The 70,241-nt window shown below is 50.2% G+C and overlaps 1 protein-coding gene and 1 long non-coding RNA gene across 4 annotated transcripts in view; both read left to right on the top strand.

Moving 5' to 3' along the window:
- The first annotated feature begins 17,058 nt into the window (after positions 1–17,058).
- Jdp2 (Jun dimerization protein 2) lies at positions 17,059–60,690 on the top strand. 3 transcript variants are annotated; one of them, XM_085697374.2, is made up of 4 exons: positions 17,059–17,532; positions 26,815–27,038; positions 53,589–53,689; positions 59,607–59,772. In XM_085697374.2, exons 1-4 carry the CDS (start codon positions 17,106–17,108, stop codon positions 59,629–59,631), a joined length of 777 nt encoding a protein of 258 aa, XP_085553500.1. In that variant the 5' UTR covers positions 17,059–17,105; the 3' UTR covers positions 59,632–59,772. The 3 variants fall into 3 exon arrangements, with proteins under 3 accessions (XP_085553500.1, XP_085553498.1, XP_087767754.1); XM_085697372.2 differs by having other exon boundaries at positions 17,067–17,532; positions 53,585–53,689; positions 59,607–60,690; XM_087911628.1 differs by having other exon boundaries at positions 17,077–17,532; positions 53,525–53,689; positions 59,607–60,690.
- Positions 60,691–62,743: 2,053 nt separating this feature from the next.
- Positions 62,744–70,241, top strand: part of LOC148120477 (uncharacterized) — a 9,830-nt gene continuing 2,332 nt past the window's right edge. The window contains exon 1 of the long non-coding RNA XR_015739330.1: positions 62,744–63,104. This is a non-coding gene — a long non-coding RNA (uncharacterized LOC148120477). The remainder of the gene's footprint in view (positions 63,105–70,241) is intronic.

The following is a 70,241-nucleotide window of genomic DNA, read 5'->3' as shown; positions in this document are numbered from 1 at the left end:
TTGGTGATTGGCTAAGCTGGACCGTAAGCTGCTGGACCGTAAGCTGCAGGACCCCCTTCCTCAAAGCCTCCAGTGCTGGGGTTACAGGTGTAAACCAGTTTGCCTGGATTTTATGGGAGCTGGGAACCAGAACTCAGGAATTCTGAAGCAGCATCTTCCTAGATCCCTCAGATTGTTATGTCTGTATTAAACTCTTTTTTACATTAATGAAATGTGCTTTGCCTTGCCTTATTTCTGCCTAGTGGTGGACCTGCCAGAGGCACCGGTTAGGCACGAGAGCAAAGCTAACAGAACCAAACAGCCGCCTGCACAGTGCTGGAACCAGCAGTGTCTGTCCCTAGACTTGTCCTTATTTGACGAAAATGAACACCTATTTAGGCCACTGTTGGCTGGGTTCTCTGTTGTTTGCAGCTGACAGCTTGCCTGATAAAATCTCTCTCCAGATCGCCATTAGGGGTGTCGGGAGTGATAACAGGAAAGAACCTATTTTTTGACTTGCCAAAGAAGGAAAATATTTCTTGAGCGCCTGTGAGTCCCTGGTTACTTTATTAGCAGGACCCGTTTAACTTCCAGGTCTGCCCAAGTGGAATTAACACGTCACACGGACAGATGCTTGAGGCCTGACTGGGTGTCGGTAGTCACGCAGCTAATAAAGACAGGTTGGCCAAGCTGTGCTCTCTCTGAGATGGGCAGACTCATCTGGCTCAGCACCCTCTGTGACTGATCACTGCACTAGTGTTATGAGTTAGCTTTATTTATTTGGTAGACTGATTGACAGACTTGTTTCAGAAAAAAAAAAAAAGAATTTTACTCTATAGCCCAGGCTAGCCTAGAACTTGCCATATAGCTAGAGCTAGGCCAGGCTAGCCTTGAACTTGTGGTCATTCTCCTGTTTTAGCCTCTTTAGTGCTGGGGTTGCAAGCGTGAACCGCTATGCCAGGCTTGGTAGATGAGATCTTTGTGTAGTCTAGGGTGGCCTCAACTCTTGATCTTCCTGCCTCAGGCTTCTGAGTGCTGGGATTGCAGGCATGTTCCAAGGGGCCAGGCCTGTTTTGTGGAGCAGTAGAGGATAGCTTTGCATACTGAGGTTCACACCACATCAATATTAAAATACCCACTACTACCAAAGAGGCGCCCTGCTGGAAAAGCAAGTTCTCATCTGTCTTCCTCTGCAGGCTGTGTGATGGGAGTCTCCAGGCTAGGCAGTGACCCTGCAGAGGGTACTTACTGCATCTCTGTCCTCCTTATTCCGAATACCCAGTGTGCCTTCAACTTCTGTTTCCCCATCGGGAGAACTCTTCCACCTCTTACCTCCAACATGATTCTAAGCACAACCACACCCAAGTATTGGCTTTTTAATTTGGTCCTTCTCCCGAGCCTTTCTATGGTTGTCTAATGGCCATAGTCAGACATGGTTTGGCTGATAAATACCCTAGCCTCATCCAGATGGTCAGAACTAGCCCTGGCTCATGACTAGACTCAACTACAGTCCTCTCGACCAGTCCCACTGTGAGGCATTGCCCCAGACTTTGTGTCTACAGCCACGAGCACAGAGCATTAGAATTCTGTTTACAGACATGGAGACTGAGGCTCCCACCCAAGTGCACATAGGAGAAGCCAGGCCTTAGATCTGTTCAATTTCAAACCTAAATTATATACAGTCTATAGTATGAGGGCCGGCTTGTTGGGGTTTTCGTCTCGCCTGGTACCCCAACAGCCGGCAAATCCCCAAGAGAAATTACATATAGGACTCCATAAGGTTATAAACTGATTGGCTCATTAGGTCAGGCTATTTATTAGTTCTTATGACTTATCTTAACCCATTATTTTGAACTATGTGCAGGAGTGGCTGAGGGAGCTTTCTCCTCCCTAGCCTTATCCTATTTTCATTGCCCCGTCTCTACTTCCTGTCTGGTTGACCCGCCTATACTTCCTGCCTGGCCAATCAGCGTCTTATTAAAATATATGATTGACAGAATACAGATAATTCTCCCACACCAACAGTCTTCTTGGTAAAGAGTATTATCCATCTCATGCCCTAAAACCAGCTCCTTGTAGCTTCTGATCACATCCCTTCTCCCCAGGATCTCAGAAGTTCCTCTGTTAGGAGAATTATTCCTGACTGGGTGTAATGGCGCACGCCTTTAATCCCAGCACTTGGGAGGCAGAGGCAGGTGGATCTCTGAGTTTGTGTGGCCAGCCTGGTCTACAGAGGGAGCTCCAGAAAAGCCAAGGTTACACAGAAAACCCTTTCTCACCTTGTGGGAGATGGGGAGAAGTGAGGGAAGGAGGGAGAGAGGAGAGAGAGAGGAGGGCTGAAATAAATATATATATATATGTATTTCTTGCCCAGGACTTAGGTCTGTAACTTCAGCTCCCCTGTGAACCACCAACTCTAATTTTAGCTGGTTCACTTTAGGGAAAGGCTACACTAGGGTTCCAAATCTGGAAAATTAAACCCCATGCCTTTACCTGGAAACACCTAAGTGAAGTTTTAAATAGAGGAACCCTGAGAGAGGCCACTCCTAAGAGACAGCACAAAGGTTCTTCATTCTGAGGGTCTTTCCCCTGGTGATTCGGGGAACCCAGCCTTAGCTTCCTGCCTGGCTCCCAGAGGCCCTAAGGGGATCATTTCCAGCTGGCTATTTCGGGAGGGAGATTACCCTGAGTGCTTTCACCCCTTCGAGCACTGCACAGAAGGCTTCTGGGGAGCCATAAGAAGGAATGGGCGAGCCACGTGTTCCCTCTCCTACCCGGGGACCGCAACTGCTGCTTGCTGCCAAAGTAGGCTCTTTACCAGCTGAGTGTGTGGTGAGTGGGTGGGGGTTGAGGGGGCTTCAGATCCTCTCAGCCGCTGGCTCCTGGTTGTCATGGTGACCTCTCTGGAGTCACTCTCACATCGATTCGAGTATTTCCAAAGGCAAGTAAGTCACTTCCTGGCTGCCTGTTGATTTCAGCTGGGTGGAAAGAGCCCCACAAGAAGACGGTATTACCACTAGCATGGACGCTTCAGGCTTTGGGCTTCACTATCGTCATTCCCGGCATGGTGCAGAAGTCTCTGGGACCCACCGGACCCACCCGCCCCACCACATTCCGGAGCTCCTGTGCTCCAGAATTGCAGCCTATAGGAAAGTGATGATGGCTCCCTGACTGCAGGACCAGTCTGCCTCCCCTCCCTTCTCCCTGTCTTGACTGCTCTATCCTCCTGCCCACGTTCCAGGACAGAGCACAGCTCTGATGACCAAGGAGCAGTCCTTCAACACAGCAGGCATTGTGATAAGTGCTTGACACGCCCCATTTCCCTCTGATGTGATCAGATCCCATCCAGAGTGTGGCTCATTTTACACCTGAGGGCTCTGATGTTTAAGGAAATAAGTGGCTGGCCCAGGGTCACTGAGCGAGGCTCTGATGGAACTTGGAGTGGAGCCCAGGTTGTCTGAGGGTTGAGCCTGTGCTAGAATTAGACACCGTCTTTCCCGCTGCCCCCAAGGCGGAGCAGCCTAGATATCTAGAGGTTGAACCGTAGGGAGCTTAAAGGTGGCCAAGGACAGAGGGCCCGCCCCTTCACTGTCACTTTTGCACTAAATGCCCCAGGGAGAAAACCAGCCCGGCCAGATGTGAAGAGGAACCCCTTCCGGGGCTTAATGAACTGGAATAAATAGCAGCCTGCCTCCTAGAAGGTTTACATTGTATTTAAAATAGCAACGGGTGGTTTCCAGTATGTGATGTACTGTTGCTTTCTTGTTTGTTTTTGTCACATCTTTGTGAAAGGACATCTGTCTGGGATGTAAAATTCATTGTAAGAAATCTTAGCTCGGAAGCCTCCAGTGGAACTCTGGGGACACTTAAATCTGCCCCACAATCACTGTGATAACATTGGTACCCAGAAGAAATGGATCACGTCCCTAGAGGCTGTAGGTGATGCCTGTGCCCCTCTCCTCGCAGTCCACACATCCAAACACTAGGAGCTAGAAGCTGGAAGGAGGCTGGTGTTCTCGTGAAAGAGGCCATTCCTTTAGCAAATGACTTGAGAACAATTGGGCCCTCTGGTTTGGAGAAGGCAAGTGTGTGGATCATAGCTCCCTCACCAGGCACCTGATCTGCTGAACCCTTGACCATGGATTTCCCAGCCTCCAGCACTCCGTGAGAAATAACCCTATTGTTTATCAGCCTGCCATCTAGGACAATCCTTTATAACAGCCAGAAGGGACTGACACACCAGAGTGTTTGCTTTGTGAGACTCGAGTGAACAGCGCAATGAATACTTGTGCATGTTTTTTTTTTTGTTGTTGTTAGTATGTTATATCAATAAAAATTTCACTTAAAAGCCAGGCCAGTCAGGCCTGGTGGTGCACTCTTGTAATCCCAGCATTCGGGACGTTGAGGCAGAAAGATCAGCATATGTTCAAGACTAGCCTGGTCTATATACCAAGCCGGGAATCAATAGCAAAGTCTTGTTTCAGAAAGACAAAGGGAGAGGAAGAGAGAGAGAAAGAAAGAAAAAGAAAGGGAGAGAGGGGAAGAAAGGGAGAAGATGGAAGGGAGGGAGGGAGGAGAAAGAGAAATAGGACGAAACAAAAAAGAGATCAAAATCCATGACACATTTCCTGTAGTTCCCACAACTCGGAAGATGAGACTGGGGGATTGCTCAGGCCTGTGTTCTGGAGGTCAGCTGTGTTCTCTCCGCCTAAGGTTTACCTTAGAACAAGGTGCAAGGGACCCCAGTTGCTTCTGTCTACTTTTTGGTGGAGCCAAAGAGCCTTCCAGCTGAGCTCTCAGTGCTCCTCAGGGGCTGCCCCATGGGCCAACCTCTGTGGTGAGCATTGCTTTCTTTTGGTTGACTTCTGGCAATCTGGTGCTTTCCTGTCTTCAGCTTCCAGGGTCTTACCAAATATGGTTTGCATAGACTGGTGGAAAAACTTCCCTGCGGGGCTGGGTGTGTGCTTAGTGGTAGAAAGCTCACCTAGCACGCGTGAGGCCCTAGGTGCAGACTTTAACACTATGAAAAGCAAAGTAAAATCAAATAAATTGTGTGCCCAAATGAAGGAAAGGGAGCAAGATGCTTTTCATGTGTCAATGTGTGTGCTCACCTCTGTGCAGGGCTCAGGCCATCCGACAGATCAGAGAGCAACCAAAGTGTCTTAAATGACCTCTTGGCTCTAGCACACATCAGCTGTGTGATCCTGAGGGACTTCCTTAGCCTTTCTGAGTTCTACTTTCTCATTTGCAGAATGAGGGTGGTGTCAAGGTCCACATCACGGCATGCATAAGGAAAGGCTAAATATGATCGTGTGTGCAGAGGGCTTAGCCTAGGGTCACACAACAAACACAAACACAATCTGAAGGCCCAGGGATAGGCATTCGGTGGGTGACATCGTGTAGAGCCAAGGCTAAGACTTATGATCTGACTTGGCCTCTGCCCTGACCTTTGCACCATGGAGGATCTGAAATGTTAATTCCCTTCTTTTCCTCTGCTGCAGATGGGAGCAGAGAGAGGTCACAGGGCAGACAGCTCTCTGGAAAGGTGCACAAGTATCACAGGAAGGTCATTCCTTCTCCTCAGCACAGACATCCACGGGTCCCATGCTGAACACTGTGCGGTAGATGGCAGGTGGTCAGGTGTGGCTCTTGTCCACGGGAGCCAACTGCCTGCAAAGGAAATGGCCTAATGGGAATCACTCTGATGGAGGGCACAGGACTCTGTCCTGTTGCTTTCTCATAAAATGGGTAATTTGGAGCCTTCCCATCCCTGATGCTGTAAAGGCTCACGGTGTCTCTTCACAGCAATAGAAACCCTAATGAAGACAGATATTTACAGCTGTCACTCGTAATTGCTCAATCTCACAAGCAACACAGAGAGCGAAGACACAGAACGTTGTGTGCTCAGGCGATGGACTTGTATCCAGTGATGGAAAGGAACAAGCTACCCAGCCAAAGTACATGGGGAGTCTTGAAGTCATGGGTGAGTGTCCGAAGCCCTTCCGAATCATTCTAACTGCGATCTGGTGCCTCACAGCAGGCGAAAGTCTCAAGACAGTCAAAGGATCATGTTTGCCAGATGTTGGGTGGGGGGAGACACAGCTGGCATAGACCAGAGAGTATTCAGGGCAGACGACGATTTGCGAGGATGCTCGAATAGTGGCTATGTGCCATTATACACAGTTCAAAGCTTGGAACAACTTGGTGTGTCAGCATAGACTCCTCCGTCGCCATAATTTATACCATTGTGCTTAGAGGCGTTGATAGGAGTGGAGTTTCAGTAGATTCTCAATTCTGTTGAAAACAAAAGTAAATGAGAACAGCAACAAAACTCCTTGTGCCAAGCATGGTCAACAGGGTGGGTTTTGGCTGTAGACTCTGAGTTGGAATTGTGACTCTGTCCCCTTAGGCAGCTGTGACTGTCAGCAAGCTAGCTACTCGCTCTGCACCAAGTCCTTAGCTGTAAAATGGGCTTGGAAAGAGTGCCTGCTTTGTGGACTGGGAGAATCAGCAGCTCTAGAACGTCTGACCAAGTGCTTGACACCTGTAGCAGCGCAGTCAAACACCAGCTGCTATTTTAAAAAGCGAGCGTTTTAGGGAGCCGATTCCCATTGACGGACGGTGACTGCGTTTTATCACTGCAAGTCAGGATACACCGTAGCATGGATGAAAAGAGAGACTTCTCGCGACTGTGACCGAGTGGAAGATCGTTCTGGAAGCAGAGTCCTCAAGTCCATGCACGCTCAAAATGCTTTTGACAGGACCATTCCAACATCCCCAGCAGCAAAACCAGACACATTCTACACTTGAGTATCTTTTGCCTGAGTGACCTGGCAGATACCCAGTCTGCATCCTGCCTTTCATCAGCCAAGCATTGTTCTGCATCTCCTGTGGCTCTGGGGAGGAAGGTCGGGCACTGGATTGAGTTAGGTCATCTAGCCTTCTCCTGACCAGAACAGCCACCTCGGGTGCTGTAGTAGAAGATGCCCTCCAATGCAGGATGCTGAAATCTGCGGTTACACACACACACACCACACCATAAACACACACATACCACATTACAAACACACACATACGCACACCACACATACCACACCACACACACATACACACCACACATACTATACCACACACGCATACACACCACACACATATACACACCACACATACACACACATACACACACATACACAACACACACACACACACGAAACGACAATCCTGTAGTCAACCCTAAGCTCTGGGGCTATAGAGTCCTCAAGGATTTTTAGTCCTTATGAGGTGCAATTTGAACCCGGCTGGCAGACTTCAAAGCCATCTTCAATTTGTAAATTTGTAACCTCATTTTTTGTTGTGCTTTTGGCTTTTTTAAATTTTTTTTTGGACAGGGTTTCTCTGTGTACGCCTAGCTGCCCTGGAACTCACTCTGTAGATCAGGTTGGCTGTGAACTCAGACCCTGCTGCCTCCGCCTTCAGAGTACTGAGAGTGCACAGTCCCACCAAATGGCCTCAGTCTGTGACATCTTTTTGTTTTGTTTTGGCGGGGGTTTTTCTTGTTTTGTTTTGTTTTGTTTTGTTTTTGCTTTTCAAGACAGAGTTTTGCTGTGACTTTGGAGTCGGTCCTGGAACTAACTCTTGTAGACCAGGCTGGCCTCGAACTCAAACTCACAGAGATCTGCCTGCCTCTGCCTCTGCCTCCCGAGTGCTGGGATTAAAGGCGCGTACTGCCACTACCCACCTGTGATGTTTTAATGTTTTCCCATTGCAAACAAAAATGAGTCCCTGGGGTCAAGGTTAGCCTGTTGCATTGCTCAGAGTTTCCTTTCTCCTTCCCCACTGTGCAGTCCTCAAGTATCTGGAAGGTTCAGGGATCCAACCTCCCTGAAGTGAATGGAGGGTCTGAGCCCCTCAGGCTTAGTCCAGAAGTATGCATACAGCTCAGTGCTGGCCAATGAGAGGTGACGGCAGGTTCAAGGAAGATGAGTTTCCAAACCGCAAACACAGATAAAGAAGAACTGTCTCCTCTACTTGATACTCCAGTATCTCTTAAACATTGCCTGGCTCACTTCCTTGACTCTGGGTCTGACATCCCAGATGATGGCACAACTGAATCTTAGATGCCCTTGAATGCATTGCCACCCTGACTTGAGACAGGGAGAGGGGGCCACTGTCCCTGTTATATGGCCGGAGGTCCAGACCAGCAGTGACACGTGTGGACCCGGCCACATTTGTTCTCAGAGAGGACTGAGAGCCAAGCCGTAGGCCAAGACATGAGCTTTACTTTAATAATTCAACCTCACAGTAGAGGTATGTTGGCAGAGAGACTTCCCATGGGGAACTCTGCCCTGGAGACCAGGCTGCTAGGCCATGCTGCTAGGCAAGGGCTTGGTTTCTCTGAGAAGCCCTGTCCCAAGTGTCATCAAGAACCAGAGACTAAAAATTCATACATGGACATTAACCCTTTAGCTCCCTGTACTCTTACTGGCTTCCCAAATAGATTTAATGGATCTTAACTGGGCAATTAATATTCATGACACCAAAGGACCATCTAGTACTTCTATCTTAGAGCCCTATTGTTGCTTAAATTTATTTTATTTCATTTTTTTCATTTTATATGTATGGGTATTTTGCCTGCATGTGTATCTGTGCTCTATGTACGTGTTATGCCCACAGAATTCAAAAGAGGGTGTTATATCTCCTGGAACTGGAGCAACAGAGGCTTGTGAGCCACCAAGTGGGTGCTAGGACCCGAATCTTGGTCCTCTGAAGGGTAGCAATTGCTCTGAACTCTTGAGTCATCTTTCCAGCCCCTCCCCTGCTTTTTTCTCCTATTACCCAGAGAAGAAGAGCACCAGGAAATGTTCTCCTTGAGTCCTCATAAACTCCATGCAGGCCTTGGGTCAGGTGCATACACACATGGTCAGCCTGGTCCTCACGGTGACCCAGGGAGTATGGGTTACTCCTTATTTTCCCTGGAGATGTAACTGAATCTGGGAGCCAGGCTGGGTTGTGAGCCTAGGGTCTGACTCTGGCACGGTCTGGTCTTTCCACCACCCCATGCTGTCTGTGACACATGGCTTTCATGAGCCTTAGTTTCCTTAGAGGGAAAATTAGGAAGCGTATAATAAGGAATCCCTAAGGCTAAAATCAGTTCAACGCCACTATCCTAAGAATATTATCCTCCGTCATTAAAGAACGGAAGGAAGCATAGAAAATGGCCATCACTGAGAGCCACATGAGAAGTGATGGGTAGACGAACCCTGCTCACAAGCCTCTGGGCTTCTTTCTTACTGTCTGAGCAGTGAACAGTTGAGCTTGACCACTGGGTTTAGAGAACTGTCTTCTTTCGGTGTCTCTTTACCTCTGGAGTGTCCTTTATTGCTGTCAGTGGCTGGTCCCTTTGATAAAAGTTCCAGCCCCCCCCCCCCCATCATCCTGAGACATGACTGATTCTGAGTGGCTAGATATCACATTGCTGCGGAGGTCCACAAAACTCATACAACAGCTGCCTCCAGCCCTTACTACACAATGAGCATCGTTTCCGAATGGGTAGTAACTCCCCAAGGTTTATAATACAATATTGTGGGCATTATTGAATAAGCAGTATTAGTGGCGGGGAAGGAGGGAGTCGAATACAGGGTGCATATAACTTGCCAAAGGCCACACAACTTCTATGCTTCAGAGAGTCTTGCAAATGGGTAGTCTGGCTCCAGAATCCACCCTTTTTCTTGCCGGGTTCTCTGGCAGAAGGGGCGAGGGCAGAGCCAGACCTGCTGGACTTTTCCCTGGGGCTGAGTGGGATGGTGATCCAGACCTCCCCTCTGGCCACCAGGGAGAAACACACACACACACACACACACACACACACACACACACACACCCACCCCGAAATGGGAGTCTGTCGAAGCAGGATCTCATTTTATTGCGGCAGGCAGGAACTTATATAGGGTTGAGATAGGGGGTGGGAAGCTTGGGATGGGTTGAGGCGGAGTAAGGAATAAGGGCCAGTAATATTCTGCCACGCCTCTGGGCAGAGGCGGGTTTAAGTGGGGCTGTGCTGAGTCACTAATATGCAGAAGTCATGGCCAAAGACAGGTCTCCAGACTCAAGCTAGGCTCAGGAAATTACACTGGGCCTCACACTTGGGCCTTATGAGACCCAACATTTTCTTCCATGCCCGACTGTTTCGCATTATGCACTAATCTTAAAAGATGAGGGTATTAGTTAAAAAGTGCAAATATGGCTGAGACACTAAGGTGGCAGCAGATCTGGAAGAATGAGACTGGGCCATAAAGTCTGCAGAGATGTTCTGCAGCATGGAGACTTTGAACCGTGGGAGGAAGGAAAAGGACAGAGCTCCCAGGGAAGGTTTTGTTCAAAGGCTCCTAGCCATGCCCAGTGAGTGATGATAGCCTTGGGGCGCCATGCTGGTTTCAGTAAGAATTTCTGGTTTGGTTTTATATTTAGCTAAGATTCCTTTATGTAGCCCAGGGTATGGTGGAGCTTACTTTAGAGTCCAGGCTGGCTTCAAGTTCTTCATGGCCCTGTTGGGCTCCCTGAGTCCTAAGGTTTTAGGTGTGTGCTACCAAGCATGACTGGAGAACAATTTCTGACAATGGGAGAAGTTGGTCGCAGCAGCTTTTCTGTCTTGTGACACTTCTTAATTCTCCCATGCGCTCTTGCAATGATTTAGTTAATTGGATAATTATCTATTCACCTAACAATGAGGCTGGACTTGTTCATCGATTTCTGACAATAATGACCTTGCTTGTGCATCCAATCAAGCATTTGCAGAATGTACAGCCATGGGATGAAGGGATTAATAAAACCAGAGCCTGTGCTCTGAAATCCGCCTTCAGCCTGAGCTCTCTGGGGGATACCTTCAAGGGGTAAACGCAAAAATAACAAGCCCGCATTTGAGGAAGCATTTGTAAGGAAGGGCAGGCTTTTCAAAGGAGGAAGGGGAGGATTAGGAAGGTATGTGCAGGAGATAGAGGAAGGCTGGCCACAGGCCAGGTGGGAGGACACAGGAATTGTGGGCATGAAACCTGAAAAGGAGACTGTGAACCAGACTGGGTACCAAAGAGGACCTTGTCCCCAGACCTCCCTAAGTGAGGGAGGGAGGCTCTCTTTTGTGACATCCTTGAGGCCTGCCAGAGAGGTGGCCTCTTACAGTAGTGTGCTCAATCCTTTTCCACCCCTGGATGATGACAGCAGATACCCAGGTACCTCGTGCGAGAGGCTTCTGCTGTCTCGGAGGGCGCATTCTCATCTATGACCCTAAGGTAGGGGACTCGCTCATCTCAGCAGGAGGAGTGTTGTTCTGGAAAGCACACACGGGCTGACTTGGGGCAGAGCGCTTAGAAAACCCAGGCGTCAAACCTGGCTCCCTTGCCTGGGGCGGAAGAGCCTTCCTCGAAGTGGCAATCCCGCCCCTCCCCCACAGGAGGCCACACACACTAGCCCAGTCTCTGCCCCTGGAGTGCCTTCCCACACCTCTCTCTACCACACCAAGACTGTTGAGTGTCGGAGGAAACGTCACCTAGCTCAGAAAACCTGGGGGACGTCCCCCCCTTCCACAAACATTTACTGAAATAACTTTTTATCCATGGTTGTTTTAAGACATGCAGCAGCAGAAAAAGAAAAAAAGGTTACCCAGAATTATTCCCACCATAACTTTTGTTCAGCTAGATCTGTGTCATTGGTGTGGGTTTAATTTCCTCCTCAATGAAATACAGTACTTTCCTTACAGGCTAGGTGGTGTGCTCTGTATGACTGATAATTCCGTTTCTGTTCTGCACCTGCCCTGTGAAGGTTTTTTTTTTTTTTTTTTCAAGACAGGGTTTCTCTGTAACTTTGGAGCCTGTCTTGGCACTAGCTCTGTAGACCAGGCTGGCCTCGAACTCAAAGAGATCTGCCTACCTCTGCCTCCCGAGTGCTGGGATTAAAAGCTTGCACTACCACTGCCCAGCCTGTGAAGATTCTTGAAAGCCAGAACCCAGACTACCTTCTACCTCAGCAAGAATTCAAAATAAATTATCTTCTAGGCCCCGCCCATTTTTATTTAAATGTCTGTCAAGTGCTAGTCAGAAGTGCAGTCCACGGCTGGTGTTACAGGAGTTGAAAACCTTTAGCCTGGTGATGGTGCCGCACACCTTTAATCCCAGAACTCGGGAGGCAGAGGCAGGTGGATCTCTGAGTTCGAGGCTACTCTGATCTAAAGAGTGAGTTCCAGTTCCAGGATAGCCAGGGCTACAAAGAGGAACCCTGTCTCGAAAACAAAAATAAACAGAAAAAAAAAAAAAAAAGATGTCCTCACCTCCATGGCAGGTCTAAACAGTTGGAAGCAGTAGCATGTGTAGTTAGGTGTCAAACCCTGGACAAACACAGCATAGCTGAGGCACCTATTTAGCATATCAAAGTGGTCCCTGATGCCAGGTTTCCCCGGCATTCTTCAGTCCCTACTTATTAGAGGAACCTATTGGTTGGCATACCCCGCCCCCTACCCTGAACTCTCCAGCCCAGGGGGTTGGGCTGCTCTTCTTTACATAATCCAGCCATCTTGGTTACCCACTTTCTTTGTGCCTTTGTACCTCCTGGCTGCAGCACCCGGTTCTCGCCCTCTCCTTCCCCAGCCTGTCTCCCCACATGGCCTGGCTGAGGGTCATGCCCATGCTGAACTCTCCCAGGTGTCTCTCCTTTTGACTGTGCTCTTCCACATGTCTGCAATAAACCAGCTCCACCAAAGTCAGGAGCAGCCATGTTTTTTTTTTTCTTTTTATTTATGTATTTATCTATCTATTTTGTTCACACATGAAATAAGGAATAGAGTAAAAGTCGCAGATGATCAGATGTTGGAAGGGAAGAACTAGTCTGTGTAGGAGAGGGAGGAGCCACTGTGAGTCTGACCAATCTGAGAAGCCAACACAGCAACAGGGTCTGTGTTGGATGAAACATCACACGTTGATGCTTATAATCTGGATGACGATTGTGATGGCTCACCTCAGTTGTCAACATGATGAGATCTGGGCCTGCAGCCCAGTATCCGGTAGGTTGAATTTGGAAGCCTCACTCACAGTGGGTGGTACCCTTCCCCTGGCTGAGGCCCTGGGCTGTGTAAAAAAGAAACCGTGAGCTGAGAACCAGCGTTCTTTACTCTCTTCTTCTTGACAGTTGAGGTCATGTGATCAGATGGCTACATGTTCCCACTACCTTGACTTGCCCATCATGGTGGACTGTAGCCTTGACCTGTGAACCAATATAAACTTAAATATAAAATTCCAGAACCTGTTAATTCATTCACTTATTTAATCAGCACTTATTCATTAGTAACTCATGGTTTGAAATTTAATATGACTGATTTTTGATCTAACAGAGTTTGGAGAGTCGACATATAATTCCAGTATTGCCTTCAGGGACCACTTCCATTCTGGGAGCAGAATATATGAAGTTTTCCTTGGGTCACAATCATTCTTTGCTTTAATTCCATGAAAAGTATTCATCTTCTTGGACCTTGAGGCTGGTTTTTGTTTGCTTGTTTTGTGCCTGTGGTTAGTTTTGTTTTATTAATTAAATTAATTGATTATTATTTACTTAGTTTTGAGATAATGTCTCTTATAGGTCAAGCTGACCTCCGACTTGTTATGTGGCTGAGAATGACTTTGAATTCCTTATCCTCCTGTCTCGACCTCTGAGTGTGGGAATTACACATAGGCCGGCATATCTGGTTTCTGTGGTGCTGGGGATCGAGTCCAGGGCTTGGTGTGTGGTAGGCAACCACCCGACTCACACTCCCAGTCTACAGACTGTCATTCTTTGTGGGCAGGAAGTAATGATATTTCCTTTTTACTTCGCTTCCTTTATAAGGGTGGTGCCAGCGCCGAGCAGATATTCAAATGAGGTTGTCTGACTAAATTATTTAAATGACTAGCTCAACTGTGAACCATGAGAAAGCAGTTTCTACAGTTCTGTATTTAGTCTCTCGGAGGTTGAGTGGCATTTGATGGATGAGCAATAATAGAAACATAAAATTCCATGGAGCCAATTCAGCGTCCCTTAAAACTCTTCACTTTGGATAGCTTCTGCATGTATTCTTCAGCATTCTTTTAGTGACAAGTGTCAGAAAACCTGACTCAAGCCATCTCTTCAAGAAAGGAAGAGAAGGCCCGCTCCATTGCTACAGTGTCTCAAGACTTATCCAGCATGTTCATGTGACATGTTAGATTCAGTGATTTGAAGGCGAACTCATGGCTAGTTCTCTTTTTGTATGTCTGAACTTTCTTCTCCTCATTGGTTCCTTTCTAGGCCAGACTCCTGTCACATGATAGGAAAAGGACCACCAACAGCTTCACTCTATCTGCTGCCAATGATATTTTAATAGTTTATGAATTTTATGAGCATTGATGTTTTGCCTACATGTATGTCTGTGTGAGGGTGCCGGATCCCCTGGAACTGGAGTTACAGACAGTTGGGAGCCCCTATGAGTGATGGGAATTGAACCTGGGTCCTCTGGAAGAGCAGCTCCCAAATAACCAACTGGGAGACTTCCTATCAATTGTAAATGCTCTACAGAGAGAGCAGGCTTGTTTGCCACAGCATCAGCAGCTGGAATGGAGATGTGCATGCGAGAATCCTGCCTGGACTCCTGCAGTGCCTATGGCTCAGGTCACATAATGACCTCTCCGCTACACTTGACCTTGCGGCTCATTTTTTTGCTTTTAACTCGTTTTTCCTCGGGAGGTGGGGACAGGTGAGGAGCCGTGTCTTTGTGCACGTCACAGGTCTCAGGCATACAGCAGATTTTCAGTAAATACTGAGTGTGACTGTGAGCCGACAGATTGGTTAGTCAGAACTGTCGCTTCCTCTTTTAACGCTGAGGGACACTTCCGGGGAACTGGTTTACCTCATCAATTCACTTTTTCTTCGGCAAAGAGTCTGGGATTTATCAATGTCCATTAACCTTTAAAACAGGCTGGTCCAAATAAGAGATATGACAGCCAACGTGTATTTATTTATTTCTTTACCTAGGGTCCCACGGATACCAGGCTGACCTGAAGCTCACTATGTAGCTGAACTCCGGATCCTCCTGCCCTTACCAGCCAAGCTCTGAGTTTCTAGGTCTGCTTCACTAGCCGAGTGTGTGCTGGTGCTAGGGACCTGCTTGGAGAGCACTCTACTAACGGGGCCTTGTCCCCACTCCAACACGTGCTCCCTCGATGAGGACTTCGGTAGCAAATACCAGGAGATCTAAACCCAAGCTGCGTCAGACAAGCCACAGTTCACAGATCCCTAGATGAAATCTCCAGGGGTGGGGAGAAAAGCCCGCCTGGCTGGATGTAGGGACCCGGTGCCATGGGCATTTTATTGTAACTCCCTCCTTGGTGGCTTGACTTCCTTCTGCTGTTCTTGGCATTAATATCATTCCCCGTGAACTCCCTTGCTGAGGCGGCACCTATGAATTCCAGGTCAGCCAGCGTCTGGTAGTCTGTCTTCCCAGCCAACTGGGAAAACTCCTAGTCTCAGCCCTTTGGTCTGGGATACGCGATTGCCTTTGAATCAGCTCACCGGCCATGGCTGTGCATCTTCATCAGGACCCATTTTTAGTAGCAGGAGACACCTAAAGCAGGTTGCTTTAGGCTAGACCATTGTTTCCCTAAGAGCCCGAGGTAGATCAGTTCCATCAGGAGACTGCAAGTCTGCCCAGAGCAGCCAGCTGTGGCCTTTCCCTCTCGGCCTCTTCCCGAGGCAACGGCTGCGTCGAGGGGTCTGGTAGACAACAGTATGGCTGGAAGACAGGTCTCGAGCTGTATGTGTCTATAAAACTGGAGAACATCTGTATCAGAAAGGGGCAGCCTAAATGGATATTATGGGAGATGAGAGGGAATAGACTCCTTAGTGGCCTCCCTAGTGCCTTCCCTATAGCATACTTAATCTATGTAGGAAGTAAAGGCCCAGTAGTACTGCCAGTCACCCAGCCACGATCCAAAGTACGCCCTGGAGAGGACCAACTTTAACCACACGTGTTAATTATTAGTCCCCACACCGAGATCAGTTTAGCTTTTTCAGAGTCCCAACAGAGGATACATAAAGTAATGCTTCCCGTGTTCAATGTTTTCTTTCACATAAATGTCCAGACCCTCATCTTGGGGGAGAAACATCATGTAAGTCATTTCACAGTCTCCAGCTTTGATTTTTGGGCCCTGGTAAAGGTGTTTCTGGCTTTTCTGGGATGGAGAGTCAGGTTCTTCTACGAGACTATCCCATTACTACTGAGTTGGCAGCGTGTGTTCTTCTGGGGGTCCTACTTTCTTTTTTCTTGCATCAGTGTTTTGAGGGCGGTTGCTGATGGTGACTGTGAAGCTGGACAGGCAATGTCCTTGGACGGTCTCTTCCTATTCAACCTGTTTTTCCCTTGCGGGAAGATGTAAGGGAAGTGTGGAGAATGATGCCTCCCAGCAGGCAAGCACGTGGAGAAGTGCTTGTCCGGCTTGGCTCATTGGTGTTGAAGTCTTTCACTCTGAGCATCTGGACTCTCTGAGCTTTTTCTTTCACTTCCTTTCTTCTATGGGTGATGACCTGCCATCTCTCTGAAAAGGAGTCTGAAGGTCACTGAGTGTCAACATTGTCATCTCTCTCTGGCTTAAGCAGAAAGGATGTGTGTGTGGGGGGGGGGGGGAGAATTGACTGGTCATTCAAGGGTTTGAAGACCTGGGATGAAAGTAATAGCTCTCAGGTGCCACATGTGTTTTTGCCCAAAGGGCTCTGTGTACCAGCCTTTGAAGGACTGTCATGCTTTCTCTGGAGTGCCCTTTACCATCTACCTCCTTAGGAGGTTGGGAGGAGGGCGTGGAAGCCAGTCCTGAGAGTTCTTGAGAAAGAAGGCTGTTGGAGGTCTTGCAGAAGTCAGGTCTGCTCACTGCTGCGTCCTGTTAAAGGAAGGCAAAAGCCTGCGGGATTGGGCAAAGCGCCCTGGGTCAAACTGGACCAGTCACTGACATAACAGTGGACTCAAACTGCAGCTCCACTCTGGGTCTCTGTCCACTCACAGCATGGTTTCAGGACCTCAGGTTGTTTTGGTGGACAGTGGGTAGGGACAGAGGCTCCCAAACGCCTTAATTTCCCCGCCCATGCTCCTGCACGGAAAAACAAAACAGGCTTGCGAGATTCCGCAGCGTCCGAAGACATCACTGCGCGGAACGTCACCTCGCTCTGGGTTTGAGGCGGGGGAGGGAGGAGAGCGCACCGGACGGAGGACGATGGTTCAGCGAGGGCTGAGCTGGAAGGGGTTCTCCGCTCGTCCGGCCGCCGCCTTTGCGTGGCTGCCTCCCTGGCTGCTCAGCGCCTCGGGGGTGGCGGCCCCACGGCCGAGCAGGGGATGCGCTTACATAACCGCTCGCCGGGTCCTGCTGCCTCGCGCGCTCGGGAGCCGCGGTCGTGGCGCGCCGCGGGACCGTGATGCTGCCAGGACGAGCATGGCAGGGCCCCGGCCGGCCGGGCAGGCGGAGGAGTGCGAGCCGCGGCGGGAGGAGGGCGCCGGCGGCGGGGGAGGTGAAGGTCAGTGGGTGTGAAGCGCGCGATCCACACCCCCTCCTCCCCGTCCCCTCCTTCTCTTCCTCTCCGTCCCCCCTCTGACGTGTGGAGCTGGCAGCTCGGCCGGTTCCGCATTCCCGACCCCTCCCCGCCGCGACTCAGGGCCCGCTATATAGCCGGGGCTGATGCAACCCGTCCCGCCGCCCGCCACAGCCTGCGGGAGGGACGCTCGGCGACCGCGACGGGGGGCGCTGGCGGCGGCAGAGGCTGCAGCGGCGGCGGCGGCGGGGCTGGCGCCGCGGCGGCTCCCGGGCCGGGACGGGCCTGGGCAGCGGGCGGCAGCGGCGCGGAGTGGGCACGGCGCCTGCAGCCGGGTTCTGGGCCCGGGGGCGCCGCCTCCGCCAGCGGCTTCTGCACGGTGGGTGCCCGGGGGGGGGGCGGGGGGGTGTAGGCGGGGCGCGCCGCCGCGGGTCCACGGGGCGGCCACCGTCGTAGTAGCTACCGCCTGGGGCTCCCACCGACCCGGAGCCCTGAGCTCTCTACGGTAGAGCTGCAACCGCTGCCCACCCGTGGCTTCCCGGGCTGGGCCGGGCAGTCCTGTCCGCGGCCGAAACAGCGGGGCGCTCCCGCCCCGCTCTCCTCCCCTAGTGCGCGTGCAGGGAGGTGCTGTGCACGGACGGTGGAGAGGGCGGGGTGAGCGGGAGAAAACTGTTGTGGGGACTGCGGGGGAACTCGAGGGGGACATACACGCCCCAGACCAACTGACAGGTTGCACCCCAGTCTCTTCCAAAGCTCCGCAGGACTGGGAGGAGTGTATTGGGAAAGGTATCTAACCAACAGGGCTTCCTTTGCTCAGGACCATTGCCGCGGGCTCTGGCTGGATTAGGAGGGAACCACGGGGTAGTCCCGGATCCCCTTGGGATCCCGTTCTCGCACATCAGGTTACATAAGAAGGTAAGCAGGCTTCTTTAGGTAACCTGCCTAGTTCAGATGGCACTCTTCTGTCCCTCTTCTCCAAGAAGTCTAGGCCTTCCATCTGGACTCCTGGATCCTGGAGTGGCAGAGACAGGCTTTGCCTGGGTCCCTGGAGGAGCTGGCAAGCCTGGGAAGCCTTGGCTCATTTGCAGAAATGAATGGGCCGTTTGGGGATAGAGGTGGAGAAGCTGGTGCAAGGAGGGAATCAATCGCCTGTTTGAGACAGCTCCAGCTAGATTGCCCAGCCCTTGTGTGGTGGAGTGACACCTCCCCGGTGGGATCAGGATAGGGTGCTGTGGCATAGGTCCGTGTCTGAGAAGAGCTTGCTCTGTGTGGACTGTTAAAAATCTTAGTCCACTCTACCAGGACCTTAGTTCAGTGAACACAAGCAAACAGGATCTACACCACAGTAGGGTGGGTACCTGCTTGTCCAAAGGACGGTCAGCAACTGTCTCCCCCCATCCCCTAGTACCCCTTTAAAAAGGGCTAAAAAAATCCACCCCCCTCTCCGCTTGCTTTTACTGCTTTTCAATAAATCTGGCTGCAGCTTGGATGGCAGGTTTATCTTCCTGTGCAGGTTTCTAGGGGAGAGTTGAAGCAGGGCTCAGGTGTGAGCAGGACTCTTGGTTTTGCAGAAACCTGAGGTTCAGGGGAAATAGAAACATGAACTATTCTTCTGCCTCTGGGTGCTCAAGATTTTGCTGTGCTTAAAGTAGGGAGGATAGATTTCTCAAAGAATCTTCTGTTTCCCCTCCATGCTGGCTTCAGTTCAGAGGAGCAGGCGGCTCCAGCATCTCTCTGAAGAGCTGGGTGCTGTGTGGTTTGATGGGCTGCAGGAAGGACAGGGGGAGAAGGCCTCTGAAGTTTCTGTCAATACATTGGTTGCAGTCATTGCTCAGGAGGTTTGTCTGTCCTGGGGACTGTGTCACTTAGGAAAAACTCCCTCACTGATTCACTGCCTACTTTAGCAGCCAGCAGGGAACTCCCCCGCCCCCTGGATCTGTGGTCTCTTCCACCTCTTTGCAGGGTATCCCCTCTCCCTCCTTTCTCAACCTGCAGAGCCAGGAGCTGTGGGCCCTGTCTGTTAAGGAGTAACTACTGGTGTGGCAGTCCATATACCGGCTCCCTCTCCTCATTTCCCTCCTTTCCTCTCTCCCTCCCTCCCTCTCTCTCCCCTCTGGAAAGAAACGAATCAGCACAGACTCTAGGCTGGCCTGCTCTGTAGCCATTCAGCACTAACTCTCCTCAGCCCCTCCAACCTTATCCAGGGCCGAGGACAACTTACATTCTTTTCTGCGGCAGAATGCAGCGGACTTTTCTTTCCACGGGAATGAATTATGTTTGAAGCTCAAAACTGGAAGAAGAGAAACAGTGTGCAGGGCTGCGTATGCGGATCCCTCTGTAGGCAGGTGGAGAGTAACAGGCACACTCTTTTTCCATTTTCCTTTAATTAAGGCTCTGTGGAGGTGTGTTTGAAAACAGAGGGTCTCCTATGCCTTTGAGGGGGGTGAGAACACTGTTTTGGCTTCGTCCCGGGCCATATGCAACGTATGGTGGCCAATGAAACTTGGTCTGGCTCATTCTATTGCTTGTCTTGGCAGTCAGTTCCATGGTTTGTGTTACCCGGCTCAGAGCTCCGGGGCTGCCAAGCTCAATGTGCCTGCGTGTGTGTGTTCGTGTGTGTGTGTGTGTGTGTGTGTGTGTGTGTGTGTGTGGTTTGTTGAGACTCAGCAGAAACAAATGCTTTAGTGACCTAGGCTTGGAATTTCCAGTCTTTCTTTGCACACACTGGAGGTGGGAGGGCTGGCCAGAGCCCACCGTTAAGTATGATTTCTGGATGCAGCTAAAGCCCGAAACTTTAGCTGGCCAATGTCTTTTCTTTCTTTCTTTTTTTTTATTTTTATTTTTAGGACCAAGCCATCACACACCATGGTCTGTCCCCTGCATTGTGCTATTTAGCCTTGCCACTGAGAAACAGAGCTGAGGGAAGGCGGAGAAGTGGTAGGACCTTCTCGGTTCCCTATAGCCTTCCTCAGTATGGGTCTTGACAGACCATTTGGTGCCATTTATTGATCCTCTACATTGGGCGGAGGGCAGAGCTGTGTTTGCAGGCAGGGCTTTGTGAAATACTCTTTTTTTCCTGGTCTCCAGAGAAGAGCAGGAGTCTGCTGGGTTGGGGGGACAGTTCCTCCTTCTTCCATGCCTGGGATGGCTCTGCAGAAGTTATTCCTGCCAGTACACTGTGCCTTCTTCTGACCCTGGCTGTTCCTCTTCATCTTCCCATGGCAGGCCATAAGTAATCCCTAATGGCCAACCAAAGAGGTAAAAGATGCTGGCACTCTGCTTCCTGAGTAGGACCACAGCCCTAGTCCATCAGTAACACCTGCGGCCAAGAACGCATGCCGCTGCACGTCGACCTGCAAGTTTTAGGACACTTTAGGAGAAACCGAGGCAGGTTGAAGGTGCCAGGCCTCATTTCTGTTCTTTTGTACCCAGCCCTGGCTCGGCACCTTTCCTTTCCATGCTGTAGTTTACTGTCAGGGCGCAATATGGTCCTGCCTTCTTGGGGCTTGGTAGCACAGGGAATCCTGCGGGGAGAATCCTCTTCATGTTTATGGGAAGAGAGACCGTTGCTAGAGAGGGACGATCTAGAGGTTGTCTTGAGGGGTAGTCTGGCGCTGGTGCCTCCGCAGAAAGGATTGCTGTGCCACGCTGACCCCTTACTCATCAAGCGAAGGGCTGTTCCAGGTGCTTCACAAATGACAAGTAATCTAATTTTCTATACTGCCTTACAAGGCAGACAATGTCATTCCTGCTTTCTAGCGTGGAAATGGATGCACAGAGCGATCGTAGGCTTGTCCGAGGTCCCAAAGATAGCAAGATTTCACACTGAACCATCCGGCCTCGTGGCTCCCCTCTCATTGGCCTGTAGACTTCAGAGCAACCATTGCCATCATCCAGGTGCTTTCCCCGCCCCTTAGCTCCCTGCCCTAGGTCTCTAGATTTTGAAGGCTGCTTGACAGAACCATTCAGATTACTGAACACAAATCATCTCCTGGCCTTGGCCTTGCTTCCTTGCTTTGAGACTTTGGCCAGATTTCCTATTTGACCCGGGATTCCTAACCATCGGTCCTGCACGCTGGTCACTGCCTGCCACCTCTGTCCCCTTCTGTGGACATTCTACCGTCCTGGGAACCTTCCAGAGCCCAGCTCCCAAGTCGTCCTGATTTTTGATCACTGCTGCCTGCCTGTGACTTTGGCTCCAGTCCTGCTCGTGGGGCTGCACTGGCAACCTTTCTCAGCCCCTGCTCTGTTCTTCCTTCCTGTTCTACTTTCTCTCAGTCTGGAGCCTCAAACCTGAGGCCATCTTGGGTCCGTTTACCCAGTATTCCCTATGTCGGCCCAGGCTGGCTGCTGTGGAGAGCAGCTCTCTTTCTAGGGGCCCAGGGAGTTCACACTTTTTCTGATGTTCTAGAAGTTAGGTTTCATGTTCCTTTCCAGTAGTCTTTTTTTTTTTTAATTTCACAAACTTATTTTTGGCATTCTAGAGGAAGATGCTGATTATTTAAGGAGAGCCCTTTACGTGTGTAGCTTGCCAAGGTAAGATCATGACTTACAGGCATACAAAAGAGACGTGAGGTATTTATTGTGTTGGTTTCCGTACGGTAAACAAGAAAGGCAGGTAGGAAGCTGAATAAATTACGGCCCTTTGCTCAGAGTGGAAGGACTTCGCATTAATATCTGCCACTGGCTATTTTGGGCCTGGAAAAGCTTTTGGGTTTTTTTATTCTGCGCATCCAACGCAGCGCCCTACTGCGTGCTTCCAAGTCCCCGAGGAAGTCAGCACAGACTTATAAATACTAATGTTTCCTCCAGTTCTTACCCGTTGAGCCCATCTGGTCCGTTCTCTCCAAGCTGGCTTTCAGGTGGCTGTGTCAGTTCTCCCATTGTCTTAGCTCCACAGCAGCTTAGGGGCCCTGGGACCTTCTGAGCCTTTTCCAAAAGGCCTGTTTGTACAGAGCTTGTCATCTTGGCTTTAGGCATTTTCCAGAGTTTTTGTTTGTTTGTTTGCCTTTTTAAAAGTATTATTATTATTATTATTATTATTTGCATACAAAGTAGCAGGTGATACTTTAGTACATACTTAGCTTGGATTCCCTTCTTTGGCGAGTTTCCAACTTATCCCTGGTCAGTGCCCCAACTCGCCATAGTCCCGTTGAATTCTTTCCTGTAGTTTTAGGCAAAGCACCCAAACGGGGAGAATTGGGAACTTGACCTGAACTCATGATCCTAGTTCCTCATGGAGCCATGGACCTATCTCTCGTCACTGCAGACCTCCTAGGCCCCGAAGGGAAGAAAAATCCAGGTCTTTCTTCTAGCGCATCCAGTGTGTACTTCTCCTTTCCCTCCAAGTTGTTTCTGTCAGGAACAAGTGCTGAGGGGAGTGACTTATCTCTTGTCGTCTTTCCTGTGTCCTGCTTGAAGTAATAGACTCCTCTTAGCGCCAACCCTTTGGCTTTTACAGATTCCCTAAATCACATGGAATTGTTTTTGTTGTCCAAAACACCAAAAGCTGCCCTTTGGTCTTGTATAGCCAACTGGTGGCTTTGCAATGAATGGGTTTCCATTTTGCTGCCGCTCCTCTGCCCTCCCCCTCCCCCGGAGGCAGCCCGGATGACTCCTCCCTGGTGAATGTCAGTGCTGTGGCTGCCTCCTAGGAATGGCATGTGTTAAGGACTTTGTGGTTTGCCTGAGCAGTCAGGGTTCCCAAGCAGGGGAAGGAGAGGGTGATTTTTGCTTCTTCAAAGGAAAACCTGGTATCTGGTTCCCTGACCAAGATTTGTCTTTGGGGTAGACTTATAGGGGAGCAGAAATGGGCAAGAATTTGGGGGGCAACTATTCCCAGAAAGGGTTTTTCGGTAGCAGAAAATTCATTATCGTCAGGAGCGTTTGTTAGTGTCTCGTGTATACCATCTGCATGAACATAAACAGAAGCTGCAAACAGAGCCTGCCGTTCCGGGAACAGAATGAGGTCTGGCTTCCATCTCCTAGGGGTGTCTGAGAGGAGAACCGGGCCAAAACCCTTAGGGCTTTCTCTTGGGCTCTTCCATGGGAACGAATGGCCTGGAGGTAAAAGTGTGGCTTAGCAGAGAGCCGCTGAGATCCCAGAGAGAGCTGTACCCTACATACTCAAGTCTTCTGCCATGAATTTGCTACTGTTCACTTCTTCCGGCACGTACTCATTCACCAAGTCTTTCTTCACCGGGCTTTGTGTGTGCCAGAGGTGACAGTAGGCAATGGGGTCACCAGAATAACAGCCGGCGTGACCTGTTCTGGGGAGGGGGGGAGTAGACTAGTTGGGCCCTGGCAAAGCTCTGTCACAGATGAGGAAGAATTGGCAGCTGCCCTTCCCTGTTCTCCTTGGGGGGGGTGGCTGTTTGCCTGGGGGTGCTCTGGGGAGGCTTCTTCCTGTGCCAGCTTCAGACCCTCTGCACCACAGATCCCACTCTGTCCCTGACTCTGGATACCATCTTGGTGCTAAGGTGTGTCCATGTGGGAGGGGCCTCAGGGCTGTCCCTCCTATTCAAGCTGCTTTGGAGTCATTAGGCAGAACTTCCTATAACTGGGTCTCCTGGGAAACAGAGGGTTCTGTACTGTGACTCTTAGGTGAAAGTTTATCAGGAGGGGACACTGCCTTCTGCTGAAGGCATCAACACCTCTTGAACCTCCCCAGAGGGAAATGGGGAAAAGGCAGAGTTCTAAAGCGACAGACCAGAGTCTAGTCTTGGTTTTGTCCTTATCTAGTTGTGTGACCCTGGGCAAGTCATTTTACTTCTCTAAGATTCAGGCTCCTCTCTTTGTGCTTTAAAATGAGGATGTGGTTCAGATGAGTTCAGGGCCTTCCCTAGCTGTGAGCCTGTCACTCAAAGTGAATGAATCTCAGGTCCTTTTCTGAGGTGGCCCAGGGCACACTGGGTGCTCAGGAGGTGGGGAGAGGGTGTTAATATCAGGGAGAACCAGATACTGAGGGTATAATAGGCAGAACAAGATGAAGGATCGGTTCAAAACAGGGACTCTGTGTCAGCAACGTGATGGACAAAGGCCCTGCGGTACTGTGGGAATGGCCAACTCACCAATCAAGGTCTGCCTTTCTTTAGACAAATAACATCCAATGAAATCTGTCGTTCGAGGGTGCAAATGCTTTTATATTTTTAAGAGACCAGCCCAGGGGGGCTTGAGAAATGGCTCGGCAGGAAAGAGCACTATCTTCTCTTTCAAAGGCCCTGGGTTTCAATCCCAGCCTTCACGTGGTAGCTCGCAAATGCAGTAGGATATTATTTTAAGATGTACCACATTTGTTTCTGCTGTGGAATATTTGTCTAATGATGCAAAAATGTGTTGCATTCTTTTATGTTGCATTTGTTTAACTCTGTAAGGCTGTGTTACTTTGCCTGTATAAAACACCTGATTGGTTTAATAAAGAGCTGAATGGCCAATAGCTAGGCATGAGAAAGGATAGGCAGGGCTGGCAGGCTTAGAGAATAAATATCAGGAGAGAAAAGAAGAGGGAAGAACGAGAAAAGGAGGAGAGGAGGGAGCCAGGGGTCAGCCATTCAGCTGTGGAGTAAGAAGGAAAGAAAGGTGTATAGAATAGAGGCAAAAGGTAGAGAGGGTAATTTAAGTTAAGGAAAGTGGCTAGAAACAAGCCAGGCTAAGGCCGGGCATTCATAAGTAAGAATAAGTCTCTGTGTATTTATTTGGGAGTTGGGTGGTGGGGCCCCTAAAGAGTTAAAGCAGCAACAATAACAAGTAGACACAACTGTCTGTAACTCCAGTTCAGGGGATCTGGCACTTTGCTCCGGCCTTCAGGGCACTGCGCCCACACCGTGCATGGCCATACATGCAGACGAAACACCTTTACCCACCAAATAAAGTGAAAATTAAGAATCAATAGGGCCAAGACCCTGGTAGGGAAGCAGATGTTACCCTCCGAGGTGAAATAGAGAGTGTGTCTCGTATTCATGGATAAAATTAACTCCAGGTCTACCCTTCTCTTGGGTCTGGACCGAAGAAACTGTATGAGGAGGACAGGTAGCCCCAAACATGGCCTGTGAGTAGTTGAACTCTGACAGCAGAGAACCCTGGTCCAGTAGCTGTCCATCTCCCCTTCCTGGCCTATTTGACCTCCACAGAGAGACAGGAGAAGTTGGGAGGATTGAAACACATGTTCATTGCCTGCCCACTACCCTTGATTTCTAAGACTGTAAAGATTGGTTTTTATGGACCTGGGACAGAGAGGTGGGAAAAGTAAGAACTTACTTCCCTTCCCACGCTGGGATGTGTGAATGGCTTTATTTAGAATGCCCTATACAAGGCTGTTTTAAGGCTATGAAACGCTGACCTCCATGTTGCAGTGCCTGCTGACTCCTAATAGCTGGTCAGTAATTGGATGGATGGAAGGATAAAGAGTGAATAGTTAGATGGACGGGTGGGCTGGAGGACTAGATGTTTAGATGTTCTTGGCAGACAGACTTTCTTCCCTTGTATCTGCTTGGAAATGACTATGTCTTACCCATAAGATTTCCTCAGCAAAGGGAAGGAAGAAATAAGAATTCCCTGGGCGCTGATCCCCCTTTATGCCCTTTCAAGTTTGCGTCTGTCTTTCCTTGTATGGGGCTCTGAGAGTAGAGAGATCTTTAAGGACTTTCCTGGTGGTGCGTGGAGCGAGTGCATGCAAGTTCACTCCCTCTTCTTTAGCCCAGTCTGTTCCTTGGGCATCGGACACGTACACAGTCACTTTTCACTCTGCTTAGGTTCATCTTGTATTCATGGCGTCTTCGCAAGTGTGCAGAGTAGGATGTGTGATTTGAGGGGAGGCACCACGCCAGACCAAAAATAGCTGCCTCTTGAACAGGTGCGAAGGTGCTTGAGATTCCTCTGTTGTCTGTGCGCATGCGGTGTCTCCAGAGGCCGCCGCTGCTGCTGAGGCCTCGTCCGCCAGCTTTAGCGCAGAGCCCCCAGGAGTTATCTTTCTGCCTCTGCAAGGGATTCTGGTCAGGTCTGGTGTGGTGGGTGGGGCGACTACGGGCAAGCTGGAGCCGAGCCAGTGCCAGATAAACGTTGCCTACAGTTGGATGGATGGCCTTCGTGTGAGTCAATTGGCTGAGTGTCCCTGTATCGCCAGGACTTGGGACTTGCAGGCAGGAAGAACAGCCGGGAGGAGAAAGGATTCAGGGCAACCCTGGTGAGGAAAGGATGGGCCCTGGCCGTTCACAGAGCCTAGTCTTTTCATGCTAACCTGCTCCTCCTGCCTTTCTCTAACCCCTCCAGGCCGGCCTGCCACTTCTCCTGCTATGATGCCTGGGCAGATCCCAGACCCTTCAGTGACCGCAGGTTCTCTACCAGGGCTCGGCCCCCTCACCGGACTTCCCAGCTCTGCTCTGACCACAGAGGAGCTGAAATACGCTGACATCCGCAACATTGGGGCCATGATTGCGCCCTTGCACTTCCTGGAGGTGAAACTGGGCAAGAGGCCCCAACCCGTGAAGAGTGAGGTGAGATCCTTGTTCCGCAAAGCCCGGGTTTCCAGGTTTGGTTCTAAACACGCCTTGGAACCTTAGCTGTGTTCTTCAGTGCGTGGTCTGAGAACCGGAAGGAGGGACGGGGACTTCACCCCAGCCCTGCTGGGTCAGAACCTGTATTTTTACCTAGCTCTGTGGGTATTCATGCATGTGTTCAAGTATGAGCCGCACTGGGCTAGGGCAGGAGGCTCCCCCTGCCTGTGGGTCTAGGAGGTGAAAGGAGTATGATGCTAATCCTACTTAGTGGTCTCTCCAGGGTACTGGGAGGATCAACAGAAGTCATGGAGATGTGCACAGGTTTTGAAAAGCATAGAGGGCATCGCGTTCTTTTTCAAAGTCAGCGTCCATAGTCATATCACCGCTTCTACCCCTTTTGGCTCCCATCTGGAGCTGAACAAGGGAAGTTAGGGGGAAAAAGAGTGGAGCCTTCCTCTTTACGCTGCTGCAGAGATAGGCATGTCTTCAGTCCCCAGCACCATCTGCCTGAGATGAGGTTTGCAGAGGACTGACTCATGGAAGCACCCCCTTCTGAGGTCTCCTGCACCTGCTGCCTGCTCTCAGGACCCGCTTGTGTCAGGACAGCTGTTCCCCAGTGACTGGTGAGAGGCAACAGTCCCCAGCATGGTTACCAGCGGTTACCAGTGTGTACCAGGGTGGTGCATGCCTCACCCAGAGCGGGTGATTTGGTTTGTCCGAAGGCTTATCTGGTGAGGGTTCCTGCCGAGCTGTGCCTTCCAAAAATCCACCACCTGGAAGGAGCCAGGGGTAGGATGTAGAGGTAGCTGGAGTGGGCCGGGAACAGGCAGTCACCAGGCATCATGCGTGTGTGGTCCTGCCTGGAGGAAGCGTTCATACGCTAAGGTGAGCCTCAGTGGAGACTCAGAGCTTGGAAGCTGGAAACTGTGGAGACGGGGATTTGGGATGGAGGAAGGTGTCAGGCTGCGCATGATGTGCGTTGACTGGGTTTTTGTTCTCCGCGTCCGCTCTCTCCACATGAGTACCCAAGAGCTGCAGAGAAGGGTTTCTGGGGGCTTGCCCTGGGTAGCAAGCTCGCTCTTTGCAGGCTGGCGTTGGCTTTCAGAGGTGTTTGCTTTGGCCTGCTCAGTGTTTTCAGAGCAACCCAACCCGATATTTCACTTAAAATTTTCAGCAAAAAATTTGGAAAATCTGGTTGCACGCTGCTCCAGTCCCAAAGGCTAAATGGGTGGAGAGAGCTGTCTCACTCTTGATTACCGTAGACCCTGCTGCCTCCTTAGGACCTTGGCTCTGCTTTTTCTGCTGGTTTTACCATCTTACTGCCAGTTGTTTTTCCCCACCATTACATGGTCCCTCCTGGAGTCTCTGGGCTTGAGACAGCGACCTGGATTAAGGACATCACCATTGTCTACTTTAGTGTCTACCAAAGACTACTGATTCCAGCATGGGAACTGACTGACTACATTCTTCTGCCACAGAAGACCCTTGTCTTTGGCCCTCTGCTTCTCTCCTTCCGAGGCCCATTACCTGAAAGTGGTTCTTTCTGGGTTTTTCTGTTAAGAGAGTTGCTAACTGAACAGTGTCATTGAACTTAGAGGCCGTGAGTAGCTGTGACCTGCCTGGGGTGCAGCATTTTCCACTTCTCACCTCCCCCAAAGACCTTGGAGGAGCTTCCCTTTTTTGGAGGAGAAAAAGACCCATTTTGGGGTTGGGTATTTTTGCATTTCACAGCCACCCCCAGACGGGTGGCATATGCCCTGTACTTGATAGTGACGCTCTGTCCTCACAGGCACCCACAGACATGTACCATCCAGGCCGTGAAGATGACAGGCTGTTTTTAGGGTGTATTTGCATGTCCTCCAGCTCACCGGCAGGCTCAGCACGGGGGGGGGCCGAGGCAGCTGAATTACTCCTCACCAGGGAAGGCCAGCCGTGCCCCTAGAACTGACTTCCAGATGTTGCCTAGGTCAGACAGCGAGGTCAGAAGCTCTTTCTTGGAGGACCAAGGACCTTGCAGCTGATGGAGCTGTGCGGAAGACCTATCTGTGTATGGCAAACGGCCTCTGTGCATTTTCCCAAGGGCATTTTAGACTCACACAACTACCTGCAATGATGCTAAGGTGCCAGTTCACACTGATGAACTGCGCCCGGCTCTGTGCGGGGTTCTTAACACGCTTGATCTTTCTCTCCTTACCTCATCCTGGTGACCCATGTCCTCCCTGTGGCAGAGAGCAGGGATTTGAGATTGAGCAGGCAGGTGAAGTGACTGGAGAGCATGCTGCTGAACGGTGGCGAGCCAGGTCCTAGATGTGGTGACTTGTGGCTGTTCTCACAGCTCTCTCTCCCTCGCCCCAGGTCAGTCAGCAGGTGTAGTACCAGTCATTCTGTGAGGTTTCTGGTTTGTCTCGCAGGCCCCTGTGAGGTCATTCTCTATCTCCTTCTCCCTCTTCCCCTCTCTGTGAAGTCCTGGGTGTGGATATGGGTGCTTTCCTGTCATGGCTGGCATGCAGAGATTAGAGGACAACCCAGTATCCATCTCTCACCTTCCATCTTGAAACAGAGTGGTTGTTGGTTTTTCTGCTGCATATGTCAGGCTAACTAGCTCCACAGCTTTGGAATATTCTCTGGTCTCCATTTCTCATCTCCCCACAGGACAGACACTCAGGCTACGTGCACATATTCTCCGAGAGTTCAGGGGATTCCGTCTCAGGTCCTTACACTTGTACGAGGTGCTTTTACCTACTGAGCCTTCTTGTCATCCCTGAAGTCATGGCTGCTATTATGTAATGGTTACAGGAGAGGTCTACAAGGCTCAGTGAGGTCCAAGGTCACCCGCTAGGAGAAGAGCAAACCAGTGTGACTTTGGGGACAACAGATCTAACCTTAGCCAGTGCTGTTCCCATGCCCCATGTTTCTGCGAGGACTTTGAACTCTCTCGGCCCAAGGATGCCGGATACACCGAGCCCTAATGCACTCATCCATCCAATGGCAGTTCAGCAGTGACAATGTCTCAGGGTCCCAAGGGAACAAGGGTCAAGCCACAAAAAAGAAGGCAATTCACTGTGCAGGCAGCTCTGTCAGAGTTGGCTCTGGGGCCATCTGTCTTGTAAAGACCAATGGTCTCCTGGGCCGCATCCAAACACACACAGCAGTTCAGTTAGAGAAAGCAGTTCAGTTAGGAATTAAGCAACAGATTATGAATTACAAAGTGCTTTGTGCTGATGCTGCTGTTAATGGCTGACATGATATTAAAATGCTTTGGGGCCAATTCCTTGCCTGTGGTCCATCCACTGAGTATCTACTACATTGCCAAACAATGTGCTGTGCCCCGAGGCCAGAACTATCAATAAAGGAGATAGACTCCTCCTCTCATTCGGAGCTATCATCGTGAGCTCAGCCAAAAAAGAAGGCAATTCATTTGTAGTTTTAAAGATCAGGTAGCGATCAAGTCAGTCCCATCTGTTGAGATAGCATGGTGCTCATTCTGGTGACAGGCCAGGGCCTCTAGGGACATTCTGTCCTGTTGAAGATTTCGGTGTGTGTGTGTGTGTGTGTGTGTGTGTGTGTGTGTGTGTGTGGTGTTTTAACAGCCGATGTTTCTTTCTTGACTCTACCTTCTTTTCAAGGCAACAATGCTTTCTAGAAGACACTGGCCTTTTCCTCCTGTTATTTCAGGATCTCCTGATGGCCAGCTAGCCCTTTCTGACCTGGAGACCTCGACTCTGCTACGGTGGGCAGCTGGGACCTGGTGGCCTCACCCTCGCACACTCAGCCACACACCAGGCATGCACTCACACTCGTGGACAGGACTGCCACACCCCGCTACTGCACTGCAATGGGAGCTTAAGGGATCAAAATGAGACCCTCCAGGATAGAGGCTGGAAACCATTTGGCTGGGCTGGGTATCTACCTGCAGACTGAGTCTTATTGGTGCTGTTAAATATCTAAGCAGTTAGTGATCTCCTTCCCTCCTCTGCCCTTCCCTTCCCTCCTCCTCCTCCTCCTCCTCTTCCTCCTCCGTCTCCTCCTTTTATTTTGTTATTTTTTTTAAAACTGGGGTCTCCCTAAGTAGCCCAGGCTTGAACTTATGAACCTCCTGTCTCAGCTTGCTAAGAGGCTCCCTGCTCAGCTGTGTGTGTGTGTGTGTGTGTGTGTGTGTGTGTGTGCGCACGCGTGTGTGGTTTCTCCCTAGCCCCTGCAGGCCTGCCCCCTTCTATGTACAAGGACTTTCCATGTCGCTTTGTCTCGCTCTGCACTTTGTCGTCTTGCTCTGGTCCCCTTCTCACGCTGCTCACGGGCAGACTTTCCAGTCTGTGCTCTGGGTTCAGGTGCAGGGGTGGTGGGTCCCACCCCTGTTTATTGGGCTGGTTGCTATTAACTGGCAGCTTGGCAAGGTACTGGGATCTCTTCTCACTCATTTGCTCCTATCTTCCAAGTCTTACCTTCCCTAGTTTGGCAATTTCTCAATTTAAATGAGGGTGAGGGAGGGAGGAAGGGGGAGAGAAAAGAAGGAGGAGAGGGAGGAAGGTGAAGAGGGAGGGGAAAGGAGAGAAAGAATGAAGGAGAGAGAGAGAGAGAGAGAGAGAGAGAGAGAGAGAGAGAGAGAGAATAGGAATCAAAGTACCATTCTTAAACTTGGTGGATCATCCACATAGCTTGGGAAGCTTTTTCAAGATCCCCCCTTTTCATTCCCTGCCCAGCCCCCTGGGATGCCCTGGGTGTAGAATTTAGGGCCTCTGCACACTTAGCAGACTCTGTGCACACTCACATCTCTTGGTGACTCTCAGGCATCCACACCTCCGACATTCATATGTACTTCCCAAATTCAGGGCAGGGTCCCCTTGTCAGTTTCCAAGCAAGACAGGAAATCTGCTGCTGGCAGATCTCACACTGGTAGCTTCCCACCGTCTCCAGGGCCCTATGGGGGCATTTTGAAGCTTTCCCCACTGGGTGAAGGTGAATTGGAATCTTCTGGGCCCAGGGTGACTTCAGAAGACAGTTTGCTCCCCAGCACAAGTGGTGTGTCCAGGGTGTGCTCACAAAAGGGACCGAGACATACATCCTTGTTTTAGCCTGAGCATACGAAGTTGCGTCAAGTCAGCGCTGTGCTGGGTAAACATTGGCCCAGGCTTACTTGTGTTTTCAGAGACTTGAAACATAAAGGCAGTCTGCTGACATTTTTAGCAAGGCTTGCATAATTGGTTTTTAATTTGTGGCTCTTTGGAATAGGCTTGGCCTTCTTCCCCCTGGCTCAGATCCTTTTTTTCTTTTTTTCTTTTTTTTCTTTTTCCTGGTCTATACTTGGTTGGCAAAGAAATCCAGTTTGCCCTCTCTGGGAAGAGACTTTTCCAACTCATCTCTGAAATCTTGAATTTTGCTCAGGCCCCGTTGCATCCCTTGTGAGCAAGGATTGGAAAGTGGCTGACTATCTGAAATGTGAGTAGAGAATGCTCATGTGTGTGCAGGATCATGTGTGTGCAGGTGCACATGTTCACGTGTGAGTGTCTGTGGAAGCCAGAGATGACCTCAGATGTCATACTTCCTCAGTCAAGACTCACTTTGATTTCTTTTTTAATTTTAGATTTTCTGTGTGTGTGTGTGTGTGTGTGTGTGTGTGTGTTGTGTGTATTGGGTGTTTTGCCTGCATGTGAGATGTCAGATCCCCTGAAACTAGAGTTATAGACAATTGTAAACTGCCGTGTGGGTGCTGGTAATTGAACCCAGGTCCTCTGGAAGAGCAGTCAGTGCTCTTAACCACTTAGCCATCTCTCTAGCGATTTTTTTAACAAGGCATTTTCTTTAAATTGTTTTAATTGAGCTCTATATTTTTTTTCTCATTTCGCTCTCATTCTCTCCCCTCCCCTTCTGCCCTCTCCCATGGTCCCCATGATCCCAGTTTACTTAGGAGAGTCTGTCTTTTTCTGCTTTCCATGTAGATTGAATCCATGTATGTCTCTTAGGGTCCTCTTTGTTATCTAGGCTCTCTGGTATTGTGAATTATAGGCTATTTTTCTTTGCTTTCTGTCTAAAAGTCAGTTATTGGTGAGTACATATGATAATTATCTTTCTGGGTTTGGATTACCTCACTCAATATGATGTTTTCTAGCTCCATTCATTGCCTGCAAATTTCAAGATGTCATTTTTTTCTGCTGTGTAGTACTCCATTGTGTAAATGTATCACATTTTTTCTTATCCATTCTTTGATCAAGGGGCATTTAGGTTGTTTCCAGTTTCTGGCTATGACAAACAATGCTACTATGAACATAGTTGAGCACATGTCCTTGTGGCACGATTGAGCATCCTTTGGATATATACCCAAAAGTGGTATTGCTGGGTCTTGAGGTAGGTTGTTCCCTTATTTTCTGAGAAATCACCATACTGATATCCCAGGGGGTTGTACCAGTTTGCCCTCCCACCGGCAATGCAGGAGTGTTTCCTTTACCCCCCAACCTCTCCAGCATAAGTTGTCATCAATGTTTTTGATCTTGACCATTCTTACAGGTGTAAGATGGAATCTCAGAGTTGTTTTGATTTGCATTTCTCTGATGGTTAAGGATGTTGAGCATTTCCTTAAATATCTTTCAGCTATTCTAGATTCCTCTGTTGAGAGTTCTCGGTTTAGGTCTGTACCCCATTTTTATTTGGATTATTTGTTCCTTTGATGACCAGTTTCTTGAATTCTTTTTATATTTTGGAGATCAGCCCTCTCTCTAATGTGGAGTTGGTGAAAATCTTTTCCCATTCTGTAGGCTTCCGTTTTGTCTTGTTGATCGTATCTTTTGCTTTATAGAAGCTTCGCAGTTTCAGGAGGTCCCATTTATTAATTATTTCTCTCAGTGTCTGTGCTACTGGGGTTATATTTAGGAAGTGGTCTCCTGTACCAATGCATTCAAGTGTACTTCCCACTTTCTCTTCTGTGAGGTTTAGTGTGGTTGGTTTTATGTTGAGGTCTTTGATCCATTTGGACTTGAGTTTTGTTCATGGAGATAGATATGGGTCTATTTTCATTTTTCTACATATTGATATCCAGTTATGCCAGCCCCATTTTGAATATGCTTTCTTTTTTCCATTTTATATTTTTTTGCTTCTTTGTCAAAAGTCAGGTGTTTGTAGGTGTGTGGATTGATATCCGAGTCTTCTATTCAGTTCCATTGATCCTCCTGTCTGTTCTTATGCAAATACCAGGCTGTTTTCAGTACTGTAGCTCTGTAGTAGAGTTTGAAGTCAGGGATTGTGATGCCTCCAGAAGTTCCTTTATTGTATAGGATTGTTTTGTCTATTCTGGGGTTTTTGCTTTTCCATATGAAGTTGAGTATTGTTCTTTCGAGGTCTGTGAAGAATTTTGCTGGGATTTTGATGGGCATGGCACTGAATCTGTAGATTGCTTTTGGTAAGATTGCCATTTCTACTATGTTAATTTTACCTACCCAAGAGCACGGGAGATATTTCCATTTTCTGGTGTTTTCTTCAATTTCTTCAAAGATTTAAAGTTCTTGTCATACAGGTCTTCCACTTGTTTGGTTAGAGATACTCCAAGATAGTTTGTGCTGTTTGTGTCTATTGTGAAGGGTGTTGATTCTTTGATTTCTTTTTCAGCCCATTTATCATCTCTGTACAGGAGGGCTACTGATTTTTTTTTATTCTTGTATTCTGCCACATTACTGAAGATATTTATAAGTTGTAGAAGTTTCTTGTTAGAATTTTTGGGGTCGCTTGTGTAAACTATCATATCATCAGCAAATAGTGAGAGTTTGACTTCTTCTTTCCCAATTTGTATCTCCATTGATTTCCTTTTGTTGTCTTATTGCTCTAGCTAGAATCTCAAGAACTATACTGAATAGATATGGAGAGATTGGACAGGCTTGTCTTGTTCCTGATTTCAGTGGGATCGCTTTGAGTTTGTCTCCATTTAGTTTGATGTTGGCTGTTGGCTTGCTGTATGTTGCCTTGATTATGTTTGAGTATGTTCCTTGTATCCCTGCTCCCTCCAAGACCTTTATCATGAAAGAATGTTGTATTTTGCTGAAGGCTTTTCCAGCATCTAATGAGATGATCATTCCACCTTGATTTTCTAGACAATGTCTCTTATTGGGCCGTAGCTCCTTAGCTGTGGGTAGGCTGGCTGGCCAGTGAGCTCCACTGATCCTCCTTTGCCCTCCTGACACCGCATTTATAAGCATGTGCCACTATGCCCAAATTTTTAGGTAGGCTCTGGGGGTCGAACTCGGGTCCTCGTATCTACATAGCAAACACTTTACTGACAGAGCCATGGGGTTTTGTCTGTCTGTCTGTTTGTTGTTTTGTTTTCAACCATTGAATTGAAGAAGGAGTGACAGTGACTGATGGTGATGAGATTGTTTGATGTTGGCCCCTGTGGTCCTGAGTGTAAGTTGATACTGAACCCTGAGCATGTACAGGGCTTCAGGAATTTTTACTATAAATAATATTGGGGGGATCAAGATGTAGCCCAATGGTAGGTAGAGTCCTTGCCTAGTTGCTTAGGATCCTAGGTTCGATCTCAAACACATGGGTCATATCTGTTGTCCTGACATGGGGTCCTTTGCAGAGATGATGGAAGACATCTGTGTCTTCATGGGAACATCTATATCTTCTTGGTGGAAACCGAACACTTGAAAATTTTTGGGAGTCTTGTGGCTTCTTCATGATCCCACCAAAAGAAGGGTGTGGTACCAGTACCTCCTTCTCAGAGCTGATAGAATACAGTGCGTTAATGTGAGTGACCGTGACCCAGGATGCCTGTCCTATAATAGAGCACACACATCCAGAGGGTTGATTGTGCAAGTTCATTTTTTTTGTGTGTGTGTGATTGATTAAGAAGCTGGTTCTACGAACTCTTATTTTCTAGAAAGTCCTTTGTCCCTGAAAATGCTGGACAGCCTGAGTGTTTGGAGATGTCCAGGAGCAGGACGTCGCCCTGGTGTCCTAACCGTGGGAGCCACTTCTGGGATCTGGGACGAGCACTGGGCTTGAGTGTATGCTTCCAGGTTTAAAACGGAAGGCTACTCACACCCAGTGTGACTTTGGGAGAGTTATTGGCCAGGCTGATCCGTAGAACAAGGAAACTCTGACTCCGAAATTTTAATGCGAAGGTTAAGGGAGACACAATGTACAAAGACGACCTTGATCAAACAGAGCACTCCATGCTGGGGAATCACCTCTCCTGGGAATGAGTGCATTTGCTCCGATTCCACTGTCCCGAGGGTGTTGGTCTCATGATGTGTGGAGCTTGTGACTTGGGCTGCAGGGAAGTGGTGGACCTTCCCGTTTCTGAGCGTTCCTGCAGTGGAGAAGCAGCTGGAGTCTGCTATCTTCAGACGCTGTGGGCAGGGAGCTGCTCTAGCCCTTGCTGGTCTCCTGTGGTGTTTAGGTAACGCTGAATGCCTATTGGCTGCTGTTTTTTGTTTGTTTGTTTGTTTGTTTGTTTTAGCAGCCTTGTAAAGTGGCCTCTTCAGGTATTTCTGTCCATCTCTGTTGCTGTTGCCAGATCCCTGACAACAAGAATGGTAGTTGGGAAATTGATGTGTTCCCCAGGTGAACACTCTCACCTCTACTGTTCCAAAATGCATGGAACAACCTGGCTTGATGCTGAGCAGAGCGCTCCGGAAGGATGTGTAGATGGGTCGAGTCAGGCTGTGTGAGCGCTGGGGATGAGACTGCGAGTCTTCTCTGAGGTTAGCTACCCTGGATGGCCGTGCTCTGCAGCATCAGTGTCCCAAGTGTGTGTGTGTGTGTGTGTGTGTGTGTGTGTGTGTGTGTGTGGCAGGGCCTCTCCAGCCTTCTATGCTTGCCACCACCCAACCTCAGTGACTACCCCTGTACTGTGGCAATGGTCCGGAGGCCCATGCCGCTGCTGCTCAAGGGGCTGGGCTCTAGCGAAGTTGTGATACACCCTTGTACAAGTGGGGGTGAAATGGGGTAATGAGGGGGGGTGACACATACAGCACGGTGAGAAGCCAAGAGTCAGTAAAGGTGGAAAAAGCAACTCTTCTAGTTGGTGCCATCTGGGGCCTGTGGAGGTGATGGCAATTGAGTGCAGATTTGTCACGGGGACTGGGGTCTGCATTTGTAAATTTGTAAATTTGAGGTCTCATTCATTAACCCAGAATCGTTTTCTGCTTCAGTACCAACAAGATTTCTTTTTTTCAAAAATAAAATAAAATAATTATATTGTTAGAAGAAACAAGGTAAAATTTTGGTGTCCTTGGTCTAGGCACTGGTTACCCAGATGCGCGCGCACGCACACTCACACACACACACACACACACACACACACACACACCACAAACAGTGAAATAAGAGAAAAATTAGACGTCTCATCCACAGATGAGAGCTTTTGCAAATTATGGCTCTGACAATGCACGAGTGAACAATCAATGAAGAATGATCGTGGGGCTGGGAAGACGGCTCAGCTAGTTAAGGACTTGCTGTGTAAGCCTGGGCCCTGAGCTGGGTCCTGGTGCCCGGGCACATGACATGTATCTGTAGTCCCAATACTGGGGCCTGAAAGAGCCTCTGTCCTCTGCATGCGCATACACACACACACACACACATGTGCATCCCTACACACAGGTGCCTGCACACGGGAACATGTGTGCATACACAAAAGAATGATTAAACCTAAATATTAAAAAGATGAAAAACCCAGTTTAAAAAATAGACAAGGATTTCTTCCAAGAAAATTTTTACTCTTAACTTTTAAGATCTTTTTAATTGAAATATAGGAACAATCAGTTTCATTGTGACATTTCCCCACATTTGTATAATTTTTTTCATTCACACTCACTCCCCCTATTACCCTGTGCAGTTCCCTCCCTTCCCTCTCTGTCCCCCTTTTACCTTTATATCATCTGTTGCATGCGGAAGGGTCCCTTTGTTTGCCCCAGCTGCCCGACTAGCTTACACCCAAAATAATCACACAGAAACTGTATTCATTTAAACACTGCCTGGTCCATTAGCTCTACCTTCTTCTTCTTCTTCTTCTTCTTCTTCTTTTTAAGATTTATTTATTAAGCATACAATGTACTGCTGGCAAGGAGGGCACCAGGTCTCATTACATCACAGATGGTTGTGAGCCACCATATGGTTGCTGGGAATTGAACTTGGGACCTCTGGAAGAGCATCCAGTGCTCTTACCCTCTAGGCCATCTCTCCAGCCCCCTAGCTCTAACTTCTTATTGACTAACTCTTACATATTAGTTTAACCCATCTCCACTAATGTGTATTGCCATGTGACTATGGCTTACTGGCAAGATTCTAACCAGCGTCCCTCTCAGGCAGGAGAACCATGGCATCTGACCTTCTCTCCAGCATTCAGTTCTGTCTACTCTGCCTGCCTAAATTCTGCCCTATCAAAAGGCCAAGGCAGTTTCTTTATTTAACCAATGAAAGCAACACATAAACAGAAGGACCTCCTACACCAATCATCCTTATATATAAATCTAGATTTTACACATGAAAGAAAATATGGAATATTTGTCAGAGAAAAAATAAATGGCTAATAATGAAGGTTAACAATCAAAACTACATATATGATCTGCCACATCACAGTCATTCATCATGGAATGTCTGTAATTAAAAAAATAATAATACAAAGCCTAGGAGGGTGCAGAGCTATGGCGGTCGAAGCTTCTAGTGGGAGTGTAAGTGGTACAGCCTCTTTGGAGAACAGCCTGACACTTTCTAACAGACAAAACAGTTACCATAAACCCCAGAGATTCCACTCCTGTATCCAATAGAAAGGAAGCCATGTGGGGCTGGGGAGACCCCTGGGTGGATAAGGTGGAACTCCCAGGCTGAGTGGAAGCTGCCTGTAATCCCAGCACTCAGGAGACAGAGACTGGGGATCTCCAGGGCCAAGGGGCTTGCTAGATCACCAGAATTGGTGAGCAGTGGGTTCAGCGAGAGCCTCTGCCTCATCAGAAATGGGGAGACCCATCAAGAAGACCTCTGACATCACCTCTGTGCCTCCTCACAGACATGCGCACACTTGAGCAGGCACACCCAAAAGGGTGAAGGACAGATGCATGCTACAACAGAGATGACCCTGAAATCAGTGTCCTCAGAGAAGCAGCCAGTCATATAGGATCAAACATTCTGTAACTCCATATACATGAGATGCCCAGAATAGGCAATAGACATAGAACTCTTCCCCGGTTGCCTTAGGGAGACAGGAGGACAGAGAGTCTGGCAGGGCTGGGAGGGGGTCATAGAAAGGAAGTATAAACATTTTAAATTTGGCTATGGTTATGCAAGTCACCCAGCTCAATATACTAAGAGCTGTTGAATCACATAGTTCAGTGGGTGAGTTGTCTATGTGAATTTTATCTCAATAATACTTATAAATAGGAGAGCATGGTATCTGTCTCACAGGGGTCTGAGGAGGTTCAATATAACAGTTCTCCCAGCATGCAGCAGTGTTCCAGAATTTGCATCTGTGGATATTAAATCCCTCTTTGGTGCTGGGGAGAGCTAAACGGTTAAGAGCACTTGCTGCCCTGTAGAGGGCCCAAGTTTGGTTCCCAGCATCCACATGGTGGCTCATGGCCTCCCATATCCCTGGGAGATCCGATAAGCGTCCACATGGTGCATATGTTGGCATGTAGGCACCACATTCATACACATAAAAGTAGGATAAATAAATCTAAAAGACAATCAAATGAATCCCCCTTTGGTACCAACAACTGTGCAAAATCCCGGAGCTAGTGAGGGTCAACTTTCTCTACTTATTTTCTGTCACTAGGGCCCATCTGAGATCAAACAGCACGGGCAGAAGCTCACACAGAACTCTAGGAAACAGGGTATACCAGAGCGACACTAACTCTGGCTACACGTCGGGGTCCCCAGCTCTGATTCATTCAGTCTGCGTGTGGCTGGTAGGCGGCAATATCCTGTGTCTAGTGGATGAAACCTTCAGCACAGTAGAAAGCAGCCACTGCTGTGTTTAGGGCAGGAGGCCTATCTGAATACTGCCCTTGATGGTCAGTAAGCTGCTTTTGCAGAGGTCAGCTCTCGCCTGCTCCAGCCTCCTCGTGGGAGGACCGTTAGTTGTTAGGGAATGGAGACTCAGTAAGACCAGGCCGTCAGCAAACGTGTTAACATGACTTTCTTCCGTTTAGAAGAAAGTTGTCTTTTGGTGTGAGATCTGCCTACAGATCTCATATCTCTTCGTTACCTGCTATAATAGCTCCTGGTGCCGAGATGATCTGTTTTGCATAGATTTCAGATTAGGAGCCTTCCTGTGACTTGACTTTAACTGAGGACAGTCAGGGCATCATTTTTTCTGTCTGTTCATCTACTTAGCTGCCTAGCTGCCAGTTGCCTGACCTACGGTTGTAAGTGAATTTGGATACTGAAACTCTCTGAACCAGGCAACCGTCCCAGCTAATTCTGAGTTTAATTTTTCAACAATCAAAGTACACCCGGTCATTCCAATTAAATGGCTCTAAGTATTGATGCAGTTGTAGGTCTCTGAATGAAATTCTGTCATTTTCTAGATTTAACTTTTGTGGTATCAAATGGACAAAAGGCTTTCGATGCTAAAACCAGCCTGGGACCCACCAGTGTGTATTGATGTTCTTCATTGTGGGTCCCCTATGCCGATGGTGTTGGCAGCCAGGAGTATGCCAGGAGTGCCGCCATCTTGGGTTTTGCCCAAGCTGACTCTGGGGAGGGTGGGGTCTAGGACTCCTTTATGCATGAAGCCCTCTGGAAATTTGGAGGCTGTGAGGTCATTGGGCTTTCCAGCCCTGCCTGGCAAGCTCCTGCCTAAGAATGACTGACAAGGATCTAAACCCCATTTTCCTTCAAACTTTTCTCCAGCTTCTTGCATGGATCTGCCTGCCTTTGGCTGTTTATTAAAGTGCATGGAACCTGGATCTGTTCAACCAGCGCTTGGTCTGAGTCAGCATCCAAACCCCTTATTTCCATGTCTTGAGATCTCTGGCCTGACATCAGCAGTGCCCATGCCCTGAGGCACTTCACCCAACTCATTAAGCTGGTTCCTTTGTTGTTATAGGAAGGGACAATCAGATAAGCTGTTCCCATGCCCGGGGAGCCTGCATTTGGTGTGACTGCCCTTGAGTTCTTAACCGGTCTGGCTTAAGGGTTAGTTAGGGTGTCACTCCATCATCCCCCTGGCCAGTGACAGCTGTCTGCCTTACTCCACCTGCCTTCACAGGGCCAAGTTCTTCCCCACCCATCTGAGCCTTCATCTTCATGGTGAAACCCTCCTTCCATCCTCTAAGCCAGGCATCCCCGGCTGTGACCTTACTTGACCTTGTCCCGAGTGCAGGGTTTTTATTGGACAGCATTCCGTTCCCTCGACAGAGAGGTGGCCGTTCTGCTGAGTGATGTTGTCAGTTATCTGTTACTCGCGCCCGAGAGAAATTGGCTGAAGCCAGTGGTTTGGCTGCATGGCCGGCATACAGATGAAATGGAACTGCCTTGGTGGAGAATAATTAAGCTCAGGACCTTGTTTTTCACCTTCACAGTGAAAGACAAATGACTTCCAAAGGCTTTAACGGCTTGGCACTTGAAAAGGGTGACTTGGGCCAACGGGAGCTTCCAGAGCAGCCCTGTTCATAAATATGCTGTGCAGCAGCCGAACCTCTCTCTAACTGTTGTTGGAGTCCATGTGCAGGAGCAGGTCTCTTGTTCATTGACCAATGTCTTCCAGGCATTTCCCACCACACAGCGCTGTTGGAGAAGCCATTTCGGAACTGGGGAGATAGTTCAGTCAATAAAATGCTTGCTGCATAAGCGTGAGGACCTGAGTTCGATCCCTGGCACCGACGTAAAAGCCAGACGTGGTGATACGTACTTGCAGTCCTGCTGCTGAGGAGCCAGAGACCAGAAGAACCTCAGCGGTCAGTCAGTCTAGTAAATCGGCAAGTTTCAGGTTTGGTGAGAGGCTCTGTCTCAAAACTAAAATAAAATAGCATAACTAAGGTGGGGAGCTATTGAGGAAGATGGCCAGTGTCAGCCTCTGCCCTGTGCGTGGACACACGCCGAAAAATCACTTTCAACGGGTTATTAGCTTTTTGAGGAGAAAATGGGTTTTCCCTGCCATTTGTTTTCTGCTTTGTGCCTGCCTTTTGGGGATATTGACGGTCCTTTATCGTCTTTTGACAAGACAGCTGGACAAGAAAAAAGATTGAGGGCATAGCGTTGGGAAACCAGAGCCCACTAAACCGTAGGTGTGGACCAAGCCTCCGTAGATGTGAACCAAGCCTGAAACAGACACGTTTCAATAAAAGTCTTCACTCTCGGAACAGCTCCTTCTTGGCTGCTGTTGTCTCTCTTCCTCTTGGTTAGAACTGATCCCTGCCTGGGCCAGGGCGGTTGTTCCGGTGTCTCCTCCGTTCTTATTTGTAGTAGCTCTGTTTGCTCTTTCTCTAGCCCAGTTGTCAGCGAATGGGTGTCACCCTGCTCAGCCTGGTTTTGGAGGCTTTGTTCCAAACACAATGCTGTCTTTTCTTAGCCTCGGAAACAGGCTGTTCTGCATGGCTTTCTGCGAAAATGGCCCTTTCCCGACATGTGCTGTAAAGCAGCCCACGCCTAGCAGCCTTTTGTTTTATAGGTTCTCTTGACCCAGAAGATTTTTTTTTCTCCTATGGACTCGGTAGGTGGAAGGCCAAAGTCAGAGATAAGCATCATTCTTGGTGAGGGGTGATGGGGACAGGAGACAGAAGTTGGTTTAACGGGTGAGCCTGAGGCACTAGTGTAGCAATTCATAAAAGACTACCAGTTTGTAAAAATGGTATCCGTGCCTCATCCTGGAAGGCAGTGGCTTTCTGCCAGGCCTGCCAGTATCTGATCCAGGGACCTGGGCATGCTCACTCCCCTCTGTGAGCTTTTGGTCTCACAGATGCACAGGACTATAGCATCTTAGGGTCTTGTCTATTCCGGAGCCTCAGGCTAGGGTTCAGTTTCCAGCCCCATTTCTCCCTACCATTGCCAGAAGGTACGGGGAGCGCTCATCCACCTGCTGAGCTAGGAGCTGAGGAATCACTGTGGCGGGGGAGCTGGTGCGTCCATCAGTGTTCTCAAGAAGCCTTCTTCCTGGTTTTACCAAGTGGCCTCCAGGGAGCAGGGCCTGGTGCTTGCAGTTGCCATGGTTACATGCTGGCCCTGCAGGCAGCAGAGTGCAGCAGCAAAACACTGGACCAGGATCTGAAATCTTGGATTCTTACACTGGAGCCATAGGTCTGGTCCCCAGCACCATAAAGGGAAATAATGTCCCAGGTTCTTGTCTAGATGAAGCCTCTTCTCCTCTTAGCAAATGGTTAGCCGTTTTCTGGGCACACAAAAGGCCAACATGACACAGGCTTTCTTTTCATGGGACTCCCACCGTGATGGGGACAGCAGCAGAGGGTACCAAACAAGGATAAGCTCAGAGTTGAATGGGAGCTCAGAGGGATGATTCTTGGCTTGAGGGCTTGCAGTCAAGGAGGACTTCCTGATGGAAGTGGTATTCCCACTAAGTATGCAGGAGACCTGAAAAGTGAGCTGAGAGCAGAATGGGGCAGAGATACCAGGCCAGGGAAGTCTGAGGCTGGTTAGCACTGAGTGCTTCAGAGTGGTAGAGTTGGCACAGGCATCAGGGGAAATCACAGGCAGGTGTGGCTAGGGCACAGGAACCTTGTGTGATTTAGTAAGCAGCTTGGCATTTAGAGCAAGGAAAGCCACTACCGCCATCAAAGGGCCGCCACTGGGTATGCTTGCATTTCAGAAGGAGTTGGTGGCTGGGAGGATGAAAGATAGTTACAGCAGGACCAGGAGCCCTTTGGGAGGCTGTTGTGGTATTCCAGCTGTGAAGCAGGGTTCAGGAAAACGGCGGTAGAGATGGAAGACGGAGACCAAATCTGAAAGCCGTGCAGGGTAGGCATGTCCAATCTATGTTGCACAGGCCACGTGCGTCTCAGGTTAGCTCTGAATGCTGCACAATCCATTTGGAGATGACGGTGCCATGTCACAACTGTAGAGGCTTGGACATTCCTGGTGTAGGGCATGGAAATGGGTGTCTAGTTCGGTCAAAATTGAAGATAACGAGGAAGATGGGGCAGAGTAGGCCAGCGCTTGTAGCTCCGGGGAACGGGTGTGTGGTGATGCCAGCCAGGGTGGAGAACAGAGCGAAAGGAGACAGTAGGGGATATCATCTCTGGGGGCCGAAGTGCGCCGCAGTGAGTGTCCAGACATCAGTTGGGTATGTGGGTGTGGACATAAAGATCTGGTCAGTAGTTGTGTCCAGGAGGCTGTGGAACCATGGGAGTGGATGCCATGGTACCTGCGGTGGTGCCAGTGAAGTGACAAGGGTGGGCTAGGGCATGGCACGGAAAGGCTCCCAGATGTGGGGACAGGGGCAGGGGCTAGGCTGGTAATAAAGTGACTTGGACCAAGGTGGAGAGAATTCAAGAACAGAGGTGACACAGACAGTTAGTGACCTAAGAGGGTGAACCCAAGTATCCTTTGAGAGCTTGTTTGGAGATTCTAGTGGGGGAGCACAGCTACTCTTGGTGGAAGATGGGACCTTCTGTATTCGAGGAAGGTCGACCTCTTTGACTGAGCGCAGCTTCGGGAGGGATGCACATGGACCAGTGAGGGAGGAAGAAGACACCCGCCTAACCAGCCGGATCAGCCAAATCAACCCTGGAGATCAATGGGGTGACAGATGTCGCCGTCAGATCACCCTCACATCTCCAGTGTCCTTTGAACTTGTCCTCTGGGACCCAGTCCCTGCCCTCAAGTGTAAACCTGGAGCCAACCTCAGTTTCCCATCTGTAGAATCTAGGGATGGGGTCTGGTGTTTGCCATTTAGTCTGTGAATACAAAAACTTCTTCAAAGGGGTCTGGAGAATATTATTGTCCTTCCTGTACTTCATTCTTCCTCCCTGCTCTGTAACCACTCCTGCCAGGAGGACAGAAGCCAGGGAAGTCAGTGGAGAGGAAGGTCTAGAGCAGTCAGCTGCAGAAGGCAGCCTGCCATCACAGAATCCAGTAGTTCCCCTGCCTGTGGAGCTATGGGCTGATCTTTACCTTCCCAAACTGCAGTTCGTTCACTGGTAGAACAAGAAAACGAGGCCCCTCAGTTTCCCTTGCAGATGTACCTACAGGTCAGAGAGAAGTGGGAACTATTGTTTCTGTAAAGTGTTGAGATGGTCCAGAGAGTGGTTGGCTCAGGGTCTCAGTAGGACATTGATAGTGATGATGAGACCCCAGACTTCTGATAACAGACTCCACGGGAATCAGATGCGAGCCAGGAGGCCGTACAACCTGAAGATGTGGGGCTTTTTTTTTTATTTTGTTTTGTTTTTTTAAGCTCAAGTGGTGTTCGCTTCAAAATGAAATTAGTTGGCAATGTTAAGAATTGAGAGGTCTTACTTTTAAAAATTTATATTTTCAGCTAGTCCTGAAAACTTGGAAGACTGGGCACTATTGAGACTGCTTTGCTGGTGTTAACCTGGGTGCCTCCTCTGCAGACACAGCCCTATTCAGATAGCCCTCCTTCTTTGTTATCCATTCATTAACTGACCTCGCTCTGGACCGTGGCTTGGGGTTGCCGCCCTGGCCTTTGAGTGCCATTTGTGTGAATTTGCTCGCGAAGCTGTGCCCAGAAGGAGCAGACCTTCAGCCCTTGGCCGCTGGAATCAGAAGGCTTGGCTGGGGAAGAAGAGAGGCCAAGGGCAGATGGTTTGGAGCAGCTCTGCCTTGGGAGAGCAGGCCAGAGGCGTGGCCCCTGAAGGCTGCAGGAGGACAGATCCTGGGGTTTCCTCATCCCTGCAGGAGTGGCGGTGGCCAAGATTTCACCTCTGCACTGTCCTACTTTGTTGATGGAGGGGTGGGGGGACGACGACAAGGGAACCCCTGGCTCATCACAGCCTGTTTATGTGGGGGAATGTCTGGTATGTTTGGCATTTGGGTGTTTACTTCCCAGGGTGCTCATGGGTCCCTGGTGTTGAACCGTGGCTTCTTCATATCATTGTGGGGACTCTTGTGGGCCTGGATAGTGGCTTTTACGCCCAGAGCTGCGGCTGGATGCTGTAAGGCTGTTTCACCTTTTCTGGCTCTCTCCCCTCTCCACGCCAAGCAGGGAGGCTGACTGTGCCTCTGGGCAATTGGAGTGCTTGTTGCTTTGCTGCGTGCAGAGGAGGGCGTTTGGAGAGCCATTCCTGTGCCCTAGGCTCTGGGCTGGGGCTGTGCCCTGCAGAATCCACCCAGTGCCATCCGTGTGAATTGAGGGATGGGGTCTCAGAGAAGAGCCCACAGCCTTACTAACAGAGTGGCTTAGGAGCCCAGACCATGGAGAACAGTACGGATTATGCCATCACCCACACCCACGCCTGGTTCTCTCTGTGCACGCTTTGGTTCCAGGACCTTCGGATCTCCTCTCTAACAATACCGTTTGTTTCTGCTTTTTTCACCGTCTACCTGCCCGCTTGTGCTGTGTTCCTTTATTGCTTTGTCCTTGTGACCCCGTGACAGAGAAAGTGTCTGTATTTCCTATACCTTGGGTTAAACATGGCATTTTTCTTTCTTGTTCTCGCTTGGTGGTCTCACAAAAGAATTTTTTTCTCTCCTGAGACAGAGTTTTGTGTAGCCCAAGCTGGCCTTGACCTACATAACGTAGCCAGTGTTGACTTAGAACCGCTGATCCTCCTGCCTCCGCCTCACAGGTGCGCGCCACCACGCCCACTTTAGGCGGGGCTGACGGTGGAGCCCAGGACCTTCTGCACGGTAGACAAACACCATCAGCTGAGTCATATCCCCAGCCTTCAAGAGACGTAATTTTGAAACTACTTTTGAAATGTCAGGTGTCACATATCAGTCTCGTGTGAACCCCTGCAGCTGCCGAGGCAAAGTTCTGTGTCTTGAGGAACGTGACCCAAGGTGAAGACCAAGCTGAGGAGAACAGAAAAAGTCCTTCCATTAGCTCGGTAGCCAATACTTGTTCCTGTTCGTTGTGTAGTCAGTATTTTTTTTCAATTTAAAAAGACCCAAAGAGGAAAAAAGCAATTTTGCTATCTGGACTAGAAGTTCTGTGGTGGATATGTGTTCCCATGGAGGGCTTAGATGAAGAGGCTTGAGGGGGGCAGCGATGTGGGGGTGTGTTAGATGCATGTGGAATATATATAGACCACGTGACCTTTCGAAAAGCCAGGAGTGCTTGGGTCCTGGGGGCCGAAAGACCTGGATTAGAACCCTCAGCTGTCACCAGTCCTGGGCCTTATCTGTAAAGGGGGGTGGAGAGCCAAGAGATGCCTAACGGGATAGAAAAGTAAATATTCTTGATTTAATTCATAAATAACCACTGAAGGCCCTTCCCCCCATGCCATACTCAGCTCTCGTGGCTGGGTGACGCAGTAGAGGCAGGCTAAGGTATTTATGTAGATAGACAACTATAAATAGGTTAATAACCTCAGGGGAAACTGAAAAGCAGCAGGCAGATGTCTACCTGGAAAAGGTAAATGCGATTCGTGAAAAGCCCCTGGAAAGAAATAGATGGGGTGTATGTGTGTGTGTGGGGGGGGTGATGAAAAGAAAGGCACTTTCCGTGAGGTGGCCGTGGAATCTAGAACAAGGAGTCCCAGGAGAAGGGACGGCACGTGTAGAGCCCAGGGATGGGAAGGACTTGGCGTTCTGATGGTGACACGGGAGGCCCTGTCGCTGGAGTTGAGGGTAACGAAAAGCCAGGCTGTAGAAGAAGCAGTCAGGGCTGGATCTTCTCCCACTGGGCCCTGCCCAACCTACGAGGGTTTGTGCCGGAAGTGATGGAGGCTGTGGAGGGTTGAAAACAGGAGATGACTGACATTTTAGCCAGGAGAGGCCCTGGGGGCCATCACATGTCACGGGGCTCAGCAGCAAGAGTTTGATGATGACGTAATCTGATGGCAAGTGGGATCCGTGCAGGCTGTGAAATGGGCTGTTTGAGGGGAGTCGTTGGGTTCAGGTGATTTCAGGCTTGTTTCTGGCTGAACCATCAGGTAGATGGTGGTATTTACACAAAGAACACAACCGCAGGAGAAACATGTTTGTAGAGAGAACAGCCAAGGGCTCATGATGCCCTCCTGAACAAACTCCAGGCCACACAAGTCCCCTGGGAATCAGATTACAGACAAGTTCCAGTCCCGAAGGTCTGGGGTGGGGTTCAGGAAGGAAGCCGCTAAACAGACAATTGTCCCTAGACCTTCACACTGAGTCTCAGGGTGCTGGAACCCCACAGTGCCTGATGGCAATTGTCCAGAAAAGCTCACTGTGGGGGTGACCTCAATCCCTGTTATTGTACCCAGCCTGACAGCTGACTGGGGCAGCTCTGGCAAGTAGGCTTTCATGGGGTTACAGAAAGCCATGTGTGGGATATTTTCCCTCATCCGGTAGATCCATGTGTATCTTGCCTGCTGCGTGCCTCTTGTGGCCTATCATAGCAAAGTACCATTACCCAGCATCCCTTGTTCTGAGCGTGGCCAACGGGAGGCACCAGCAGGGATAGGGAATATTTTTTAGCTAATTATTAGAGCATTTTTAAATGTTTGGGGAGAGGGTAGTATTCATACATGCATCCAGGGTGTTTTGATCACGCTAACCCTCATTCCCTCCACTCAGTTCCCCTCCCAGCTCCCCACAACGATTTCCTTCCAGTTCATGTGTTTATTGTTTATCAACTGAGTGACCCAAGGGCCGCCAGAATGTGTGCGGGCGTAGGGCTATCTACTGGAGTAAGGGTGGCTTCTCAAGGGTTGCGTCCCTGAAGAACGCTGCCTCTCCTTTCTGAGCGGCCATCAGGTGCTCATAGCTCCTTGGCTGGGGTAGAACTTCAAGTCCACTTCCCTTCTCCATGCTTGGATCTTGTCTGTCTTGAGCTTGCTGAGGTTTTGTGCGTGCTGTCATGCCTGCTCTGAGTTCCGATGTACGGCTGCCCTCACGTGACCCGAAAACAGCTGTGGTCATCCGCCGCCTCTGGCGCTCACACACGCTGCCGTCTCTTTTCTGCAGGGATCTCTGTGCTTTGGGAGGGGAGGGATGAAGTAGCTGTCCCACTTAGGACCAAGGGCTCCAGGCTCGCTCATTCTCGGCGGGTTGATCAGTTGTAGGTCTCTGTTAATCATGGTCTACTACACATAGAAGCTTTTCTGATGAGGGTTGAGAGATGCACTAATCTGTGAGTTAAATGATAAGTTGTTCGGAGTCAGTTTAATACAGTGTCCATTTAGCACAATGGTATAGTAGGAGCTAGGGAGGAGGATTTTAGACGTCAGTCTTCCCAGTGCTGGCATTTGTTCGCTTTCTATACCTGCTTGTCTAAGGGCCCTCTGCACCCGTGCTCTGCACTCTGCCATAGCTGGTTCTAGACTTTACTGCTGGGTAGTTCTTCCTAAGATCACTGGGACCACCTCCTGCTCTTCCCGTATCACCAGGCACTCCTGATGATGGGAGGGGGAACCTAATGTCCCAGGTGTCTTTCAGTAGCAAGTAGTAGAAACCTCAGGCTCACTCCACATCAAAGGAAAAAGTTTCAAGATTCATGGGTCCATCGTGAACCCCAAAGACAAGCTGCATAGTCAGGCCCTACTGGGTAGGATCAAGAGGACCAAGATGGTTTTTTTTTTCCTGCCTGTGTGCCATTTTCTGTCTGTCTGTCTGTGTCTCCCATTTATCTCCACAAGCCCCACCTCTCTTTGCCCATCTTTGTCTCTTCATTCTGCATGTATCTGTTTCTGCCTGGGACCGTCTCTCAGGGCCATTGCCAGCATGGGCAGGTGAAGGGCCTAGATACGACATTGAAGGATATACCCCTCCCTGGTATACCTTGTACTTACAGGGGCCTTAGGGTGAGGGGACCCAGTGTGTGCCTTGGGTATCTTGCTCAGCCACCTCGGCCCACACCTTTCCCTTGTCCCCGTGACTCCCTCCTGGAGCTGAGCGTTTCCCTCAGCTATCTCTTTATTCCTGTATACTTCAACTGCCTTACCTCTCTGTCTCCGGCAATGCTGGGAGTTGGTGACTCTGTGCATCTCTATGTGCAGCTTTCAGAATCTTCAAATCACAATACAGCTCAGCTCCTGACAGCCATCCATCCTTACCTTGTCCCATCAGCTGTGGTCAGCATCTGCGGCTTCCCTGTCCCTTGGCAGGGACTTGAGAATAGAGATGGGATGGGGCGAGGAGGGATCTTTCAGGTCGCTGGTCCCTGAAGCATCTTTCCCTTCAGTGCAGAATACAGGGCAGAGACAATTCTCACTGATGTTGCAGACTTCTTTGCCCCTGGGGCTTCTGGGAATTGGGGGCACCACAGACAGAGCTAAGGGTGATGGCTGGAAAGGGTGGACTCCCCAGCTCCCAACTCCATTGCACCATTCTCTAGATGCCTTCTGCTATAAGCTACCTCCGACACCCAGGTTCTTCCAGCTGTGTTGTAAGTAGCTCTGCCACACACACCGCCTTCCCAAATTGGGGTTCTGATTTTAGATGGCTGCACTGTGTGTGGTGAGAACATTCTGTCAGATGCTTTGAAGAACTCAGGAGATATCAGGGAGGGGGAGGTCCAGCTTTCTTCCTGGGGATGCCAGAGGAGACTGGGGGAGGGGAAGGGAGGGAGAGTAGTCTCTGTCTAGTGAGGACCACAGACAGAGTTGAGGAGCCCAGTGACTGCGGGGATGGAGAAGGCAGAGGCCCTGTGAGCCCCTGTCCTGTTTCTGAAAGGGCCTTGTTGGCTATATCACCCCTAGGCAGCTCCAAAGCCGCAGTTGGGGGGGCAGAGGAATGCATTCCCATCCTAATGGGGAAGATGTGGTAGGTGGGACAGGTGGCTCAGGGTGGGTGGAGAAGCGGCCTGGGGTAGATGCAGTGGGAGCTGCAGAAAAGGGGTTCTAGACCTAAATTCACACCCTGATCCATGCCAGGATTACATAGGGCTTCTACAGATTCGTCCCGGTCATCTAGATCTTGCTTCCTGCCGCTGTGCTTCTGGAGGAGACAGGTACCACCCTCCCAACCCTGTGCAGACAGGCAGAGGCATCCCATGGATGTCAATTCAACCATCCAAGTCTGTATAGATAGAATCCGTCCATTCTCTACACTCTGTATTCCATTCACTCAGCTGAGCTCATCACCACTGACTGACAAGCAGGGGTGGCAAACGGTCACCTTCACTGGGGTGGAGTGGAAGTCTGTAGTGGCACAGGGATCCTATAAGGGGCATCTAAGGGGCCTTCCTAAAGGAGGTGACATTTACTCTTAAAGGATGAGAAGGGGTTTACCAAGTAGAAAAGGAAAGTCCCTTTAGTTAGGGTAGATGGCCTGACCGACTGGAGGAGGGTGTGGCCTCCAGGGCCAAAAGGATTGACAAGAGGGATTGATTGGCTCAGAGGGTGGACAGAATGGCCCACTGTTCTGGGGTCAAACTGACCCAGGTGACTTGTTAAACCTGCAGCCACAGCCCCTGAAAATGTCGCTGCCAACTCTGGTCCAAGGCCTTGTGCAGAGGTCGGGGGTGGGAATCCAGGTTCCGGGGATGGGACTATGTCTCCTCGGGCTGCTTAAGGGAAGGCTTGAGGCCCTGGAGCCTGGAAGGAGCAGGCTGTACCCATCACCATGGCAGTTTGTGGGCAAAACCTCTTGGCAGAGGGGAGATTGCGCTGCCAGCCACTTCCTCCAGTTCCTTCCCTTTGCCTGATGTCACAGTTACCTCGGCCCGCTCTGGGGTGAGGATGAGGTTGGGCGGAATCAATTTGAGCCAGGTTTCTGTACCTTAGACGCGGGTCAGCCAGAGGAGCTGTCACTTCTGGTTCAGTTTCAAAGGAGGCCAGGGGCCTGGGAGGTGTCGGGTGTGGCAGCATCCACGAGGCTCCTCCCCAGCAGCCTCCTGGGGGAGGGGGCAGTAGGGCTTAAAGAGGAGGAAGTAAGCCATCCTACCAGGGTCTGTTTCCTGGGCCAGAGCGCTGGCCTGGGTCCTCTCCTCGTGTTCTTGTCTGTGCCAGAAGGGCATGCAGAGAGGACACTTATTTTCCTGGCTGATGCCTCCTTGGGCTGAGGCCTTGTCACAGGCTGTGGACTGCCAGAGTCACCCCCTAACCTTATCCCACTCAAGAAGTGACAGAGTTGGCAAGCCCAGAGCAACACCACAGCTTGTGGCCTCTGACTTGGAGCTGTCCCCAGGCCAGCTGGCCCTCGGAGGCCTCCAGAGCTCCCTGGCTGGCAAGGATAGCACAAGCCACCCCAACAGAATACCCTTGAAGGAATGTGGCTTGACTGACAGTGTTTGCCTAGCATGCATAGGCCCTATGTTCAATACCCAGCATCTAATAAATTGATTTGTGATAGTCTACAGCTATAGTCTTAGCACTCAGGCCGATTATAAATTCAAGGTCATCTTTGGCTACAGTAGTGAGCTGGAGAACAGCCTTGGCTTACAGAAGCCTCTGGCGGCTGCTTCTTCTTCTTCTTCTTCTTCTTCTTCTTCTTCTTCTTCTTCTTCTTCTTCTTCTTCTTCCTCTTCCTCTTCCTCTTCCTCTTCCTCCTTCTCCTTCTCCTTCTCCTTCTTCTTCTTCTTTTTTGAGCAGAAAGGTTGGTTGACACTGGTAAAGCCCGAGTTCAAAATCTGGCTCTGCTGTGTCTTTGTTGAATGGCCTGTGATAAAGTGACCTTTTAAGCCTCAAACTTACTGTCTGCAAAATGGGACAGTAGCCCCTTCCCAGGGCTGTCACTTGACCTTGGGGATAGAGTGGTTTGTGTTGGGAGCATTTGCCAAAGTAGACAAGAGGACAAGAGGCAGCTCCTGTTATTACTGACAGCGAAGCCTTAGCAACTGCCAGGCAGGGAGGGTAAGGGTGAGCTTTTGCTGTTCCTGGGTTATGGGCCTTCTTTTATGCTCCCGAATTCCTTCCGGGGAGACAGGCTAGCTTGGAATCTCAGGGAACTCTGGGATGTGTCCTGGTACCTCCCAGCTGTCTCCCACCTGTAGGGGAGGACTACAAAAAAAAAAGAGGAAGAGAATTCCAGTCAGGTGAGGGGACAGAGTCACCGTGACAGCCTGGGGAAACAGAGCACAAGTTTGGGGGACCAAGAAAAGGAGCCGCATCGGCAGAAATGGGTGGTGAGAGTTTGAAATCCCAGCCGGAGAGGTGGGGTGAAAATCGTCCGAGAGGGGTGGGTACAGGATGGGAACCTGGTCTCTGCCCAAGGTGTTTTTAAAGGAAGTGCCTGGGAGCTGCTGGCCTGGAAAAAAATCACACCCAGAGGGCTTGTGCCAGGCAGAACGGGTTGCCCCACTCCCTTGCGGGGAGCCGCCTGCCTCAGAAACTCTGGCTAAGCCAGGTAGCCCTGCCCTTGCAGGGGGGACGGGGACACTGGCTCCTCCCCAGGTTACCCACCTGCTCCGAGGAGTATCCTCCTATGACCAGGAGACAGAGGTGTTTGCTGAGATGTGGGTGCAAACGGGGGATCTGTCCCCCTGTCTGTCCATGTGTCAGGTGGGAAGCTGTGCCCAGGGCCACCCATGGTGTCTAATCCGTGGCTCTGTGCCCTCGCAGCTAGACGAGGAAGAAGAGCGAAGGAAAAGGCGCCGAGAGAAGAACAAAGTGGCCGCAGCCAGATGCCGGAACAAGAAGAAGGAACGCACGGAGTTTCTGCAAAGGGTGAGCGGGGCGGTGGTGGAGGGGAGGCACCTTGGCCTTTGCAGGGCCCATGTGCTCTGTAGTCAAGTGCATCATCAGACTCCGCAACCCAGAGAAGGTAGAAAGATCCATGTTTCCCCCCCCCCCCCCCTCCCACTGAGCTTAGATCCTGGGTACTGATTGACTCAGTGGTCCAAACCCAGCAGTATCTATTTTGGCCCCCGTGGCTACCACGGTATTAGGGTACATGCTAATGAAGTAGGATGTTGGGGCAATGTCATGTCTGTGGGCAGTGGACGCAGCTCCTGGGCTGGCTACTAGGAAAAAACTCATTTATTGTAATGTCTCATCTACTGTGCATCCCCACTGTCTAGCACTTAGTCCCACTGAAGATGATCTCTGAACTCTGTTGCTGCCTCCAGGGACCAGAGGTCTGGTCTGAATGTGGGGGTCAGCCTCCATGTACTGCCTTTGCCTCCCACTACCAACTGCCTTTTTACTACTTGTGATCTGCCTAGCAGGGTGCTTGCTCTTTCTTCCCCTGGGTCCTGCGTCTCAGCCCCTGCTGTCTTTGTCTCCAAAAATGGCGGCCCTGAAGAGAGTGGAAAGCTGGATAGGCAGTCCCCAGGCAGTCCCACGGTGGTCAGCCACACTCCACCTCATCACTGGTTTGCTCCTGAACAGTAATAGCAATGCTATATGCTAACTTTTCTTCCACGAGTCACCATAACGATGAACTGTAGTTGTGAACATTTGCAAAGCCAGGCACTGTGATCTCATTTTGTTGACACAGTAGCCATGAAGATAGGGAGCTTCGTGGTTGTTTCGCTTTCTGCGGGCAAGGAAGGCACTATGAAGGTGGTGACCCACCCAGGTCTCTCAGCCAGCAAAGTGTCGGACTGATGCCAAAGCCCGCTACTAGCCTCCAAACCTCTGGCTCTGGTCTTCAGGCTCCAGGGATGCGTTAGGCATGCTGTTAGGGGGGCAGAGCAAGAGTGGACATCGTCCTTCTTGCTATGAAGAGGTAAGGCTGGATCGGCCTGATATTTTCCAACACTGGGGGTTGTGGCATCATCTCAGTCTTGCTTTTCTGGGGTCCCAGGTGTGAACAGTGTGGGCCATGTATAGACCTCTCCTTAGCTGTGGGCACCCTGGGCAGGACAGTGCCTATCAACAGGACTGAATCGCCTACTGCTGGGAAGTCTTAAAGTGAGGGTATCGTTCAGCAGGTTCTAAGATACAGGCCTTAAAGAGGAGGGGAGTGTTCTGTGATTTATGTCCATCCATCGAATACCCGATGGACAGAGCTAGGAGGTGCAGTCAGGCTTTTTAGGAGAAGCTGCCCATTCAACCCCAGCTTCTTGGAGCGTGTCAGACAGCGGGCAAGATGTGCCCACACCAGAGGCTCTCAGTGACACAGCAGCACACTAGCTAGCGAGTGACAGGTGGATGGCTTTTTAGCTACTAACACTTGCTAAGCACCTATTGTGTGCCTAGATAGTCGGTGCCAGGTGAACTTGTCAAACACCTACTGTGCGTCATGCATTTCACGTGGTTACAACATTTTAATGAGGTAACATTAATTATTTCCACTTTAGAAATTGGCCTGTAAGTTCAGAGAGATCAAGTTGTTTGCCCAAGGCCACACTGCTAGCAGGTGGAGGGCAGAGACTCATCTATCTTTCTGTCTAGCCGGTGATAATCAAGGGCTCCCTGTACCATGGGTCCATGGGCCCCGTTCTCAGTGGATAGCGGATGGCAAATGAGGAATGGTAGCTAGTGAGGAATGTTGTTTCAGGAGCCCAGAGTGCTGTGGGGACATCCAATGCTGCTGTACGGGGCCCCACCCGAGAATGGACTGAGAAAACCAGTCCATTGGTGAGACAAAATAGGGGAAGGCAAGGCTGGGCAGTGGTGGCGCTCTCGGGAGGCAGAGGCGGGTGGATCTCTGTGAGTTCGAGACCAGCCTGGTCTACAAGAGCTAGTTCCAGGACAGCTAGGACTGTTACACAGAGAAACCCTGTCTCAAAAAACAGAACAAAACAAAAGGGGGTGGGGAGTAAGAATGAAGAATGTGGGTTTGAAGGGGGCATCAGAAGCAGCACATACGAAAGCAGGTGCTGCTGTTTAAGGATGTGTTCAGAGGATTAAAAAGAACCTTATCAGTGTAGCTGGAGGTTAGCTTCCCATATAGGACATAAGGACAGGCAGACCCAGAGCCTCATTTTTAAAGATATCCTACATACTGGCTCGTCTGAAATTGTCCAGTGTATCCCTCTTGACCTGCCCCCATTATTAAGACACCTTCTTCCCCTCTCATGAGTGTCCCCATTACACAATGCTATCTGTGGTCATGGGGAACCACGACAGGATGCAGGAGGAGAAAGGCACCAGCCCATCAGAGGAGTCCACTGGATGCAGGGCAGTCCGCTGGGTTGGGGCAGATGAAATACTATTGTGTTGTCCCCGTAAGAGATGTGTCTTCCACGATGGAGAAACCTATGTGAGCGTGGATCTGGAGAGCAACACCATGTGGGTTCCAGCCTAGTCCCTCTTCCCTGGACACACCTCGCCATCTGAGGCCCTCAAGGAGAAGTCTGGATGTGACCACTGTGCCGGCCATGCCTGCAGACCCGAGTGGCTCGCGGAACGTAGTTTCTAACCCTCACCCCTACCCTCTGGACACTGACGTGCACCAAAGAGAGACGATCTCTGAGAGAGTTCGCCTCTTTAGATCAGCCAAGGCCTGAATGTGGGCAGGCACAGGCCTGATGGGTCAGTTCACATCCCACAGACCCTGGGCCTACCCCAAAGCCTCCCTCTACAGCCTAAGGTGTCTCTCTGCTATGATGCTGGCTGCTGCTGTGTCGCTATACCCAGCACTAGGTCCTCCGGCCCTGGAGGCAAGGAGACCATTTTACATTCCCAAGATACTCTGTGCTCTCCCTGGGTGCTTTCCTCCCGATAGTCACATTGACCCTGGAAGGATGAGAAGGGCCCTCTCTGCTGGCAGGTTTCTGAGGGATGAGTGGGTGACCTCCCATGGGGAGAGCTCTTCACAGTAGCTAGCAGACAGCCAGCAGTTAGCCCAGACTCAAGCTGCTTCCCAGCCCTTAGAAAAGTTGATGAAACTCGCTTTTATGTCCCCTAGAGCATCTTAAAATATAAAGTCAGGGCTGGATGAGATGGCATATGCCTTTAATCCCAGCACTCAGAAGGCAGAGGCAAGCGGATCTCTGAGTTCAAGGCCAGTCTGGGCTACAGAGAGAGCTCCAGGACAGCCAGGGCTACACAGAGAAACCCTGTCTCAAAAACCACAACAACAAAGAAGAGGTTAGTGATGCTGTGACAGCCAGAACAAGTTGCCCTAAACCTTACCTGTTTTTTGTGACACAGATGTCCACAGCAGGGATTGGATCTCCACTGCTGGTTCGGAGGCAGTAGATCTGTGTGGTGTTGAGTGCTCGGTTGTATTTTTCCATTAGTTTTTTTTTTTTTCTCTTGTTTTGGAATTGGAAGACCGGGACAGGGTCTCATAGGGACCCGACTGGCTTCAAGCTCATTGAGAATCCAAGACTGGCCTTGAGCTCCTAACTTCCTGCCTCCAACTTCTGAGGGCTTGAAATACAAGCTTATGCCACTATATTGAGTTAGCCATGTCCAGCTTAAACTTCAGGCATATTGTAACCAAGGCCAAACTTCCACTGTAACCAAGGCTCAACTCCTTCCAGGCCCCATTCGGCACCCTCCAGCCGAGCTCCTTTCTCAGGCTCCATTCTAGTGTCCATGCGGCTGTGCCCCTCTGCCCTGCCTCCTCCGTTCTCCAAGCCCAGGCGGTCCTCAAGATTTGCTGAGTTGACCCTGAAGCATCTTTATCTTCCTGCCCAGAGGTTAAAGGGAGGCTCCCTGAAGCCTCTCTAGCCCTTTGGTTTCCACAGTGCTTTCTCTGTGGGAACTCTCCTAATCCTGGGGATCATCACCTCTCAACGGACAAGATAACTTGCTTTAGACTGAGTCTAAGCCTACAGGGTTTGCATAGCTGCCCTGTGGCTCTGTCTTCTCTGCCCTCTCCACTGTGTACCCAACTGAGTCTTAGAGAGCAGAGCGCAGTGGTCCCTGGTTATCTGAGGGTTCTTACCCAGACGCCCTTCCCTGCCCCCTCAACTATCTGAAGGCCGCTCCTCACTCTGCTGCTAGCAATATCTGTTGGTCTTCTGCACTCAGAATTGCTGGTCATTTTGGGGGGGTCTTGCTATGTGCTGAATGGACACCCCTCAGGAACCATAGGAGGAGCAACTCACAGGCTTTGGATTCCCCCAAGTGTTTATCGCCAGGGCAGGCCTAGGCACATCCTCAGAGGTAGGTAGATGGCCCAGAGGCTTCTCAATACAATGGCTGAGGACAATCCGAAGATTGTGTTAGCAGCTTAGGTTGGAGGAGGTGGGGATGATGGTGGAAACACTAGCCACCTCTCAGAGTTCTGAGAAGTGTGAACCAGGCCTGCATTCCAGTCTTGTCTTAGCCTGTCCCAGTAAAAGCCACCATAGACACTTTTTTGGAGGTGGGGAGTTTCCCCCTTAGCATTCTTTTCTCCATTTTGAAACTGTTGCTTTGGGGGTATGATCCTAAAGCCTGCCTTCCTCAGCTCTTCTGAGCTCTCTGGGAGCCCATGCAGCTACCTCAGAGATGAGCACGAGGAACAATCCCGACCTGGCAGTGTGAGGAAGATGCCCCCCTCGCTGGAGGGGTGGGGACTCCACGGAAGGCCCAGAGTCTCAGAGGGAGGCTGCCCCAACTGCACCCCGCTGGGCAGAAGCACTGGTCACACCACTTGCTCTGTGACTAACACAGGCCACTCAACGTTGGCACCATTGGTGTTTTGAACCGGAATGTCCTTGTGAGGGCTGCCTTGTGTGTCACAACCACAGATTTTTATTCTCCATCCCCGCCTGCCAGTTACGCTGCCTCTGCCTCGAGAGAGCCAAACCCTTCTCCACACCTGGGGACAAGGTCGTTTCCACGGAGAGCTCGCTGGCCTGAGGCTCCTTCGTTCACGTGTGAGGAGAACTCGCAGTTACGGGTGTAACTGAAAATCAGAAAGGCCCATTGCTGTGTTCTCTGGCCCTACTGTGATGATCCCACTGTGTGAGCCCCAGGCCTACACCAGGCATGCTTGTCACCTCTCCCCACTGTGAACACGCAAGCCCACACCCACACCCCATCACACCCTCAGCATCCCTTCCTCTCCTCAGGGCTGGGAGCGTGTAGGAAGTCTCATCTGAGCTCAGTTTGAAACCTCGTTTGGGGTCCAGCAGGTTGCTTGTCGATTGTCTCTCTGTGGGCAAGACTCCTAGATTCTGGGGGATCCTGAGGGAAGAGGGGAAAGTTCTAAGTAATTACAAGCTAATGGCCAGGAGGCACACATTGGAGGAGGAACGGCCCACACTGGGTTTATCTATCCCATCGGGACGTTTTCCATGTAGCAAAGCTCTTGGTTTTGTGCTGCCACGTATGGGCCACCTTGGACTACCCTTCACGGACCTACTCCAGCATTACTTGGCCTCCGTTCTTGGCCTCCCCCACCACACACACACACATATCTTTTTTGGGTGCAAAGATCTTGTTGCAGGGGAGCATTTGGGTATGTTTTTTAGTCAACAGCAAGGAGGCCACGAGGCTGGAACAGATAGAGGGAAGGGAGTGAGAAGGGTTCCGAGTTGGACTACTCCCCACATATCATTTGGACCCATCCTGCTGTGGCAAAGGCCATTACCGTGTGACAGGGCACTGCCTGCAAAAGGTCACTTACCCCCAGATGCTTCTGTGGGACTGGCAGGCAGAAAACCATGCCAGCAGGACAGGTGCCGGCCAGAGTGTCTGGGTACTCCTAGGGAGCAGGCTGGCAGGGGCGGCTGACGGTGTGTCTCTGTCTGCACAGGAGTCAGAGAGGTTGGAGCTCATGAACGCCGAACTGAAGACCCAGATCGAGGAGCTGAAGCTGGAGCGGCAACAGCTTATCCTGATGCTCAACCGCCACCGCCCCACCTGCATCGTGCGCACAGACAGCGTCAGGACACCCGAGTCCGAGGGCAACCCGCTGCTGGAGCAGCTGGACAAGAAGTGACTGAAGGCTTGAAGGAGGCATCAGAGGATGGGGAGGGGGGGCGGCAGAAGGAGAAGGGGTGATGGAGGCCTCCCCCTGGGCGCATGACAGACTCTACAATGAGGCTTGGCATAACTGGCCTCCAGCCGGCTCCTTTCCGAAACTCAGCCCAGCCACGCGAGAGCAAGAGCAGACTGAAGAGGGACCAAGCGACGAGACCAAAGTTGACCCGCAGGTAGGGGCTGTCGTACTCCAAGGCCCAGCTTGAAAGGCACCTCAGCTAGAGAGCTGCCCAGTCAGGTAGCCTCCTCAGGCATGCCTCTGGCCTCTCTGCTGAGATTCCTCACCCAAAGGACTACCGAGCAACCGAGAAAAGCCATGCGTCCCAAACACGGTGTGGCCAAGGATGGAACTCAGCGTGGACTGCAATCCACCCTCCCCAGCCCTGCCCAAGCCCGGTGGAAAGGGGTGCACTGCGGGGCTGTGATGGCCCTGCCCAGGTGGCACAGCCTGGTGGCCCTGCTGGAGTTTGCTGTGGCACTGAGGCGCGGGCGCCCTCCCAAAGCACACACTCAGTCGATGAATGTTTACAGACTGGCTGTCCTGGCGGGGCTTCCAACTGCACACCTTTTTTTTATACTTTCTTTTTTTTTTTAAATATTTTTTACAAAAAAAGGATTTTATACGAGCAATATATATATGGATTTCTATAATCACTCGATGTGACACAGTACAAATATGCTATGGTCTGTCGTTAAGGACATCCACCCACCGGTTACAGCCGTTGTAATTCCTAAGTACTGTAGGCTCTGGGTGTTGAGGGGTGGTGGCCATGCGGTTGGGGTGCATTTCCATCCTTGTAAACCCTTCCTAGTACTCAGTCCTGTATCGCTCAGTAAACATTGCTCTTAATTACTCAGCTGCCTTGAGTGGTGTCTGCCCAGGGAGAGGGCATGCCCAGGGCAGGAGGCGTTTGGAGAAATTGCCATAGTTGCCTTCTCAGGTAAGCCTGAATATGCCCATGTCACAGATGAGGAGGCCAAGGCCTACAGAGGTTAAAGAACTCCATCCATACCATTTTGAGAGTACTCGCTTCATTTATTTAGGCCAAAACTTTTTAATATTTATTTTTATTATTTTTAATTGTGTGTGTGTGTGTGTCTTTGTATGGGCATGTGCAGAGGTTAGGGAATTTGGATCCCTCTGGAGCTGGAGTTAGAGGCTCTTGTGAGCCACCTGATGTGCTTGCCGGGGACCGAACTTGGGTCCTCTGAAAAAGGAGTATGTACCCTGAACTGCACAACCATCTCTCTTCAGCTTCCACAGAAGTTGCACCCTTGAGTGTGCCAGGCACTGCAATGAACGGAACCTTTGCCGGGGAATAAACAAACCTCGGTCTTGCCCCATGGAGCCCACGCTGGGGTCATCTTGTACTTGCTAGCTTCAAACCCAACACTCTTCTTCATCTGCATGGCAGCTTTGTCAAAGGGGCAGCCATTGGCTGCAGTTCATGGATGGGGATTTGGAGACCCAGGGAGACAAGATGAAGCCACCACTTGTTGAAGCCCTCACTGCATGACAAATGTGAGGGTACATTTACTTCCTATAATAGCACAGAACATATCCCCCTTTCAGACAGATAGCTTAACTAAGGCTCAGAGAGGGCACATGACTTACCCAGGGTCACTCAGCTCACAAGAAATGGAGCAGGTATCGGAACTCCACCTCCAGAGACACATGGTTTTCCCATCACCGGTTGTCTCTGTTTGTCCTTATGGATGAATGCCGCACTCCTGGGAACAGGAAGTTTAGAGGCCACCATTATAGATATAATTTGGGAGAGAGCTGTAGACACTAGAGAGTTCTAGGTTGGCCCCTGATGGTGTAGTGAGCCAGCTCTCCCAGCAGAGGTGTCCATGACCTAGAGACACATATATCTCTCATCTCCACAGTCAAATTTTCTGTCCTGTAGAATTGGGGCAGCTCAATGCCATTCATACACCAGATGCCACTTGCTCCACACGTGACAGTGTGTAAGGCACAGCTCAATGTGCTATCTGCTTCTGTGAGGGTTCGGCCAGGCCAACAAGGTGGTTGCCATCAGCACCCTTCCACCCGGAGGCTCACCAAGCTTAAAGACCCCAGCTCGAGAGAAGCGGGATGGGCGCAGACTCCACGCTGCTCCTTCCTGGAAATGTGTTTCTTCTGGGGCCGGGGAACTGCTTGGTGTTGAATCTTTGTGTCGGTGACCTTGAATGGCCTCTCAATCATCGACGAGGCCTCTGGGAGGGATGGAAATGGAAAATAGGTCGCTAATAAACAGTTGGTCCCTCTCTTCTTCCCCTTGTGCTCCCTGCATCTGACTTGCCTGGTGTGGTCGCTCTACCGTAGAGCCGCAGCCTGGAGACAGAACCTGGCCAGCTCCCTGTCTGACACGGCAGCACACAGTAATAACCTGTCACCTGGGTTTCTTTAACACTGTCCAGCCAGGAGAGTAAGGAAAGTGAGAATTTGTAAGAGCCCTTCAAGAGGCCTGTAGATGCCCCTGCAGGGTTGCTGTCCACCCCAGGCTGTGGCTTCTTTAGTTTCCTGCTAGGAAGCTAAGACCTGGACTTTCATAGACCCAACCCATTGGGGTTTTGTTTGTTTGTTTTTGTTTTTGTTTTTCAAGACAGGGTTTCTCTGTATAACAGTCCTGACTGTCCTGGAACTAACTCTTGTAGACCAGGCTGGCTTCGAACTCACAGAGATTCGCCTGCCTCTGTCTCCCGAGTGCTGGGATTAAAGGTGTGCGTCACCACCGCCAGCCTGATCCAGACCAATGGTGTGAACTTCTTACTGTTCCTGACATGGTAGCTTCCTCCTTCAGTTACACTCTCCGGCTTCACCACCAGAGCCAGCTCTAGGGTGTCTCCTGTGTGTCACACACTGTGTGTTTCAGCTGGTTCACACGATTTTTCTGGGAGGTCCATGCAACCATCTCAGAAGGACAAGGCAGAGAGAGGAGGGACCTCGCCCAAGGCCACAGACCTGTTAGGTAGTGGCAGGTGCTATTCTTGGCTCCTCTAGTGGATAACAGCTGGGCCTGAGCCTCCCTGGGAAAGGAAATGGTCTGAGCTTAATTTGTCTGCGATGAGACCTCAGCTGCCAGGGCATCGCGGCAGCAGGCAGAAGTGATGGCGCAGAGCCTCATGCCTTCACAGCACACACCGGGTCGCCAGCTCTCATGCCCGTCTATAGAGGAGAGCTTTGTGTTTCCTTATCTGTAACATGGGACAGTAGGACCCTAATCATTTTTATGGGGATGTTCTCAGGACCAAAGAAGGAATGGAGGTAAGTGAGCATTATCCTGCCCTCTGTTAGAGAGGCTACTTGGTATTTATCACAAAATTATTTGACTAGCTTTGAGTCTCTAAAGGTCAGCTGCAGAGTTTGCATTCTGACCAGGTCTTGTCGTGTGATGTGATAGAAGCCTGGGACCCAAGGCTCCTGGGCTCCCAGCTGTGTTGGGTTCATCATTCCCTCCCTGAATGTCCAGGATGAAGCAATTGAGTTGCTGTAGTCACAGCCTGAAAGACAGGTGAGACACATTTGCCATCACCAGAGAGGCAGGAACCAGAATGGGACGGTCAGGATGGCCAAAGGAAGCTTCCATCCTCTGCAGGTGGGACTCTGGGAGAGCACTGTCTATTGCGGTGCATTGACCTGTGGTGACAAAGCAGTTTTCACTCCTGAGACTGTTCTTGGGGGAAGCTCTGTCACAGGCTCCCCAAAACATCCAAGAATCACCACTGAGGGTGCTTGTGCTAAAATAAAACCAGGGGTTACCTAATCGCCGTGGATGTCAGGCTGGACAAATGATGGTGTTTCACAGAATCGCGTGTTAGTCCTTAGAATGAGCTCCTACTACCCCCATGGTTAGCCATCTATCCACTGGGATGAATCTCGGAAGCAGTGGGGAGCTGGAGGACATGGGAGCAGATACAGAAGGGTGGAATGTGTGGCATGTTTCTCAACACGTAAATGGATACGTTATTAAGGACACACGGAGATGGTAGCAGACAGAGCAGCAAATTCAAGAATGCTATAAATACCCAAACCAGGAGCTGGGGTTGGCGCGGGGTGGGCAGGAACCAGCAGGGGATTCTCCAAGGGTAAGTAGGACACCGGGTTTCAACTGTGCGTGTGACTGTTTCTTCGCTTTTAAGCATGACCATCAAATGTACAGTAACTCCAGATTCGCCAGAGGTGGGGTATGTGCTCAAGGGCACAGTTTATATTCCTTTTCCTCCTTTCTCTGGTTCAAGTTTCCTGATAAAAAGAGCAAATCCCAATTCAAATAGAAGGTTTGGGTTTTTCCCTCCCTATTATTTCCTTAGCAAACTCAGGAAATAAAAGCCACTCTGAAATTTCAACAGATTGCAACCCTTGGCTCTGACTTTATGCAACTTCAGTTGCATGCCTAGAGGGAAAGAGAAGCACTTCAGAGCGCGTGCGTCTAGTTGGCCTTGTCCTGGGGAGGACGCTCTGCGGGTATTACCCTGGAGAGATGCCTCTGCCCTGGCTCAGCAGCTCCTGATGCCTGAGCACTCGGGTGGCAGCTAAGGCGCATTCCAAGTTAATCCCTGCCCCCTCGATGCTCTCCTTCCCTGCTGACTCTGCAAACCAAGACTCCACTCTGCCCCTTCGGCAGGGAAAGAAGAGGGTGGGGGCAACCTTTGAAAGACAGAACTCAGTGGGTCCTCGTAGAAACCCACTCACTGCTTCTTGCTGTTGCTGTGACATTACACCGGGTGAAATGACTTCAAGCAACACATATTTCATTATCTCATAGCTCTGGATTCCAGAAGTGTGAGATGCTTCTCACTGGGCTAACGCTAAGGCATTGACAGGACTGTCCCTTCTGGAGACTCGGGAGAATCCATGTTTTTCTAAAATCACAGTCCGTCCTCTCCCATTCCAAAGCCAACAATAATAGCTACACATGTCCTTTCATGCCCAAGCCCCCAATGGTGACTCTTTTTCTTTTCACGTCTGTCTTTGTTTGGTGTGAGCGTACACGTTCATGTGTGTGGACAGAAGGAGGCCAGAGGTCTACACTGATGTCTCCCTCAGTCACTCTCTGTCTGACTCCTTGAGACTGGATGTCTCACCAAGGCTGAATCTCACCGTTCTGCTGGAGTTGCTGGCCTGCCAGCCCCCAGGATTCTCCTGTCTCCGCCTCCCAATGATGGATCACAGGCCTGTGTAGATGTGTCTGTCTTTTTATGTGGATGCTAAGGATTGAACCCAGGGCCTCCTGCTTGCACAACCCTGAGTTCACAAACTGAGCCACCTCCCTGGGCCCCTTCTACTGCCTTGTAAGGACCCTTGTGATGACATTGTCCTCACCGAGTGTTGACTGAGTTTTCTCTCCTGCCCGGGTCCCGCAGTCGTTAAGTCCCAAAGAAATCACCAGCGGTCTACATTAGTTATAAACTGATTGGCTCATTAGCTCAGGCTTCTTATTAACTCTTATAACTTATATTAGCCCATTATTCTTGTCTTTGTTAGCCATGTGGCTTGGTACCTTTTTCAGTGAGGCAGTTACATCTTGCTTGCTCTGTGGCCAGGTCAGGACTACAGACCAAGCTTTCTTCTTCCCAGAATTCTCCTGTTCTCATTTCCCGCCTCTATGTCCTGTCTGGTTGTCCCACCTATATTACCTGTCTGGCTACTGACCAATCAGTGTTTTATTAAAATACAATTGACAGGCTATAAACCATTGTCCCACAGCAACCGAGATAATCTAGGACACTCTCTTTGTTTTTAAGACTGGTTAGCAACCTTATCTTCAGCAGGGCACGGTGGCACATGCTTTTAATCCCAGCATTTGGGAGGCAGAGGCAGGCAGATCCCTGTAAATTCAAGGTCAGCCTGTTCTACAGAGTTCCAGAACAGCCAGGGCTACACAGAGAAACCCTGTCTCAAAAAACCAAAAATCAAACCAAACCAAACAAAAAATACCCACCTTACCTTCATGTGCAACGTTAGTTCCCCTGGCTGAAGACAACAGGTTCCAAGGACTAGAATGTGGCCCTCTCTGGACTGGCCACTATTCTGCCTGCGACCCAGGAAATGAAGACTTGGAGATCCTTAACTTGCTACCCGGCAAGATAGGCTACGTTCCCTGTGAGCTCCACAGATGTGTGGTGTACCTCCACCCACCTACTCCCAGTGCCTGGCATACAGATCTGTGAGACAAAACAAACACAGGAGCCTGGCCCAGCACAGAGATAAATGCACAGACCACCTAGCCACACCCATCCAGTCACAGAAGTGTATAGGCACAGGCACGTTAAATGCAAAATAGTGAGATCCTCCTCTTCTTCCTTTGTATTAAGTTCTGAAATTTTGAAACAAGCTTCTTTACCATACTGGCATACCTTGGTCATTTAGGACTGCCCAAGTTTGGTTAAAAGGGTGGCTAATTGAGCTGAATGCGCTGTTTCAGATTAAAAACTGCATGGGACAAGACCTGCCCAAAGCCAAGCCATTCAACATTCTTGCATGGGGCAGGGAAGGACTCAGCTAACTCCCTCCTCTAACTGAGGAGCCGTAACAGTTGCCTGGAAAGAAGAAAGTAATTTTTCTTTAGGAGTGTGGCCCCGGGAGGGTTGACCATGCCCCAGTGACTTCCCCACAGTCATGTGTGTATGGGCAGCACAAACTGGACTCAATAGATTATTTTTTATAGAAGGACTTAGAGTTGGGAGTAGGTGGGAAGTGGATCCAGGAGAAGTCAAAGGGGAGTAGAGGACTGCATTTGGTCAAAAGATGTTATAGGAATGTATGAAATTCATATGTAAACATTAGCTATTTTGAGAGACTTATTTCTTGCTAGGACAGCAAAATAATACACACACCTTAACTGATGCAAAGGACAGTACATACTGGGTGATCTGTTCTGGACACCCGCTGTGTTCGCATCCAGCCCTCTGACTCTGCTCTTTCTCACAGCCTACTCTGAGCAGGTGTGAGCATCTCCACACAGGCACAGCCAGATGGTGCCTCCTCCCGGGTGCAGGCCCTGAAAGTCCCACTTCCCACCCTGGAATTCATCTGTGCTATACACACACGACCTGGAAACTCAGGGCGTCGATGCTTCTAGAGCCGCCTGTGGTTACTGGCGGGGAGGAGAGTGTGTGGCTAGCACTCTTCCTTTTCATCCTCCAGATGCATGGTTCTGAGGCCTCTCCCACAGTCCCTGAGGTCTTACAGTAGGGTTAGAGAAGGCCTGTAGAAGGGGAGCTGTGGGGGGAGCTGCACGTGGGGGCGGGGAGGGGGTATTGGGGAAGGGAGTAAAAGAGGGGAGAGATGTGGAGGTGGCCTATAGAAGCAATTTGGTATTTGGTCCTGTGACACATGTACTGGTTGTCTCTCTTTCTCCTGGTCCTACTTGAGTCTTTACTGCCCCCTCTCCCCATGCTGACTAAGCACCAGAGCATAAGGCTTTGCGTCAAGGTGTGCTTCACAGGAGTCAAGCAAAGCCAGGTGCTGCTCGGACTGGACGGTGGAGTGAATAGCACCCGTGTGGAACACAGAAGCTTAAGTGAGGGCCAGCTTATTGGGGTTTCTGTCCTGCCCAGTACCCCACAGTCAGCAAGCCCCAAAGAAAATCACACAGAGGACTCCATAAGTTATAAGCTGATTGGCCCATTAGCTCAGGCTACTTATTAGCTCTTGTAACTTATGTTAGCCCATTATTTTTATCTATGTTAGCCACACGGCTCAGTACCTTTCACAGCTGGGCGGGTCACATCTTGCTTCTCGGTGGTCTGGGCAGGAATGGGGAGGGAGCTTTCTGCTTCCCAGAATACTCCTGTTCTCATCGCCCCACCTCTACTTCCTGTCTGGTTGACCTACCTATACTTCCTGCCTGGCCAATCAGCTTTTATTTAAAACATGATTGACAGAATACAGATAATTCTCCCGCACCAAGATAGTCTATGTGGAGCCAGGCATGACACTGGTGGAAAGGACACGTGTGCCACCTGAGTGCCCTGGAGGCCAGTCACAGACCTCGACTTGCTGGTTGGCGTTTGCCAACTGCTTTTGAAGTCAGCTGACTATAAACTTGGCAGGTGCTGTGAAAACCAGAGTCCACCTTGGTAGTGTTTTGTTGAAGGGACCCTTGTTTATATAGCTCCAGGGCACCCTGTGCTGAGAACTGGATCCAGAATCAGACTGTAAAGACAGCAGGCCTATCTGTGAATGAGTAGCCCTTGATGACTTTCCTTTCTTAAAAAACAAACAACAAAAAAGATGTATGTGTGTGTGTGTGTGTGTGTGTGTGTGTGTGTGTGTTTGTCTGTCTGTATGCCACAATATACTTGTGGAGGTCAGAGGACAGCCTGCAAGAATCCATTCTCTCATTCTACCATGTGGGTCCCAGGGATCGCATCCAGGTGGTCAGCCTTGGCTGCAAGCTCCCTTACCTACCAAGCCATCTCGCCAGTCCCCTAGATGAATTGTCTGACATCATATTTAGGGCCCTGAAAGAGAACATTCTAGGGCAACAAACCCTAACACCTGAAAGGGGCCATTTGGGTGACAGGATTATGAACCCCCAGAATCTGTTTGAATATTGTGGAGAAGCAGAGGCAGTCAGGCCACCTGCACAGGCTGCAGTGAAGCAGGCCGCCTGGTGTTTGTCCTCGGGCCACCTCTGCCACCCTTACCTCCGCGCGGACAATCAAGGCCATGCGTCAGCACAGGTCAGAGAAACACAGTCCCTGCTCACTTACTGGAGGAAGCCCAGGAGAAGACATGTGGGAACGGTTGCATCTCGGCAGGATTAAGCCGCGGTCTGGGAAAGTGGGAGCTTCACCTGTGCCTCAAGCATCAGCAGCATCAACATCTGGGATGTATCCGCTCCCCTGCCCGTGTAGCCGCTCTCAGTGGACAGAGAAGGTGGCCTGTAAGTGGAGTGGAAACATGCGGACAGTGTCTCCTCGGGGCGGTAGCGACAAGCCCAGAAGGTCCACCAAGAAGTAGACTTGTGAGATGGGAAGGGTTTAGGTGGAGGCACTACCGGCTTCCATACACACCCAAAAATCTGGGATGTTTGGAATCTCCAGCTCGGAGCCCCATTCCAGACCCCTCCCTCAGCTTTCTGAGCAGCATTTCCCATGGAGCTGCCCCATTCTAAACCACACTCAGTGCATCTAGCACTGGCCCCTCCCGTGACGCTGCCTTCTTCCAACTCCGCCCCTGCCAAAGCCTGCCAAAGCCAAAAGTCAGCCCCTCCGTGAGGCTGCTCAAGACCACGCCCATAGGCTACTTAAGACCTGATAGATGTGTTTGCCATGTGACACCTCTCGTACCCTCCTGAGTGTCGCCCAGGAGGGCTTTGCTCAGTTCAAACCTGGCTTTGTTAATTTGGTTTGATTGGCTTATTACATCAGCAGTAGTGGATTCCCACTTTGAAAACTTATCAGGAAGATCATCACCTGACAATGCTCCCTAGAGACCCAGAGGCACACCCCCCCCCTTTTCAGGTAGCAGGCACATTGTGATGAGGGATTGCAGAATCTCAGAGAAGGTTGGTACTGGGTTCACCATAGGGAAAGCTGCCCTGAGACTGGAGCTGCCTGGCATTGATGGTGATTGTGGAATTGCAGCATGGGAGAGGCCTGTTTGAGACATGAAGGGCATCATTGCATGGTGGGCATCAACGCTCTCCTCCGTGTCTGGATGGAAGTCAGCTCGCAGACCCAGAATGCAGTATGCAAGGCACTAGAGACTCTGCTGAAGAAATTCCTGCCTTCCGGACACTCTACAGCAGGGAAATGGATTTCTCAGCTCTTCTGAGGACTGTTGAATCCTACCATGCCCATTAATATAAAGGATGTGAGGTACTAACACAGAGTACCTGAGCTGGCCAGATTTATGTCAACTTGACCCAACTGGAGTCATTTTGGAAGAGGGAACCTCAATTGAGAAAATGCCCCCACTAGACAAGCCTGTAAGCAAGCCTATGGTGCGTTTTCTTGAACATTGATTGATGCGGGAGGGCCCAGATCACTGTGGGCAGTGCCACCCCTGGGCTGATGGTCCTGGTGTGACCGAGCAAGCCACAGAGAGCAAGCCAATAAGCAGCACCTCTCCACGGTCTCTGCATCAGTCCCTGCCTCCAGGTTCCTGCCTTGTTTGAGCTCCTACCCTCACTTCCCTCTCCGCTGGACAGCAGGGTAGAACCATAAGGTGATATAAACACTTTCCTCCTCAGGTTGCTTTGGGTCATGGTGTTGGTCACAGCCTGAAGGCTATGGCCTCTGTGGATGGTGTCACAGAGCTGGAAGGAGACTGGCTCTAGTCTGCCCCACAGTGGCTGCAGTAGTAAATTACAGTCACAACCTTCCTGTTGGCGTTTGCCTAAGGGGGAAGTGTGAATTTGCGATGGAGATGTTGAGGGCGGCAGAATCCTCA

This window comes from Myodes glareolus, chromosome 11, assembly GCF_982192425.1.
Source record: "Myodes glareolus chromosome 11, mMyoGla1.1, whole genome shotgun sequence".
Taxonomy (NCBI): domain Eukaryota; kingdom Metazoa; phylum Chordata; class Mammalia; order Rodentia; family Cricetidae; genus Myodes; species Myodes glareolus.
The sequence above is the reverse complement of the archived record's forward strand: the minus strand, read 5'-3'. Positions and strand labels throughout refer to the sequence as shown.

Coding starts and splice junctions, on each gene's coding strand:
- Jdp2 (XM_087911628.1), top strand. CDS start 17,106: ATGCTCCTGCACGGAAAAACAAAACAGGCTTGCGAGATTCCGCAGCGT. Junction 17,533..26,814: donor CGGCGGCGGGGGAGGTGAAG/GTCAGTGGGTGT, acceptor TAACCCCTCCAG/GCCGGCCTGCCACTTCTCCT. Junction 27,039..53,524: donor CCCAACCCGTGAAGAGTGAG/GTGAGATCCTTG, acceptor TCCATGTGTCAG/GTGGGAAGCTGTGCCCAGGG.